Here is a 71,672-nt window from a genome sequence, read left to right as displayed (position 1 = left end):
AAGACAAGTGAGCTGTGGTTTTCCACATGCCAGTGGAGCACCTACCTTTCAAGACCTCCAAGTTGTTCACGTGCCTTATGCAGTTTTGCACATATGCCCAAGAGGATGTCCGTCCTGAAGAACTTCTCAAAATGCCCAGCTAGCCTTCACCAAAGACTGAATCTGGAGACTAAGTTATAATGAATAGCTGATCTTGGGTGCTGGAGACTTAACAGATTTCTAGCTTTAGTATAACTCTACATGATGCCTACCATAAAATGGTAATTATATTTATTACACCTAATACTGATCTCAGCCTGTCATGACTTATTAGTTATATCTGCCCACGGTCAACACAAAATGCTCCCTCCTTGAAAAGGAATGCTTCCCACCTGCCTATGTTTAGGCTGTAACCACTGGCCCAAGACAACAACCTTTGGGCTTTGTTGAATTTATACATGGTTTCTACTGAGACGAGTTTAAAGTGGAAGGTTTGAATGCTGAGCTCAACTCCGCAGTGTAACACGGAGATGTTTTCACTGGAATCAAAGCATGACATAGACAAGAAGCAAATATGAAATCATAATTAAACTATACATTGAAAGAGCACTCACCAGAACACAAATGAGCAACTCAAATTAGTGGTGAGCCACAATGGTGTCCCATTCATTCCTCGCATTTGCCATTTGCATCAGGTCTTTGTGATTAAAGACAACTCAGCAAAGGACAGTGATCATGGCACTCATATTAATGTTGCTTTGGTATCAAGGTCTGGGTACACGTTGGAGAGAAAACTAACAGGTCTATAGAGGGCATATTTTCATAGAATTATAGAATATCCCAAGTTAGAAGGGACCCATAAGGATCATCGAGTCCAATTCCTGTCTATCCAGAACACAGATCAAGCTGCTCCGTGAGCAGCAGCCCTGACAAAAGCCATTGTCCCATGGCCTTCTGGCCATACTATTCCTGCAGAAATCTCTGCACCACTCAGCGGAGAGAGCTGAGCAGATAATGCTGAAATCATGACAAAGCTTTGCCTCCAATAGAGGTGCTGATTGGAAGCATGCCATATCCCATCAGTTTCCACAGAACTTGCAGGAATGTAACATCCTGGTGATCTCTACCCCCATGCCTAATTGTGGCTACATTAGTTAATGGGTTCAAAGTTTGTGGGAAGGGGGTAAACTTGAGAAATAAACATACTGAGAGAAATGCAATCATATAATCTGTGCTTTGTTAGGGAAGCAGGAAAAAAAAGTAGAGCTGCACATTTAGCTGATAAAGCCCAAAGCATGAGGACATATTACCAGAGGGTGTGACCTCATAGGATTGGTTTTGTGCATGACAGAAATCTCTGTCAGAACATAAAAAGGATTAGGAATTGGCCCATGTTCTCTTTTGGGTTCCAGAGAGACAAGCTCTCCAAGTTTGGGATATGTAAACACAAAGCTATAAATTTAGAGTTTTGCATTGCTTCCCATTCCCAGAAGATTCCCAAATACTTCAGCAAAAAGCAGCCTCCCAAACCACACAGCCAGTCACCCGGTACCATGCTGGGATGGGGATTCCTCCCCATTCCCTGCCAGCCTTTGCTTTCTTCTCTGAGCTTTTGTTTCCAAGTGCTCCATTTGTTGAGCCGCTGTCCTTGAAACAGCATCCAGCCACAAGAGCCTCCCACAGCCCTAAATTCCAAGGGTTACAATGACAGCGCACCACCCCAAGGACTGTTTCCTTTTCCACGTTTCGCATTTGCCAGCTGTTAATTTCATCAAGATTCTGCATTGTGAGGGAGTCTGAAAAAACAGCGGCAGATCTGTTTTCTTCATAGGCACCATGGGAAGGCTGTCAAGACAGATCTGACTCTGAAAACAAGAGAATTCAGGCAAGGCAGAGAATAATTCAGCCATAATTTTGAAAGACTGTTCCCAGTTCAGGGCAGCTGAGACCATGGCAGGTCTGTGGGACAACCCACACCAGCCCACCAAAGGGGTGACGGCCCACAGTTGTCCCTTCCACGCCAACACATATAGCTTTGACCTTTAGCTCACGGAAAAAATGACAAAGAAAGTTCCCCCACATCACTGGGACAAACTGCAGTATCACTTTACCCGGGGACAGCAGAGCTATGGAACAGTTTGGGAGAGGAAGTGGGGAAGGACTGAGATGGCAGATGACATTTTGAAAAGGCAGGGCAGGATGAAGCAAGCTGGAAGAGGGGCAGGATGTAAACGTAGCAATATCTTTAATACCATACACACCCTGGCATGCTTCCCATGCAACATGTCCTCACCATGCTCTGTCCCCGAGCTCCCCTCAGAGATGCTGGTGTGACTTCTAACTACTGTTTTGGAGAGCACAGTTAGGGCAAGGCTGAGCACTTCTGAAAACCCTGCCCCAAAGCAGTGAAAGGGTTCACACAAACAGGACTATTTAATTAATAAAGCTAGTGTCATTTAAGTATAGATAATCCATTTACTGAGAAGGCAGCCATTACATGATTGTGTGCTAACAGTTTTCCCATTACCACTATTATACAGCTTTTCAGAGTGGGGGATTCACAATTATTAATTCCAGATCTGTGTCCCACCAGCTTTTCTGGATTTGATGTGGCTCACATGAGCCTATTATGGGGCTTTCTTAAATTAACCTGAGGACACATCCAGTGCTTGTGGCTAGGTGCACTGTGGGTGATACTGAGGACTGATTATACAGCATCCCTCCTCCCACTCTGCTTCCCAGTAGTTTCTTTATAAAATGTCTGTAGGAAGCTCCCCAAGCACAGATGTTTTCCAGCATCCACAACCACTCCAGAAAGATAATCAGCAGAAGTACTGTTTGGCACCAAGGCTGCCATTTGCACCTTGGCAGAACAAGGGTACATGGTTCTGTTTTGGTATCTCTGCCTTCTGGAGGGCTTTTGCCAGACAATAGTCCTATGACACAATGGAGGTATCTGCAGAGGGCATGAGCAGCATGTTCTCTAGCTCAGTAGTAACCACACATGTGAAGACCAAGTGGAACCAGAGGGAGCTGCCCTTTCTGCTGAAGTAGGAGTACCTCCACTCCTAGGAGATCACCCTACACCTCTGTAGGGACCACAGTGCATCTGCATTCCTATGAGAGAAACAAGAGGAACAGGCTCTCATCTCCAAAGGCTGGCACCAGTGCAAGTTATGACCAAAGGCTAATTTTCAGCAACAGTCTTACCTGTCAGTGACAGTGCTAGGCAAAAACTCAGACAACACAGGAAATGAGAAGCAGCTCCAAAAATAGGGGGTTCCAGCTAACACCTGCTAGACAGAGTTAAGATCAGAGCTGTCCTACAGCTCTAAATTCCCATGGGTTTTGTCATTTCCAGTTCCTGCTGCACACTGCTCCACTGCCCTTCTGTTGCTGTGGAGGTATGGATGACAGATGCTGGCAGCAAAGATGAGAGGGATGAGGGGAGCTACATGGGATGGGCAGTCTGCACATCCTCTGCCTCGCAAGCAGCAGGAACCAAAGGGCAAAAGAGGGAAGGAAGGCTATGAAGGAATAGCAAGGCATCAAATAGCACTAGTTGAATCTCTACATGGTGGGGATTAATCTACCCCTGCTTCTAAGCTCTCAGTTCCTGGAGAAGGGTGGAAATGAGGGGGCTGGAGGAAGCACAGCTTAACTGGTGGGAGCAGAATTTACACCACCTACCTCCGGCTTCTGAGTCACACATAGAAATCAGTGGCTATGCAGAGCTCCTAGCAGAGCTAGGGCAGAATCTGGGCTGCTGAATTCCCAAAAGACATGCATGCAGTCATGGAGCAAATAACCTGCTCAGAATTCCCAGTGCCACATTTAGGGTGGGCTGAAATCAAGAGCCCCAGCAGTGCCTCCTGGTACAGCCCAGACTGCTTCCCTTACCCAGGAGGGCTGCGGTTTCCTGGTCCATCCTTTGTCCATCACCCTGTGCTTCTTAGCTTCTTAATGATTAAGGGAAGGAGAAAAATAAGTAGGGCAAGGAAGCATGCACTTGCAGCACTTATACTGGGGTTCTGAATGATCACTGCTAAAGCAAAAAGTAGTTCCTTCTGCTGAGAATTACTGGTTTTGCATTACATCAGGAGCTGGAGCTGATTTAGAAGGAGCCTGAGCTAGGCTCATTCCACCACAACTGGAGGCAGCAGCTCATATAGGTCTCCAAAGTGTCCCATCCTTGTCCACAGAATTCTCGCTAGGGCTTGGTAAGAAGCTTGAGACCAACAAGAAAGAACAAAACTCACAGTTTTGTGTGGTACAGGAAAAGAGTAGCAATCACAGGCATCCCCAGAGTCCTCAGTCCCTGCTGTAAAACTCCCAAATGATCTTTGGAAATTGTCCAGGTCTCGCATTACAAAGGGAATCAGCATCAAGGTACCTTCCCATTTGACATAAAAGAGCAATTGCAAAGGCCATCATGACCCCAGGAGCATGAACAAGATAAATAGGACAGGACAAGGCAGAGGCTGTCCTGCCTCTTCTCCCTAACTTCAGCCACTCTTGACCTCCTGTTTATGGGGAGAAGAGACTGGGAAGCCAAACAGTGCTACAGTTGGCAGAAAAAAAGTATTTCCTGTTTTTCCTTTGACTTCTATTCTGCCCTTTGAATGAATAAGTCTCTGAGGGAGGTCTGTTTGTTTGCCAAGGAACTGGGGGCTTTGCACATCCCTTTATTCTTATGAAAAGATAACGAACTTTGGTGGGAAGATCCAAGCCTTGCCAAGAAATATATTTTGGCTGTTCTCCAGAGGCAATGACAGGCAGAGGCAAACAGGATTCCCTAGAGATAAAAGGGGCCATGGAGCTATGTGACCCTGCCCTCAGCCCAGGCTTGGCAAATTCTTGGGATCTATGAGGCTGTGTCATAAGTGAGGCTGCCTGCTACCCGCTTGAACCCAGAGAAATTAGCAGCACAAGCACCGCAGCATCCAGGCATGCAGCAAGGCATGCTTGCACCACAGCCCAAAGGCATCACTGTATTTCACACACACATTCCCTGTATTTCATACGCACATTCCCAGCTGGACTAAAATGAGGTGGCTCAGGCATTCCCATCCCCAGCAGCATGATCTCCAAGTCAGTTGCTCAACCCGTGCAGAAGCTCCTTGGTATCACTGAAGTCTATATTGCTGGGATTAGTGGGTAATCCATGTGTATCCTCCACACGATCTGCAGTCACACCTTTGTGCTGACTCCACACATGGCCCCATGCTCGTCCTGGTGGAGCTCACAGCATGATGCTTCCTTGCCACCTTCAGGAGGTCCTGCTCGAAGCTTGTCCAAGGCTGACTCTGGAAGCTTGTGTTGCTCAGAGATTCCTGTATGAATCTCCCAAAGGAGCCATGAACTCAGATTTAATGGGGGAGGCAACTGTTTCCCCAGCAGCGCTTGGGCCTGACGGTTCCCAAAGCGTGGCTGGGCGCAGATCACAGCAATGAACAATGCTTCCACTTTAACAGGCCGTGACATGGTCTGTTTCCTGGCAGAGCACAAGGCTCCTCACACTCTTGCTTACAGGGTCCCCAGGGGGCTGCTGGAAGTGTCAGTCACTCCTCAAAATCCAGCCTTGGGGCTTCACGCAGGAAGTGGCTTTGCTTAGCCCCACAGCCCCTCACGCACCTTTGCCCAGCAATTCACACAGCAGGATGGGATCTTCCTGTCCCGCTTACCCTGCCTTTGGCCAAAGGACAAAGGTCAAACAAATAATATCATATTATTGCTGTGAGTGACACGCAGACAGCAGGATAGGTGTAAGGAGTCTGATAGGCCTGGCTGGCCCCTGCCCCTCTCCCATTGCCTTCCTTCACAGCTTGCTTTCGAAGCTTTACAGACTCACACAGATTAGTTATCACAGCTTTGTTTTCTGAAATTTTCCTGTTATCTTTGGGTAGATGGATCTGTGAAATTGCCCATTGCAGAGCAATTTGGCTAATCTCAGCTGAGTATCATGAATCTGATGGCCAGATATCATGACCTGACAGATCCGTATAGCACCTTCCAGCTTTGCGGAGCTGGGAAGGGCAAGTGGGGTTTTTATTGAAAAGTTGCCCAAAAGTTAAGCACATGCCAGTGCAAGAGGGAGAGGAGAGAGAAAGGCCCAGCAGTGGCCCATCACAGCAGCACGGCTGCCAGCAGAGATCATGCTCATCTCTGTAGATAAACCTGGATGTGGCCCAGCCCCAGCTGCTACCAGGGAGGGCCATGCAGCGGTGCTGATGTGCAGCAGCTGAGAATGCACCTTATAAATACCACTCTATAAAAAGACAGGCCCTTAGTCTCTCTGCATTGTGCCCCTGTCCTGGCCCTGCAGCCTTCTCTGCCTCAGCCTTCTCTTCATCCCCTGCCAGGCACTCAGCACACACCAAGCTGCAGGGATGAAAGAAGCTTCAGGAAGCAGCATGCTGAGATTCGAGGCCTCCCAGGCCTCCAATCAGCCCCCCTGAAGAGGAAAAGCCTGGGGCTAAAGACCAAATTCTAATTATAACAACAGATCTGCTGTCGTTCCTGATTACGTCAAGCTCTTCAATGAGGAATTAAACAAGTTATAAAGCAGGAGTGCTGTCTTGTGCTTCCCTATAGCAGTTATGGTGTGATGTTTTAAACACATAGCTAACTCTAGACAATATGTGAAAAGAACTTTGAAGTTAATTATGTGAATGACAGAGAAAAACAATATTGGTGCATTAGACACTTCCTTTCCTCTCCACCAGGATGATTTACTGCCAAATTACACTAGTTTTAGGCTGCGGTAACACTACTGAGTGCAGTGGGGATGATGACTAAGTAGAGTCAGCAAAAAGTTAACAAAACATGACTGCTGGAAGCTGGGAAACAAACTGTGAACTAAAAGGAGATTTTGCATTGAAGAATATAGCCATGCAATCACAGAATGTCTCACCAGCAAGCAGCATGGGTTACTTCGTATCTTTGGAAACTTTCAAGATAGAACATTGGAGTGTATCTCAAATGTGATTTCCACATTCAAAATCAAAATTACTGGGAAAAAATAATTGATATCACAACTATCTAGAATAAAATCACAGTAGTTCCTTCCAGGCTGAGAATTGAGGAAACTTACTAATAGCAGGTATCATAGATGTGAAATCATAGAATCATAGAATCTTTTGACTTGGAAGGGACCCTTAAAGGACAGCTAGTCCAAATCCTCTGTAATGATAGGGACACCTACAGTTAGATCAGGTCGCTCAGAGCCCCGTCCAGCCTGACCTGAATGTCTCCAGGGACGGGACATCCACCACCTCTCTGGCCAACCTGTCCCAGTGTCTCACCACCCTCACTGTAAAAAGCATCTTCCTGATATCCAGTCTATGTCTCCCTTTTTTTAATTTGGAACCATTTCCCCTTGTCCTATCACAGCAGGCCTTACTAATGATTCTTTTTCTTTCTTTCTTATAGCCCCTCTTTAGATAGTGAAAAGTGGCAGGGAGAGCCATAATGCTATGAGTACAACCTGAGCCCTATAGTCCCTTCTTTGATGTCTTTTACATCTCTGCAGAGTGGGTGGTATTTTATACTTGCTTCATTTCTCCTCAGCTGGGTGTAGATGGCTGTAAGAGGTGTGAAATAGATTGGGGCTGAGGTGAAGGATGAGAAAAACAGCCTGTGAGAGGGTTGCTTCTCCTCACAAAATCTGCTTCTTGCTTCTAGCATAACTGACTGCAACATGTCAGACGAATATTCCTACTGGTTCAATAACAAGTGTTTGTATAGCACTTAGCTCAGTAGAATAGCAGTAAATAATATTTATTACATTATACCCAAAAGAAACCATGAACTTGATTTGTGAAGTCATTTTCCACAAAGGCGGAGAACTCAGGCTGGGGAAAAAGTCTTACACGTGAGCAAACTGCAGAGCACAATATCCAAATGGAAAAAAAAAAAAAAAAAAAAGAGCTGTGCCTTAGCTGCAGTAGCAACAGCAAGCTGCAGAATGCAGAGCATTTTCTTTTACATTCATCAAAACAGTTTGCATTTAACCTCCCCTATCAACTGTCAGTTAAAACAATTACTCACCTGTGCTCAAATAATTGCACATTGTCTTTCCTGGATCTCCAGGCCTTCAAGATCTCTGAGATGGTTTGGGCTGGATACAGGGGAAGATTCCTACACTGCCATGCAATATCTAGATTGTCTTTAAAACATTTCTGATACAAACAAGATGTTGTAGTGAGTAAGGATTTATTTGGGGTCTGAGAGGCCTACTCTGACAGCTTAATCACAGAGGAACCTGTCCACAGCTGCCCTGCTTCCCCTGTAGACCCACAGGGATCACTGTGTGGATTTGGGATTTTGTCAATGAATTGCTCCCTGGAGGCAGCTTAGGGAACGGGTTTCTCTGTATTCAGAAACACTGCAAAATTTGTAGAGTTGGTCCCATGTTGCCTGTAGGGATGGACTCTATTGCAGGTGTTGGGTCATTTTGCAAGGGAGGTGCCACGGCACACGCCTTACTGCCCCTGCCAAATGGCCCAGCTAGCTGGGACATCAGGCACACATGCAGTCTTCTTTTTTTTTAAGGGAAATTAAATAATAATAACAATAAAAGAAGAAGAAGGAAGAAAGAATTAAAGTACTTATATATAAAATCAATACAGGACCAGATTCATCCTCCAGTTTTGTAGTGCCTACAATTTCAGGCCAGAAGGGACCATCCAGCACCCTTCAGTCTGCCATCTCGAGCGTAAGTAACAGATGATGATTTCATTTTAACTGCTTTTCCCTACAGTAAACCCAAGAGCTTGTGCATTCAAAAGGCTTGTCTTGATTTGGAACCCTCAAAACATGGATAGCCCATCACATCAATTAGTCAAATCTGTTAAAAATGTGAGATTTCCATCACGTGAATTGATTTGGCTTTGATTCACCTCCATTGTTTATCATTTGGATGCCAGGTTAAGTAGCCATTTGGGGTCCATTTAATCCCTGTGAAGTTGCATAACCATTTTAATTCAAGCCCCATTCCAGCACCCTCCTGCCAAGCTAACTTCTCAGTAACTGGAACGTATTGCCTTTGGCTCATTAATCATTTTGGGACTGCTTTCTGCATGCTGCTATTTTTCTCTATGAATTTTAAAGCATGGACACTAGAATGATATGCTTTTCCAGTCTGGGTTTCCCATATTTTTGAGCAGTATGAATTACACTCCCGTCCTTCCTCTGTTCCCATCAACTGAATCGTGTGGCAGAGTTTCCAGTATTTCACTCAAGACTGATGTCAGGCTTGCTGACATGGGGGAACCTAAGTCATCTGCTTTCCTGTTTGGAATACTGGCAGAAAATCAGCCTTTGCTCTTGGAGGGCTCCCAGTGGCTGAGAAGCACTCCTCTCTCTTGCAGATGAGCTAACGGTCACTGCAGCCAGGTCTTGCAGAACCCTGACCCCTCCAATCTCTGAGCACATGGTTATAAATATTTTTCTGTTTCTCAAAAGTTATTCAACAGTCACTCTGCTTACTAATGGAAAGTATGCACTGTTCTCACTGAAAATAAGGATGTAAATTTATCTGTTTCCAGTTGCAAAACAGAAACCTTTCTCTATCACTGACGATTTCATCACCATCCTGTAATCACACTTCACATCACCAGAAGCTCTTTTCTTTCTTTAAAAGAAAACATTTTTGTTCTGAATTTGCTTTTTTCCTGATATTATAAGATTTGCTTGGCGGTTGCCTGAATTTCATGCCTCTTGGTTACTATTTCTTGTAGTCTTTCCCCCCTTTTTTTTCCATTTGTTCCACACCAGAAAGAAGATTATAATTTTCCATACTGCTTTCATCATGCCTCTGATCCAGCATTTGAGGTCATTAGCATTTTCTGAATTTCAAAATGTGAGCATAATAAGATCCAGAAGGTCTAGACTGAAGACCATACCTATTCTGTTTAGACAACTGTAAACCACTCCAGTGGTCCAGACCAACTGTTAATATTCAGTTATGTTTGCTATTTATTTACAATATTGTTAACTGTTTTGTAATATACAACACTGAAAAATCTTACACTGCAACTCTGCATTTTCATCTTTTCTCAGTGGAACCTCAGCTTTCCAAAATAGCTGAGTCTGGCTCAAAGGGCAAATCCCTAAGTTTTGGTCACACTCCCTGCTAATTCTCCATTACCCAAGGGCAGGAACAAACCTTCCATCTCTGATAAAGGGAGGAAAATCTGCTTGCTTACCAAAATAAGCCAGTTAATGGCACACCAGTGTGACATGGGATATTTTCCCTATTTTCCCTTTCACATTGGCAGGGTTCCCCAGGGAGCCTCCATGAGGCTTTCTGAGGATCTCCAAGGTGGCCATTATCAGCACCTGGCCTGAGGGGAGCATTCCATGCAAACACGATGAAGGACTTCTTTACTGTGAGGATGACAGAACTAGAACGGGTTGCCCAGAGAGGATTCTTTTCTGTGGAGGCATTCAAGACCTGTCTGGCTGCCTACCTGTGCAACCTATTGTAGGGTATCTGCTTTAGCAGGGAGTTGGACTTGATGATCCTCAGAGGTCCCTTCCAACCCACACAACACTGTGATGCTGTGATTCCTGCTGCTTCACTTCTCCACTGTGGAAACCAGACCCAGCCAAGGGTGGTGCAGGTTGCCTGATGGCAAGCAACTTAAAACTACTAGAAGAAGCCAAATAAAGCTGGGCATGGAGCCCCCTGTACACGCCTCAAAAAAAAAAAAAAAAAAAGAAAGAAAGAAAAAAAAAATCTAATTTCCATTTCAGCTAGATAAAATGATTTCATAGGTCTCCCATAGATGAGTGTGCTTATTTATCAAGATTCCTTAACCAGGCTTTCAAAAACCTCAGGGAATTGCAGGCCTAAGGATTTTGTTCAGAATCATTTCTGATGTCTGTAGTTTTAAAAGATTTCTGTCTACTCTGTGCTATTTCAGTAATAAGCAAATTATCATAACATGCAATGGGCAAACCCTGAGCCAAGGGCATTGTTAGAAAATCAGAACTGAATTAGTCAAATCTTAGATTAAATAATAATAATAAAAAACAATGTATATAAAACCCAAATTTCCAAGGCAGTAAAAGCTTAATTCATTATTTATAAAAGCAGCATTTCAGAAGACTCACAGGGATGATTCTGCTGCAGCTTAGTTTTGTTTAATCAGGCTTTGAATTAATTAACATAATTAGTCACTATGGGGGGGGGAAGGATAACTTGGACTGATTTTATGGAGTCTTTTGTTCTGCTGGTTCAGGTCTTACAGCTTGATTTATATGTGGCTGGAGGGGTTTATTTACAAGAGTAATTAATGCTGCATAAAATTGATTACAACCTAATTTTAGCTGCAAAACCATGTTGCTGTTTGCTTTCACCATGAGGAACTGCAGTAACTTCAGGGGAAAATCAGCTGAGCCTAATCCCGCAGTTGAGTAGCAGTGACTTATAGACTGATGGCCAGGAGCACCCTGACCATAGTGATGGGCTGCAGTCCCCTCATTTTAAAAGGACTATAAGTAAGGCCAAGAGTTGTGTTAGTAGAACTAAATTCAAAGGTGAGACTAAGGAACAATGGAGCAAATCACAGTGGGGTCGTTTCCACTTCTGCTGCTCTACTGGGTCAGTTCCATGCCTGCAGCTGGAAATAGAAAATGCCTGTAAATCATAGAATCGTAGACTGGTTTGAGTTGGAAGGGACCCTAAAAGGTCATCTAATCCAACTCCCCTGCAATGCACATGTACACCTACAGCTTGATCAAGCTGCTGAGAGTCTTGTCCAGCCTGACCTTGAAGGCGTCCAAGGATTCACACTCTGGGCAACCAGTGCTTTATTGTAAAATAAACTTTTTTCTTATCTCCAAATTCTCTCCTCTGACTACACTGACTGAGTGTAGTCAGTTTAGCCAATTTTCAGTGTAAGCAAGCAGCCACTGCTTGCGTTCCTTTTTCCAAAAAAAAAAAAAAAAGGAGGCATGAAGGTCCTTGCTGTGGAAATTCCCACTCTTGATTTTCCTTATAAAAGTGAAGCCAGAAGAATTCTAAACATCGGTGGACTGCTGAGTTGCCACCTATATATAGTGTATACAAAATGCTTGTAGACAGATGTGGAATGGTTAGAAAGAATGGGATGGATCTTGGTATTTGACGTGGACTACTTATGCCTACAGAGGTTCCCAGCCTATCAACCTATTTCAGAAATAAGCTACTATGCAAAGTGTCTGGCACTCAGTGTTGATCTTTCAAGTGACATTTTTAATAATCGTGCCATCAAAATACAATAAGAATCTAATTTGAATTATATAGCCCTGGATATTTTTAAGTAGTGCAGATGTGAAGTTTCTAACCAAGATATCCTTGAGCTTTAGCTTTGAAAAAGAAAGAAGACATTTCACACAGCTAATGACATCTCATTTGTTCAAAGGCTTAGCTCGACATTTCCAAGAGCAGTTCTTTCTTGATGAAAGACTACCTGGAAAGAAATGTCATGTGGAAAGGAGGAGCTTGGATTTGTTAGGTTGTTAAGTTTCGTTTCTTTTTCATAAAAAGGAAGAAATGAAGACGGTGAAAGAAAAAAAACACAACTAAACAACTTAAAATTTAACAAAGATGTAGCATGTCTCCATGATGTCTAGCATAAAATTACCATACAGAAAGTATTAATTCATGACCCTTAAACCTGCTCCTTCAGCAAATCAGATTATCTTCATTTTCCAATAAAATATTTAATTATTTTATGCCTGCAAATTTTCCAGTCTAACAATATTGATTTTTTCTTCTCTTTTTTCTTCCTTTTGTGCTATTTCCAGACAAGGGTCCCATTACCCCACATAGTGTGAGGATGAAGCAGGACAAGTGCTACCTGCCAGCATCCAATCCCAGTGCATGAGGTCTGGTCATGCACAGCCCCTCAGCAGGGAGCTGTCTGTGTATTTGCACTGAGGAAGGAAGAAGAGAAGGAGGGATTGGCTGCCTCAGCATGCACCAAGCTGTCCACAAGCGCCATGTGCTGTCTGCAATTTCTCCTTGGACAACTTAGAGATAGGGCTGGGCAAATATTATTTGCAAATATATTATTTAGCATATGTTGATCTTCTTTACAGAAGAACTCTCTGACTAATTGTCTCTGCAGTAGCCTACCAGCCCTAGCACCATTCACGTATTATTAGTTGAATAATTTATGAGATCAGCAAAGACAAAATGCACTGAATAATTTATTCAAAGAAAAATTGCTCCCTGTATTTGGTTATCTCTAATTAGAACCTCTTTTCAGCTAGATTACACACATACATGCATGTGCTTGAGCATTCATACGTGTGGCCTCATGCTGCATCATTGTCCCTTGCTGTCAGAGGACAAGGACATGTCTGCACACTGCAGGACAGCTTTTCCCCAGCCCTCCTGGCATGTTTCCAGCCATCCCATTCCAGCTGCAAATCCTCTCATCTTTGGGACAAGCTACACATGAGCTCCTTGGGCAAGGGGAAGCTTCACTGACCACAGTGAGCTGCCAGACAATGACATACCAGTTACCTGATTTTTCACAGCTAATTTAGGGGCAGGTATTTCAGGTGAAGTGTCAGCTTTAATTCATAGCCCCTTCAAAGCTGCCCTCATATGGAGCCATGTAGCCTCGCAGTGTCTGGTACCTCCAGGTCAGGGCTGAGGGCAGCAGAAAGATTTTCCGGACAGTGCAGCTGTTTGCACTGTAGTGAACCACATGGAAAAACAAAGGCCTATAATTTAGCCAAGATAACCTTTGTGATAACCTTACAAATGCTGACACAAACCATACGCACTACTACTCAATCCCAGAAAGGCAAAGACAAACCTTCCAAAGTGCAAAACTTACATAGTGGCATAACCAGGAGATTTCATAGTAGGGAAGGATCTCATATTCAGGTCCAAACTTTAAGCCCTCTGGGAGCTTCCACAAGGAGTGGAAGGTCATCTCCAATAACATCATATGTGCATCTAATGAGAAAACATCCAAATTAGGCTTGATGTCATTGTGTGCCTCAAAGGAAAAAGTCTTCCTCCGCTGTGTCTGCATCTTTTATTTAGATAGCCGGGCAAGATGAATGGGGCAGATATGCAGAGCAACTCAAGTTGCAACAAAGAAAATAAAACAGAAACCTCAAATTGGTCATCTTGAAGGACAAAGCTGCATCTTCTATGGTTAATTTGCTTCCAATTATTTTTTTTTCTTCTCGTTCTGCTTTTGTTAAAGGTCCCAGAGCTGCCCTAATGGAAGAAAAAAAGAGTAATGGAGGTAATTGGGAACATCCTGAATAACCTAATTCCAGTGTCCCTACGGCATGACTAGACACCTAAAGGATGTCTCCAGGACAATGTCAGCCAGCATGGAGGGCTGCTGCAAGGGGAGCAGAGTGAGCTCTCTCTTTTTAAAAGCTTTGTGGAACTTCCATTAAAAAAAAAAATAGCACTCGGGAAGCATTTTCTTTGATGTCTGACAGGTTTCCCTTCTTGCCCTTTGTACATGATGTGTTACAGCGAGTGGAGTTCATCCCCTCGTTAATCACCCTTTCTGTTGGCAGAGCACAGACAGTACATTGTTTCATACATAGGATTCAGGGACCCGAGTGTCAGAGGAAGTCAGCATTGGGAGGCAGCACTTACAAGTGGGAGGACAACGCTGTGGCTGAGCATCATGCTGGGCATCAGTGTATGAGGCTTCAGCTCCAGCCACAGGTTCCTCAGCACAGCAGAGGCCATGCAGGCCCACAAACACAGCAGGAGTGTACGAGATGCATTGCTGTCAACAGCTGTTTGTCCAGAACCATGTCCCAGTGCCCCCTTGGATTTCATTTGTCTGGATGCTTTCAAGAAGAATAGGGACAACTATAAAGTGCCCAGGCCCCCAGCAGCAGGAATGCATCAGTAAATGGAAGTAGCTCAAGGAAGTAAATAGTTGGCACAGGCTGTCTTCAGAACTGCCCTGACTATTTTGTGAGGGCCCTCGCTCCTAAGAACTGGCATCAGTGAAGTAAAAGGAATGGGATTGATTTTAAATTCCCCACCTGGAAAGTAAATACCAAAGTCTCAAGCTGCTGTCACCTTTGGTACCTGCAAGGACTGGCCATGTCTAACACGATCAGCACATGCCAGGGAGAGAAGGACCTTTTCTCCAGTATTTACTGCATCTTCTGTCCAGCGTCCTCTCACAGCACTGAGCAGAGATGGTTATGTGTCAGCTCCAGGGGTGACACTGCCACAGTGTAGCATAGTTCCTGGACACTAATCATTATTTTTAACACTACATGTGTGCCGGAGTATTTTAGTGCGCAAGGGTGTGCAGCGCTGAGTTAGATCAGAGCATGATCAGATTATTTTTCCATAAAGTAAGAGCTTTGCAAATTTCAGGCTTGGATAAATAATTACTGCTCTTTTTTAAAGGTTTTTATTTACAAGAGCATCAAAATGAAAGTGACAGCAGTGACAGCAAGTAAATTACCACTGCCTAATTGGGCCCAAAGATAGTTTAGGGCCTGAAATGTCCGTTCTTGTAGACTGTCAGTGAAAAGAAGAGCATACCAGACATATGCACATTGGCTTTACCAGTTCTTAAATTTCTGATTTTTGTGCTAATCACTGAAGTGTGAAAAACATGCTATGTTCTTCCCTGCTGCTTTTTCTGTAACCAGAGACTTGCAGTTGAAGATGTTTAGTTATCACCAGACACAAAGTTATCAGGCACTGTTTGTTGACTTGGTCAAATTATAGAACCATTACAGTTAGAAAAAAACACTAGGATCATGTAGTTCAACCATCAACCCATTCCCACCATGCCAACTAACCATGTCCTTCAGTGCCACATCCACATGGTTTTTGAGTCTCAGGAGCTCTACTGCTCTGAACGTCTCAGGTAGTCCTGCTCAGTGATGGCTGGCTTCAGGGCTAAAAATGCCAGGTATTGGGCGCTGTGCTCGTGAATAGACTTCATCTCTTGGCAGTCAGTGACCAGAACATCACAGAAGTGCTTGTGCATCCTTGCAGAACTATCCCTCAAAAGTGGCCAGCACAGGCATAGCCCTTGTCACCATGTCGATGGCTTCAAGGTTTTATGTCACAGCATTTTAGATCACCAGGACTGAATAACTGCTTGAGAATAAACTTTTAAGTTAAAGGTCACTGTTTTGCACATCTTAGAGGATTTTGTTCAAATGCAAACTCGTTTTTTTGTTTGCTTGTTTATTAAAGAGATAAATGAAGATAATTCCTCAAACATTTTCATATTTTTATAACGTAAGGTGCACATTACAAATCTGGAGATAGAAAAATATAGCTGCAACCTCTACATGGCATTGAAAGATGACTCTAAAAAGCACAAGAACATTGAGGCAGCACACCTTATCCCACAGGATTCAAGACAAAGAAAGGGCACACCAGGCTGTGGAATTTAAAAAAGCTCTGTGACTGAATTACATGAAAAAGGGCTCAATCACAGAAGAAAATACAGCTGGGCTAACGGGGAAGCTGCCACTTTTAAAGATGTAGAGACCTGCTACATCCGATTTATCATCAGAAACTAAACTTGTGAAATTTACATTGCTCGATAGCAAAAAAAATGAATAGGAAGCATCATTCTAAAAAGAATGCTTTAGAAAAATGCATAATCTGCTTTTCATGGAGTTTTATTACAGAAAGGGGCAATTCTGCACACATTTTATCTACTTCTATGAACAAATGTGTTAAGCTTGAGAAGCTGCAGTCCATTATATGGTTCCACAGTGAGATAGAACAAGTCCCTATTGCTTATGCAGCTATGAGATGTGTTATTATGCAGTGGAAATGTAGCAGAAATGCCATGAGCCCTCTCAGAAGGTCTGCAAATCCAGCATGAAAGTTAGATTTTAATCTTTTTTTAACCTTGCTTTTGTTATTCATTTCCAGTGTTTTAAAAAGAAGGGAGGAGGAGAGCCAAAAGCAAGGTGTGATAGAAAGCTTGCTATTTCAAACATGAATTGAACCCTGACATCCTGCTGAAACTGCTGAGTTTGGGCTGCAGCTCGAATGTAGGAAGAATCCACAAAATTGGGCTGCGGGGTGAACAGAGGGCAGAGCTGATTGGGAAGCAAGATAATACATGTCCATACCTGCCGGAACCTGTGATCTGGAATGACAGCTGTGATACTTCGAATGCTTTTCACCACCACTTTTGCAGGGTACAAGGGCTCCTGGATCTGTTTAAAAGGGAAATCTGTGACCTGTACCTGACCTATCTTCAGAACACCACCAGACTGCACAGTGAGTGAGGGACTTTGCTGCTGCAGTGCAAATTGTTAAATACTACTGTTTTCTCTGGGGAAGAAGCATAGGCATGCTTTGCTATTCCTGCCGAAGTACACTGTGGTTTTTCCTTTGATCACCAGAGGACAAAAATAAGAATTTAATCCTTCTGCCCCCGGGATGGGGCAGGGCAGCATCCATTGCCTCTCTGGGAAACCTGTTGCAGGGCTTCATTATCCTTATTGTAAAATCTTTTCTCTTAGATCCAATCTAAATTTCCCGTTTTAGTTTGAAATCATTTTCCCCTTGTCCTATCACAACAGACACTGCTAAAGAGTCTGTTTTCTGTGTTACACATCTGTCAGTAGTCCCCTTGAGTCAAATTTAAGCTTGGCAATGGGGAATTGGTAAAATTCTCAAGAAAAGAGCTCTGGAAGTACAGGTGGAGAACAGACTCCTGAGCATCAATCACTGACCTACCACTGGACCTCAGAAATCTCTGTGAGCTTCGGTGGAGGTTAGATGCTTGATGCAGATGTGCCTTTCTATAACAGAATAAAAGACAACATGATTTACAAGACATTAAATGAATCTCACTCTGTACTACCTATTAACATAGAGTCACTTCTAATGGTTCCTACAGCTTTTTAACTTCATAGAATTACAGAATGTCCTGAGCTGGAAGAGATCCACAAGGATCACAGAGCCCAGCTCCTGGCTCCACACAACACCACCCCAAATCCAAACCCTATGTCTGAGTGTGATGTCCAAACACAGCTTGAATTCCAGCTCTCCTTATGCTACCTTCCTCCTTTCACTGGAAAATATACACTGAGACACAAGTGAATATATGCACTTTGGTTTTGTTCTGAAACACTACTTCTTGCAAAAGAAAGGAAGTGAGAGTATTTCACACTGTCTTTCATATTTGCTGAGGCTATAACTAAAATGCATTTTATGCATGCAAATCAAGGGACATAAATATTTACAAATTTTGTGCAGTGCCTTATTTTTTTCCCTTTAAGTCCAAGAGGCTCTTGGTAGAAAATAACAACTCCTTCACATGCAGCTTCAGCAACATTTTCACTTACCGGGAGAAAAGCAAAACATGATTTTCCTTGCAACCACAAATACAAGACTGCACGTGCATGAATAGCTGAGAAGGTGCTGCATGATTTTTCAGTGATGAAAGGCACCAGCCCATTATTCTGTGAAGTTTGCCAGGAAAATTCAGACAAGGCTTCTTCTCCCTCTATTTGTGCTCCCCACGTGTCTTGCACTGTATGATTTATTTATTAAGAATATTAAGCTTCATTCAGGTTAGTGCTGAAAAAAAGAAAAGCAATGTATTTGCACTGTAATTTCTGGATGCTCTCACCTGCTGGCTCTGCAGCTTGCTGTTAAGACAAATGTGCATAACCAGAAAGGCTGTGCAAGCAAAGAGGCATACAATAAAGTTCTGTTAAAGAAAAGTTCACTATTGTGTACTAGAAGGTATGCTGGAATCAGTGCTAACAGCTTTCTTGGAAAAGAGTGTACACGGTAAACATCTCCGAGGAGTACCTAGCAGATAGATGCTTTGAGTCACAAGAGAGAGCTGTAGCATGCATCACTCCCATTTGCTGATACCTCTTGGATGAGACAAGCAAAGGTTTCTCACTTACTGAGCACATGGAAGATGTCAATCCCAATGCTTTCACTGCTTGTAATGTAATTCTGAATCTTATTCTATTGTTTTTCCACTTAAAGCACATTCATTTGCAGATCTGTAAACCTACCAGAATTAGGGCTTTCATTTTTTGCTAGGAGGAATTTCACGGTTCTCATGTGTTACAGAGGAAAATGTTTAAAATATAGCCCAAACCTTTTTTTTTTTTTTTTTTTAAAGAAAAAAAAGAAAAGAGAAAAGAAAAACGCAACTAATCAAGTAAAACCCAACATCACTGTTTTTATTTATTGGCTTCATTATTTCATCTGGCAAGTCTGACACTATGTACACACACACTTTTGGCCTCACGAAACAGCTGACAAAGCTCCAATCTGCTTACAGGTTACAGTCACTCTGACTCAGAGTAGCAAAAGTATTTATTGAAAAGATTACTGCAAGTGGTTGCACAGTGTCCCAGAAAGCACCTCAGCAGCACCGTTGCTGAGGTTTGTGTGGTCCTGAGCTGTAGTAGCCTGGCTGAGCCTGGATGACCCCTCACTGGCCCTGCTTTTACCCTCGTTGCTGCCCACAGCCAGGCAGTCCACGTTCCTCCCAGTCCACGTATCCCAGGCATCCAACACCAGCACTCCGAGTCCCATTTTTCGTAAAATCCTGTATACAGAAACCATGTCCACCAAGGCATATGATGGAGGGGTATGAGAGATGTCACCATCATGTACCGTATTAACTCTCCTCAGGTTCCCTAGAACATGACATAAGTACCCTTCTCAGTGTAGCTGTGCTCATCTTTGGTCTTGTAGCACAGCATTCTGCTTTTTCAGCACTGAAATACAATCTTGTCTTGTGTCAGATCTGCTCATCTTATTCTTCAAAAGCGTAACAGTGCAGCACCAGAAGAAGCTCAGTGACTCCCATTCCTATAGCTTTATTTTCCATAGTTATAGTCACAGAAGATATGTCCAGGTTGGAAAATAAACAGATCGGGGACTATTCTGTGGAACTAAGGGCAAGTGTCCCAATAAACAAGATCCTACATGCCACACTCATAACAATCTGCACCAGTGGAGGTGACCACTGTTGCTGCTGCCACTGCAGAAGCATACTGCCCATTGCCTGACTGTGCTCACATCAAATGTTTTGTCTTCATAAATGTTCAGCATGCCTCGATGAATGCCATTATTTCCACATGGAGGAGCTCAATGACACACCTGTGCTTCATAAGCATTTCCATGTCAGACGCCATTTTGTCAGACTGCCCCTCTGCTGCCATCTGTCACACAGCAACAACATGTAATGGAATACTGATATTAGGGTCTAGCCCCTACAGTCATACCATCAACATCTCATACCTGACATCAGGGCCAATATCATAAAATAGGAAGAATTGCCTTCAGAGCAGCCCTCATCTAATATACAGCATAGTTAATTTGTACAGATGACAAAACTTAATTCTTAATGATTGTTTGGCTGGGGTTTTAGTAAAAAACAAACAAAAAAGAGAGCAACAAAACCACAAAATCTAGTGGGATATGTGACCCTTTTGCTGTTCACAGGGCTGTGTTTAGCCAACATATCCAAATGCATGAAATATTTTGCCAAAAGTTAAGTTAGCAGTGCACTGGGTCGGTGTTCTGGTTTCAGCCCAGACAGCGTTAATAGCAGATTGATGTTTGGTTGGTAGTGAGTGACAGTTGTGCACTCAGGGCCAGGAAGGGCTGCTCAGTGGGAAGAGCTGCTGCCATGACAGCACAGGGCACAGACTGGGTTGCAGTGTGAGCTGTGCCAGGTCACACGTTGAACGTGCCTGATATAAACCAATATCAGAAAGCATGACAATGAGAAATGGTGAATAAAGCCCTGTTTGAATGTAGCACAAGGAAGATTTTCTTTTCTAGATGTCTAGGAAAAAGGTTTTATTCATTTTGTTTTCTTTTCCCTTTTACAGTGCTTCAGTTGGTAAAATTGTTAGTATTATGCAGACACAATTCACAGAACACTGTCAGATGAATCAGTGGTGGGACACGTGTACACCCTTATATCTCGGCCTTGCTTTTTCACATATTAGTGTACATAAGTGAAATCACTATACAAAATCTGTGCAAGATTGGAACCAAGTCTACATGTAGTGACCATTATTAAAGGAAAAAAACAAGTGCTTCCTTCCTATTATATCACACAGCATTGTTTGCCAAGCAGCATGCCAAGTTGCCTTCAGGCGTGTGATTAATACCAACAGAGTTCCAATAAAGCTTGCAAAGTGTATAGCCCTGATCTCCCTGGAGAGTCAGCAGCAACAACGAGCAAAGCCTAAATGATGCTGTTCTTCATCCCTCAGTCACCAGGGGCTTCCTGCCTTTTCCTCATTTCTGAGTATTAATCTTCATTTCTTTTCCAGAACGATGACATTTCTCAGCAGTGAATATTTTTATCAGCTTCCTACTTACACAAAGCACCAGGCACTCATTTCAAGAACCCACTGAAAGAATTTTGCCTTAGATTGCCACTTCCATTTCTTTACAATCTGTTTATTCTTTCATTTATATACTGTCTTCCAATTTGCTGTGGTCTGGTTTTTTTGGGTTTTTTTTGTGGTTTTTTTGGGGGTTTTTTTTTTGTTTGTTTTTCTGCCATAAATTACAACCCCAAGCTCCTTTGGCAAATGGATTCCTTTCAAAGATACCTTAGTTATAGCATATGTCTCTAATGCACAGCACTAGGTGCAGATCCCTTTGCAACCCGGGTAGCAACTAGCTAGTACATCAGTTTTCAATACAAGGGGACAATAGTAAGTGTAGATTTGTATTAACACACTGCCAAATACAAATGCTTTTTGCAAGCAGAACTCCCAAGGGCCAAGTTCTTGTTTACACAGAAACCTCTTTAGACCAATCCAGCAGTGGAAAGAGACCTTACAGTGGCTACAAGGATATGCTTGCTGATCAAGCTGGAATTTAATTTTATAAAGGTGATAATACCAGCATCTAACTGCAGTGTCCTGGGAGACCCTGCATTTGCATTGAAGTACAGTAGGGAACCAAGCTTTTAAATTATCAGCAACACAGTTCTGGGAGAATAAATGCAAATCCAGCATGGTTTTATTGTCAGTAAGGTCTGACAGGATGCCAGATACTTAAAATGGACTCGAATCTAATGCATTAGGACATTAATTGGTCATGTGGAGGTGATGAGACACACAGGTTGCATTGTTTCACTGTATACACAAATAAGGGAGTGTAAATGAGTAAAAAGAACTGCTGGTTTTGTACAGCACCATCCACTGCCCATCCCTGGAGGCAGAAAATGAGAGGTGATGAACCAAGAGTCTGATTTGGGATGGCAGATCCACCTATGCCACAGGAAAAAACAGACATTTCACTAGGAATAAGCATCACATTTAGTAGTGTGGGACCTGTCACTGGCCATTCTAAGCACAGACTGATTTACAAGCCGCACACCCTTCTCAGCCAGCAAGACTTGCTCAAACTTGTGATCTCAGACCTCTGTAGAAAGGATCCTGAAGTATCCTGACCCTATTGTAAATTGCCCTTTAGAGTTACCAGGCAAATAATTTCTCTGCACACAGCTCATCTTCTGGCCCTCCCACCTGACAACTTTAATTTTATGAAAGTTATTTGAGAAAAAACCTGTGGGATATTTAAAATGAGGGATCATGTGAATGATAGAATCTGTAGAGTTGGAAGGAACTATTAGAGGTCATCTAGTCCAACTCCCCTGCAAAGAACAGGGACATGCACAGCTAGATCAGGTTGCTCAGAGCCTGGTCCAAGCTGGCATTGAAGTTGGAGGACAGTTTTGCAGCACTTAGAGCTCCAAACTGTAGAGACTGTTCTTGTGTGAGATTTTATTAAAGAAGCCCTAAGACCAAACAGGCAGCAGGTGACACTTTGCAGGGCAAGGTTACTGATGTCACACCCTTCCGCTGTTAAGAGACCTGCAGCTGATGTTTAAAACACCACCAACACAGGTCAACTTAGCAAAAGGGCTCAATCCACCCCATCCTCCTCAGAGCATTCTGTGGCAATTCCTCTGGTATTTGCCTTGCAGCATATGGCTCAGCAGCCTTGCTCCCAGAGGTGTTGTTGTCCACATTATAGTTGTTATTTTTTAATTGGAAATCGTTAATCACATCCATACTGCTTTGCAAGCACAGAGTCAGGGAGTATTCTTGCTTTGCAGGTGAAACATCCAGAAAAAGTGAGCTGTAAAGTGAGATATTGATATTTGCTATTTCACATTGATATCTACAATGAGTTAGATGTACCTAAAGTGTCTTTATAGTTAATGCTTCTGCATGCAACACTTTGGTTATTTACTTGTCCTGCAGTCTTTACATTACAGTAAAAAGAACAGGACTGGGGCTAGACTGTTGTCAAGACACCAGTCACCTTTCCAAGGGTTCCAGCAGTCAAAATTCCTTCATCCTCCATTTGACAAAGAATCCTGTTTTGAAAAGTAGGAAAGTATGAAAGTGGGAGTCCATTGCTGCCCATTCCCAGACCAGCATAATCTGTCAGGGAGATACATCTTCCTGCAGCAAATGTTTCAGTTCTGAGAACAAGAAATTCTTCCATGGAAAACTGAAGAATGGTCTGCCCATTTGCCCATGGGAAAGTCTTTTCCAAACTCTAATCTATAACAACCTGCCACATAGCACAATAATATATGTCCCATGACCCTATCGAATGTAACAAGTTCCATTATCTGTCAAAGCAGTTAATCCTTCTTGACATCTAGGCCCTATTGTGGGACAGATCCTGGCATATTCCAGCTGCTTTGGGCCATTCCATTCATCTTCAGCAACCAGAAATCAGAATTATCCTGGAAGATGTGGAATTTCCAGGTGGTGTAGATGCAACTGCCCTTCTCATTACTTCACACTAGCCTTGCTTTTGCCCTCTGTACAGCCTGCTGGGATTTCTGCTAGAAACAAACATGTATGATGTGGTCATTCTCTGCTTTCTTTTTGACAGTAGGGTGGAGTAGTCATGGAGAAAGCAGAACAAAACAACAAAAAAGCCTAACTTCATTAATCACATATCCATCTGAAATTGTGTACTGCACACGTATGTGTGGTTAAAAAGTAAATGAGGAGGCTCTCCTCCTCAACAAAATGAGCACCCCATGCAGATATATGAAAGTGACTTTGGACAGTGGAAACATCTGCCAGTAGGTGGATTAAATAAACCATAGATTGAACTGGGAGGAGGGAAAGAAGAAAAGGATAGGAAGGAAGCAAAGCTAACAATTAGGTGCAGAGAGCTGCTTCTGTGGAAGCTGAAGTGGGAGGGGTGTGCATGGAGAAGCATTTGTTTGGGTTGCCAAGAAGAACAGAAAACAGAAATCGTAGAAAAGGGGGAAGGGCAATAAATTTAGATTGGCTCAAGTACTCTTTGAATTGAAATATCAGTTTTGAAACTGAAAATGCTTGTATCTGACCAGGACTTCTCTATCAACTCATCACAGAGCCGTCCTTTCTTCTGAAGACAGAAGAAGAGCGATGGTCCCACTTCAAGGCATACTTAGTCCTGGCACCCTAGAGGCTTCCCAGCACAAGCACAGACACATGCACACATACACGTACCAGCAAACAATGCGTGCACACATGCACATGTGCACAGAGTGACAGGAAAATGTTCAGAATTGCATTTACATTCTCAGAAAAACTATGGTTTGCACAATGGACCGTGAAAATAAATCTGCACAGACTGCGCTGGTATCAAAAATCTATACCCACGGCTGCTTGCTAGCCACTTGCCCTGGCTGCTGAATACCAAGAAGAACACTCTATCTGCTAGTTCAATTTGCAATTCTTCTCACCTTGAGCTGAGAAGAAGCAGCAAACACCACCAGAATGACAAGCTGATGGCAACAATACTGCAGCAATATACTATGGGAGTAGGCAAAGGAGAGAAAGAAAGGGCATTTCCAAATGAGATAGAAGCATGATGCTGAAATTATCACAGCCCAGGGAGAGAGCTGAATCCATACAGCTTATTTTGTTTTAAAACCTTAAGTTTCTTCAGATCTCCATTCCCAAAGGTGAGCAGACAATTTCTTTTCTCTATGAATAAATCAGCCTTGCTGTGTGTTTACTACTTCAGAGAGCATCTCCACCTTTGCATGTAACCGTTCATTTCATACAGTATATCCTCTATGTTCTGGAGAAGATTTTCCCCTTTCCTATTACAAAACATTTGTAAGTTTTCGTGGTCTTTGTCTCAGACACAAAATGCACACAAGGTGTTATCAGGAAAAAGAGTGTGCAGAACTCAGTGGAGAAAAGAAACAGTACGTGGCAAGAGGCCAAAATTTGGCCAAGGGTATAAAAGCTCCAGACAGCCAGGGCAAAAAAGGCAGGCCCTGCAGTGAGGCATCCCTGAGAGCAATAATAAAAAGCTAATCTTCCTCCCTTCCCAACAAATACCAGTAAATCCTATTGCAGTGCTGACAGAACTTCCTGAGACTGGGATATACCCACTGGCTGTTCTTTCAGTGCAGATAAATAAGCAGGTATCAGAGCAAAGGACTCTGATGCAGTTTTTGTCTTATCCTAGGACTTGATACAGCCATCCTGCTCTGTGCTTTAGAGGTGCTCATTCCTGCACCCCAGAAGCAAGCATTCCTTTCTTTGACATGTGGAAGGGTGTGAAGCAGAGTTCAGGAGCACCAGGGCATCCAGAGGTTGCTTCCAGGAGCTGTCACAGGACAAGGGCTGCCTGCCAACCAGCAGCTGTGCCAACAGGGCGTGCAAACATCCAGAAAGTATGTGGTGTGAAACTATGGCTTCGTCATCAGGGAATGTCAGAAAGCAAACTCAGAAAACCCCTCCATATAGTTTATCCAAACATGGCCCAGGACAAGAGAGGAGTTTTATGTGACTGGAAGAGCTTTTTCCAGTGTGAGGCCATACTGAGTATGAGAAACATGAGTGAGAGCCATGGGAGAATGTGAGGAAATCCCTCTGGAGCAGCAGGAGGTCAAGCTCTGTTTCCTTGGACACAGATCCAAACATAGGGTGTGCACTTGTGAACTCGAGTGCAGATGTGGCCTGGGGGCTCTACGATGACTGAGATGGACGCGACTGAGCACCAGCACCAGTGCATCCCTCATACCTCTCTGAGAGCCCTCCTGGGCTTCTGCAGTGCATGGCTTACAATCTGTGACTTCTCAGATTCTCAACAGAAAAGAAATGTAGCTGCTTTATGCATCTATGACTTCGCAAAGTGAAATTCCTCCTGCAGCTGTTTCTGTGCCCTATGCTATGTCACACCACTAGCATGTGGGATAACATAAAGTTGGGTCTATCTCCTCACATTATCAAGATATTTAGGACAGTAATGTTTTCCAAGACTCCTTCGCTCATCTTCAGGTGGTGGAAAATGCAAGCCTCAGAAAGCCAGATGTATAGGCATGTAATTCAAGGACCAGACTGGTGCAGTGAAAACAGTGCAAGAAAGGACCTTGACTCTGGTAACTAAGAATGAGAGGAAGCTGGAATATGTGGCTCAAGCCCCTCAAGAATGTGTGCTCTGACCTAATTGAAATCTTCCAGGACATGTGAGCTCAAGACAAAAGAAATAGACAGTCTATGTCTATTTCCTCCTTCAGTGTGCATCTGGCGTTTATATGAGCAGATGGATTGTATTCAGATAAAGACTTTCTGCAATCTATTCTGATGATTTCTGTTTCTTTGTGTGAGAAATAAGAATACTCACTGAAACAGAAGAGTCACATGGGATGGAGTGGAAACTAAAAAGAGCTTGATTAAAACTAATTATCCACAGCAGGATGTTACCACAAACTTCAGCTAGGGTGAAAAACAGAGCAATCTGCTCTCAGGTAATTTGAGCACAAAAGCTAAGCACAGCAGTGGAAGATTATTTTTTCCATATCTCTCTGCATGCTTTTTATGGAATTAGTAGTGTTCCCATCATTCAACCTTCTCAGCTTCCCTCTGTCTGAGCAGCTCTGCAGTGCCACTGTCTCACCCTGCCTATGGGGCTCTATCCCATTCCCTTCCAGAGCTGACAGAAGGCTGTCAGAGGAGAAGGTGAGACAAACTAGGCCCAAAATTTGGAAGCCCTGAACAGATGCTATTGTTCAAAGAACAAAAATTTGCCAGAACAAAATTTTGCCAGAACTCTTTCTAAAACATATTCACTGAGATGTAAATGAGACATCACTAGCTAATTCTTTTTTGAAAGGTCCCACTACTGCAGTACCCACATTTCGGAGGAGTACTCATGGGCTGATGCCAGCAAGACCTGCAGGTGTCAGGGTGATGCTTGTTCAATGGATGCACAAAGCTGCTGTGTCCTTCTAGCAGGAAGGATGCTCTGAGAATGCGATAGTGAAGAATATTCCCACCAGAGAACAGCTTTTCAGAACAGGAAGCTCCTGCTTTCCACCTCATCAGCGATCTGTCAAAAGCCATGGTGTTTCTTCCTCAGCCTGAGCATGACTGAGCCACCCTCTGCCCCAGGTATCCGCTTGGATTTTCAAACCACTGTATCCAGTGGTGACTATGCAACCAGCATCCCAAAGCTGGCCTCATAGTTCCCTGGTAGCACATCTTGTAGGTCTTCATGAGAGCATGGTATCACTCAATCCCAAAGCAGGACGCTTTCTCTCCTTAGGCTCTGCCAGAACCAGGTCCTTCATGCAGGAGAGGAAGAAACCATCTTCTAGAAAAGTACAGCTTTTGCTTTTACCAATGAATATTTTCAGATTTATCTGCCCCATTACAATTCCTGAGTTATTTGTGTAGTCTTTCTTCTTCCTTCACTGTGGTAGCCATTACTTCTTTGCTTTTTCCATGCTTGTTTTATGGCCACTGTTCAGCACCCAACTAGTGAGAGCAGAAGAACATGCTACTGGCACTTTCCCACAGCTTAATTTTTGGGGAAATACCAACAGTGATTCCCTACAAATGCACCATGAATTTGACAGGCAGGTTGGGTATGGGCTTTCACAGAGTTGGCTCCTATTATTTTTTCTCTAAATTAGTTACATGAAATAAGAGTGAAGTTTCATTTCAGGCTTGTTCTCTATTTGAGCATGAAGGCATAGTTTACTAGGAATAACCAAAAGTATTTTAAAGCCAGTGTGTTTTCATAAAACTTTCAGAAAACAAGAGAAAGATCTGTGAAGGACAGCCTGTATAAGGCATTTGTGTTTAATAAGAAAGACATGCAGCAGCCCTTTTGTTTTTAATAGCTAATGTTATTAGAAGTCTTTCAGTTTACTAGGATAATAGCAAGGGTTTATTTCTATGATTATAGATTTACAATTTATACATTTGACAATCAGTTTTGAATGGTCAGAAAAGATGTACAGCTATGTGCAGGAAGACCTTTATGTGTTACAGATGATGCCAATCTCCCCTTTAAAAGAGCATCTGGCCCTTGCCAGGACACAGCTAGAACCAAAGTTTGGGAACATTTCTAGTGGCATTTCAGGAACCTTCCTTTAGTGGCAATGATAGTGATTATCAACTCCAACCATGGTGGCCAGATGTCTGAAACTGCTGGAAGCTCAATTTAAATTACCTGTTTCTATATGCCTCATGTTTTCAGAAGAATTGATCAAATTAGTCATATTATTAAAACAATAGTGAGGAAATTGATGACTGCAAGCATAGGGCATTGGTCCGGGGAGAATAAGATGATTAATGGCAACAGCTATAAAATGACTTGGGCACACCTGCTGAAGTGGGGAAGCCAAAGCAGTATTTGCTTTGACACATTTTTGTGGGAGAATGCTTGGAAAACAGAGGATATTTTAACATTACTAGTTGATGCAGTTTTAAGTCTGAATTGTTCACAAATGGATTAAATTTCACTGAACTGTTAATATATGAGACTTACATGTATCCAATTAGGGCTATTAAAAACAAGAATGTTGCAGATACTATTTCCAATGTTAATTAATTGACATAGTATCAGTTGGAGAATGTCTCCCCAGAAACTGTCTGGACCAATCCCTACTCCCTATGATTTATAGCAGCCTGGCCTGCTGCTACGGAAATTTTGAAGTCTGAACTGCTGCTGCAAGCTTATTCTTTAGCAATGAAATTAGGCTAGAATTCTATGCAATTTGTTAGGAATGAAGTAACAAAAATATCTCTATTTAAATAACGATGTTATTTTAGACTGATGCAAGGATTTTCAAGTCAAAGCCCAGAGGATGTCTGTGATGGTTACTCAAAGCAAGCAGTGGGTAGCCTCTCTCAGCTTTCTAATTTCCATTGTTACTGGGAGAAAGAAAAAAAAAAAGTAACTAGCAAATGTGCAATTTTTTTCAGCATGAAGTGGGGGGTCCTGTGCTTTGCCAAATACCAACAACAGGCATTAGGAGTCCACAAATTGGGAAATACATGAAAAAGCCTGGATGAGCAAAGGATGCTCATTGTAGGATGGAGGGATGAGGGATAGATTTCTTTCTAACCCAATGCCTTTTTCTTTTGGGAGAACGTCACCAGCTATTTAGGGGGTGTTCTGTTCAACAATGAGATCTTTATTCACAGTTATAGCTTTGAGCTATAAGATCTTCTTATTTCTAAATATTTCTACATAACAGAGCCTGTTGTATACATTTATGATCAAGAAGAAACTTTCTTGAATATGCAGAGGAAAATTGTTAGGCAAAGCTGCATATGTGAAATGCATCAGTCACAAAAGACAGACTTGTAATGGGTTCTGTGTGTAAAATGCTGATGAATGAAAGAGTATTAGAATACTGATTCAGCCAAATATAAATGAAGAGGGAAATAAATAATTTACCTAGTTGATAGTAGCTAAGATAGTAAGCTAAATTTTTACAACTTAAAAATAAAAGATCAATTCCTAATTACACTGCTTGTTAAAATAATTCTAAAATAATTATACTCACACATAAGTAGAGGTATAACCAGTTACGTGGTTATTTGTTGTTTAAAATACAACAAAGACCCTGAGAAAAGTTCGGCAACTACTTTAAGCCTTCATTCAGTAAGATTTAATTATGTTTTAGGTGTATGGGCTATGATTTTATCTGCAACATTAACAACTGGTTGAATAGAGATGATAATAACAGAACTTAACAGTGTTATGACGTTAGGAAAATCTGATTACCATTACAGGACCAACAGAACTGATCTCTGATGCTATATTAAAATTTCCTTCCAAAGAAAGGCTGCTTATCAGTGTGTAATATTGCTGCCAGCACAGCAAGGAGAGTTTCTTCCAAATGTGATACTATACTCTTATTTTGTTTATAGAGACCAGGGCTTTCTCCCATCAGTATGGAGCATGAGCATGCAGTGAGGACTTGTCCCACTAGAAGATTGCAACTGGAAGCCCTGGCCCAAGAGCTTCAATCTTGTTAAAAGACTTCTAACATCATTTTAGTGTGTAGTATTAACAGGCTGCAGGAATATCTCCAGAAATCTCCTTTTGCAATCTCAGAAGGAGGTACATGGTATCATATGCCTGCACCTTAGTGACATTTTTGTTACTACTAGCAAAAATGTTCAGAGCCATTGTGCAGAGGAAGCGTATGCAAACAAGCACACGGTGTAGAAGCTGAAAGAAGAGTAGGGAATACAGGATCCTGTGGAGTTTTCTCCCATGAGAAACAAGAGTGGTCTTGTTCTGTGTACCTTCAGAGCCTGATGCATATTGTGGCTTTGAACACTTGAAGCAGAAACCACTTAGAACTTCCAAAGCAACCTTGCATGAACCTCTGAAGGAGGGAGTGAAAACAGTTGTGTTGATTTCTTTTGTCTCAGTTTGAATTCTATTAATGTATAAGGCACTTACACAGTTGCAAAAGGTGTGTTACACTTCTAACAGAGAGTTAGGCAAGCTGTAGTAATGGTAGTTTCTTCACAACTAACTCTTGCTACTGCTTCAGAAAGTAAATCCACTGTATTTATACTTTTATAGGATTCCCATTAAATCCTGTGTTGTTTTCATTGGCTTCGTGCTTAAGGACCTTATGTAGATCTAAATCTGATTTCTGGAATTTAGAGAGGGATTGTATGTCTCAGTTGTGTAAAATTTAATCCTGAGCCAAAACTTTGAGCACTGTTGGACTCAGCAGAGTATGGGCTTCACCCCATTAGCTAAGTGGTGTCAGAGAATTGCTCTCACCCCTTCTCCGGAAAGAAGCCAGCCTAAGCTGCTTCTACTGCACTGATTCTTTAATTGATTGTGCCCATCTAGACCATGTGGGAGGAAGCACAAGGCTTTCGTGGCTTAATTAGCAAAAGCCTGCAAATACCTACAATTACATGTTGCTCCTCCAGAGAATCAGTTCCATTTCTTTTTTCACTTTTCTTGTGATTTTGCTTGTTGTTGTTGTTTTGTTTTCTTGTTTTTGTTTTTGTTTTTTGCTTTACTTTCCAGCATAGAAAACCTTGTCTGCTCTTTTGTTTGTATAAAAGAACATTCCACATTCTGAGGCAACACCTCATCCACTCAGCAGCATAAGTGCTCCATTTGTGCTTTGAGCTCAGCAGGCTTTTCTTCTCTTGTTAAAAAGCTCATTTTCTTCTTATTGCAAAGGACTGACATTGGCATGACCTTAGACATAACAGACAAAGGGCTCTGCTGGCATACACTCCACGCTCCTTAAAAGGAGAAGAGGTGTGAGAGCTGTCTGTATAGGGTGACTTGTGCATCTGGCAAATGCCCCTGAGCCCTTGTTCCTTCTTGCTTCAGCTGAAGCGTGGTCAGTAGAGAGATGATGTTCATATACATATGTGCCAGCTGTGTGAGGAGACCACCATGCCGTTAGGAGGTCACTTGCCAGGTCATGGAGGTCAGGCACCAAACATCACACCTGGCACAGCAACAGCATCCATGAGGGGGACCAGGCCAGCCTGGGCATGGTGCCACCCTAACAGATGGGCACATGTGCATGCATCCAAGCAGATGAAGGCAGAGTTCCTGGTTTGGCATGCAACTGCAGAAAATTTATGAATTTAATTCTCCACTCCCTCATTTGTGCCTGCTTTGGAGACACTTAAAATACCAGAGTGCTCCAAAAATGTTTCCTGTGCATAAAGATGATGGTGCTGATGCCTCCTCACCACTGTGCTCTACACCAGTCCGTCACTGCCCTGTGTCCCATAGACAGGACAAAAGGTCAACAGAGTATGGATAGGTTTGTGGTCTTCACCATGAATTCCTTGGGTCCCTGCATGGGAGAAGAGCCTACAGATCTGCAAGAAAATCTGGTTGTGAGGCAGGGGAAATTGGAGGTGGCTGGGTGAGGGCCCTGCTTTACCTATGGGATCCAGTTTAAGAAGCCAGTAATGTCTGCTGTAAAGCATGTCCGCCTCATTTGCCTTCAACGTCTCTTCCAACTCGTGTGAGTTTTGTATGACAGCAATGGCCACAAAACTAGATAAGATCATTAAGCGTATTTTATATAAGCCATCAATAACAATGTGCTGTCACTAATAACCAAAGCTAGACTCAAAAGCCATGCCTGTTCATTTCAATCAGCATGTCAGTTTGATGGTGTAGAACTTTCTTATTTGGCTGTAATTTAAAAAATAAAAAAGGAATGAAGCTTCTTCATAGACCACAAGTATTTTCATACTTTTTATTTAAAAAAAAAAAAAAATGTTGTGGAAGAGAATAGCTCCAAGGTGAAATTAGCTCCAAGGTTATTTACAAGTGAAGGTGAAACAGACAAGAAGACAGCCATGAAAAATGATGTGCATGGCCAGAGATTGAATTGCATTTTGGGAACTGAGATTCATTCACTTGCTGCATAGATATTGTTATATTTAGACTCAGATTTTTCCTTCAGACACTCTTCAACAATTGCCTGTCAGGTGAAAAGACTACGTTTGTATTTGTGTTTGTAGGTAAAAATAAAAATACATGATTGACTTGATTCTTACGTTTATTACTGTAGATATTTTTTTCTTCATATTTGTTTTCAAAAATCTGCACACACAGTTTCATTGCTTAGCAAAAGGCATATGAGCTTAAATCCATGTATCATCAGGATAGGTCCTTGCAAGCAGCTTACCAGCTGGCTGGATCTGCCCATGAACTACAGAGGACATCCAGCCTTCTTTGTAGAGCATCCATGTAAGGCAGCTCAGACACCTCTGTCTCAGAAAACTGCAAGATGAATGCATGTTAAAGTAAAAAAAATTAAAAAATAAAAAAAATAAAAAAATCATCTACAAAAACCTATCTTAGACCTCAGATGTTCTGGATTTTTTGAGGGTTTGAAAAAAAAAACAACTATTCATAAGAGGTAATAAGTTACAAGAGATTTTCTGTCACGAAATGTTTCGCAAGTTGAAAAATGCTAGTCTTAAGGCTTTTAAGACATAAATATTCTGTGGCTTCAGGAAAATGTAGCACATCATTAGTGGCTGAAGACTTAACACTGCACTGCAGACTTCTTAAAACATCTTGGCACAGATCACATCTACAGGCTCATGCAAAATCATAGCAAGATGTTAGCTCTAAAGACATTGCCTCATGCACAGCTCTCCTCTAACTGCTGTGATGTTTTTACTGCTACAGCAGATATGCAGAGTATCCTTCTTTGGCCCCTTCACTTATCCAGCCTTGTGACTACATGATACCACCACATTCAGAGGGACAGCAATATTAGGAAAAAGTTGAATGCAATTACAACTGATTGCAGCAACAATGCAGATGAAAACTGCAGCACCTGATGACCAGAAGACTCTTGGCAGTCAGGGAAATTTTTCATTGAGCACAGCTCAGTGCTACCAGCTTGTGTCCCCTCAGCCACATCTGTGTACACAACAGAAGTAACATAAATCAGGAGCTTCACAGATTTTTTGGATTATTGAAAGAAAGCTATTTTCAGAGACAAGGTAGTCACTGCAGACTGCATGTTTAAAGGTATGTAACAGCTCAGGGAGGAAGTTTAGCACAATAAAATGTGCCTTTAGTTACTCAAAACTTAGTTTTTCCAAGCATGAATCGCGCTCCCCCTGGGCTCCCCCAGGGCAGAACCAATGGAGAGGAGATCTAAGCCCACAGATGGCTTGTCAAGATACCTTTGCTGAGGCATTCTCTATAGTGCCTCTAATTCTGCACTGATATGGATGGTGCCCAGATAACTGGTGTGTGCTTACACTACATATGAAGGGGGGACATAGGAGCACCTCCATGGACTGTGGATCAGCGGCACAGCTGCAGCAGGCATAGGGATCGTGGTACATTTTGGACAGGTCCTTGATTCAGCAGTATGGGAACCAGGGCCTTGGGAGCATGAGGTCATGCCTCCACTGCTTGGTTGTCTGAAACATGGGGCATGACGGCAAATTCTTTCTCAAATGTGCAGCTCACACTGACCTAGACCTGATGAGCCATCCAAGTGAACCATGCAGATGACAGATGATATCCATGTGCAAATTGTGCCTCAGTGGCATGATGCATTCAAGCATCTGGAGTGGTAGAACTGAATCAAGACTGGTATTTTGCATGTTTGAGGATATTCACTCGAGAAGCGGGACCCAAATGAGCAGTGTTTCTACTGCATGCGAGTTCTCCACAGCAGAGAACCACTTTGGGCTCACGATGAGGAATACCTGTGTGGCCTCATGTCTTTCACAATAACGTGTTAATAAACCATCTATTTCAAGTATAATGACAGTAAAAGTGAACAAATGCAGCCTACTACATGCCATTGCCACTGTATTTCACCAGCAGAGCAGTTAATCAGTGACACCATGAGGCTAACTTCATAAAATACAGCGAGTTTCATACAAACTGTGTTTCAGACAACATTAATGTGTAATAATTCTATAATATAATTCTATAAAGACCCAGACTACTGTTCTCTTCATTTTCTCCTGAAATAAATATTTAGGCCTCATCAGTCTGTTTACATAGATCTTGAAAAATTAAATCAGTGTTTTCAAAATCCGTGGCCTGTATATTGATCTACTTTAAAATCCATTAACATGTTTCTCTTAACAAAAGCTTTAAAAATGTTATATAAGCTTCTGCAAGATAAAAAGGAACAGTACCCTATCCCACATTAGAGTAAATTTGTACTTCTGCATTATACTATGGATTTATCTGAAAATGAGCTTATCCCAGCTCCTGGCAATTGTTCAGGAATCCTGAGTTTCCCTAAACTGCAGTGTGGCTGCCTTCTCCCTACCACTGGTGAAGACAGCATGTTGAAGAGGAATAGAAGGTCACTAGCAGACAGCATGCTGGACTCTGGCTTTTACCAGTTGTCAATTCAGCGGTATAGCTTGCGGGAATCATATTTGGGAAAGTTTATTGCAAAAAAGGAGCTCAGTCACAGTACCTGAAGCATCACCTTCTTCACCACCTCCATCTACTCCAGGCTAACATCTGAGGAACTAGCCCAAGACTTTAGAAACATTTAGCCCATAAATTTCCATGAATAACTGTAATTACATTAATTGACAACCACATTCATAGGTTGAGGGCAGCTTCAGTGGAAGTTGAAGATGACAGTATTCAGATGATGTCAGTTGTTTTCAGATGAAGTCAGCTGGCCAGTAACACCGAGTACATGTAAATCTCTGAGGTGTCTCAGAACCCATCACCTGTCTCCATATTTCACTTGGTTTGTCGGAGCCAAATTCATGACCACTTCAAATCTATTTGAAGCCTGCAGCTTCTACATACACTGGGTTGCTTTCCATATCTGTCACATAAATGGCACGAAAGCAAGGAGAACACTTGATTCCTGATTTTAACTAACCTCTCAGGTGGGACTGCATGCCATGCAACCGTAACTGATCAAGCGAACATACATGAAGTTACACATACATAGCGTTACTGCAGTGCCTTTCACAAATGGCCTTGTAGTGCCACCTTCAGACTAAACCAAGACATGTCCTATCGCTCCCACATCTAACAGAATCCTGTAACCATTAAGAAAAGACATCTAAGATTATCCGGTCCTACTGTTAATCTGTCTCCACCATGCTCACTAAACCATGTCCTTAAGTGCCACATATAAGCATATCTTTGGAGTCATGGCAAAAGGGTCCTGCAGGCCCACTTCACAGGATGAACGGTGGATGACTGAGCACTCTGTGAAGGTGAATCCAAAATATGGCTCCGTTTCAGGCTGAATTTTGTTTCCCTGCAATAGGGAAAGGCATTAAAAGCCAATTCCATATCTGCCGAGTCCCAGAGGTCAGGTTGTTTCCTTTGGAGGAAAAAGCTTTTGAAGAATCCTCCGTCCTGAGTCTGCATCTGAGGAGATCTTGCAGTCCTCTTCTACTTCTAGGGTATCGAACACTGATGTTCTGGTACTCTGGTTAGTAAAAAACTCTAAAAAATCAGATTATCATTTTTAAAGAAACATCAACATGGCCTTTTGGGCAGCAATTTTACTACCACAGCCAATTACAGGAACAATAACTGTGGTGAAACTAATTTGGGAAACAAACGATAGTGTTTAAATGTCTGATCTGCAGACACAATTAGACATGATGTCTCTGTCTTTACATGAGCCAGAAGACAAATGAAATGTTTGGCTTTCAGCTTTCTTTGTTCTCAGACTACAGATGGACACCGGTGAGGTCAGTTGTAGCTATTTATTTTTCGGTTAGTCAGAAGTAATATTTTTATTAACATACAGCAGCCTGTATTATCAAATCCCTCAAATACCAGCAATATATTCTCCAACCTACTGCAAGCACTCATTATTTGTGAATTTTACTTTGTTCTCAATTTCATCTTCAAAGTAGAAATGCTGTTAGACCCAATACTTTTCACAGTCATAGAATCGTTAAGGTTGGAAGAGGCCACTAAGATTATTTAGTCAAACCACCAACCCATCCCCACCATGCCCACTAACCATGTCCCTCAGTGCCACATCTACACATTTCTTGGACAACTCCAGCAACGGTGACTCCATTAGCAGCTCTACCTTTCCTTTTCCATTCTTCCAACACCCATCTTTTTCTTCAATATTACTAACAGGATACTTACAGAAGGCTACATACTTCTGATGTATTTTATCAGTATGTGCATGTTAGCTAATTGGGAGTGACTGGAGGCAGAGGAGAGTGATATTTATCAAATATAACCTCCATATAGGTAAGCTTGTTTTGATATCACGAGACTAATTTGTCATTTAGCCTAGAGTACTGTATGTACAGTGCAAGATGGCTAGATCTGCGTGTCCTCTTACTGATACAGCACAATATGTTTCAGGAATCAGACAAAATCTGTCTACTTCTGTGTTAACCAAGCCTCGGTTTGGTTTTGTCTTTTTTTTCTGTTGCTGTTGCCACTTATCTTTGAATACATGTTGTGTGTGTAACCAACTGCCAGGAATTCCGTACTGCTAGGTCAAGCTTCAAGGCTCAGAACTGTTTCTCTACAGCCCAGGAGGCAACAGAGAGGCAGCAGGACTGGGAAGTTAGAATACCAAGGACAAGATTTAAGGGGATGGGAGGGAAGGCTGCGGATGGAGGGGCACAAGGGAACGCGGCTTGGGGTCTCATCGCCTTGATCAAGGAGAGCTGCGAGACACTTGAGAGGAAGGGAATTGCCCTCTCCACCAGCCCGCACTGCCTCGACGAGAACACGCTCCCCGGGCAGCAGCTCTACAAGACGCACCGCAGAGGCGCGCCCCCTCTCGGCGGAACACAACGAGCTGCGCGCGCCTGCGCCGTGCCGAGGGTGTGGGAGCGGGGCGCGCATGCGCAGCGGCGGCCGTAGCGGCCGGGGCCAGGGGCGGGGCGGGGCGAGGTGAGGTGGGGCGGCGGTGAGGGGCGTGCGTTCGGTGCTGCGGGGTTGCGAGTCTCCGCCCGGCGGCTCGCTTCTCGGGTACGGTGTGGGAGCGGAGCGAGCGAGGGAGGTTTGCTACTCGCGAAATGTCGCAGGCTGCCATGTCCGAGACCTACGGTAGGAGCTGGGGGTGGGGCCGTGCGAACGGACCGTGACGGGAAGCGGGGGGCAGCGGGTGCGGCCCCGCGCAGGGAGGGAGCACGGCCCCCTGTCGGGGGAACGGCGGCCCCGAGGAGGAGGTTGGGGGTAAAGCGAGGGCTCTGTAGGTGGGCAGGGCTGGCGTTGGCCCGCAGCGGTAGCCTGCGTGCCTCTTTGCCCTAACTTTGCTCCAGCCGGCTGAGCGCGCTTGGATCGTCTCGGCTTTCCGCCCCTTTGCGTAGCGCGGCCGGTGACATCTTGCAGAACGGCAGTGCTCTCACGCGTAGAGGCTGCAGAGCCTCTGTGCCGGGGCACTAGGGTGGGTGAGAACAGCCTCGAACGCGGTGTGCTGGGTGTGTTCCTTCGTCTCCTCCGTCCTCAGCAGCAGTTCTGACTTCGACCTGTGTCTCACTGTTGGGAGAGCGCGGTCCTGGAAATAAATAGCTTCCATAGGTGCAGTACAGTGAGGTGCAATACCTCTGCTGTCTATGAGACAGCCTGTGTTGCCAGCAGGAGTTCTTATCGGTATGGAAACTGTTGGCTTCTGCTGCGCAAGCCTGTTTGCTTTCAGTTTCCACCAGTGGCTGTTTTTTCACAGTGGTCAATGCTTTGGTGTACAGTAAGCACAAGGAACTGTTGGGCAAAATGAGGCAAGAACATGAGGCAGCCCTTGAAGTGTAAGCATTGAGATCCTGCTTCTGTTTTCCGTGCTTGAAACATGTAGGCAGAAGCTGGACTAGAGGCGTGCCTTGTAGATCTAGATAAGAGTTTGGACCAACTTCTCGTAGTCTGACTTCACGTGATCAAGAGCTGGCATCGTTGCTGCTATGCTTGCGTTGGAATTGGTGGTTTTCCAAGCAATCAGATGGATCAGCAACCAGAGAAGGTGGAAAGTGTTCTAGCTGTACTCTTTAGCCTGCTTGCTATTGCAGCAGCATCGTATAGATGATTGCATTTTAAAACAAGTACACTTCAGACATTTTTTGCATTGGTTCAGTGATGCAGAATAGTAATTGTAAGCCCACTCTAACTGTTGATGCTTTCTAATTGGTTCGGTGTTCTAGAAACTATGGCCTTAACACTGAAGTTCTGCAGTTGTTGTGAGTTATTCCTTTTATTCATTTTCTGTTTGGTGTATTTTTCTTCCTAGTTCCAATGTTCATTCTTTTTGTACACGGTTAAGCTATTAGGAAATCAAGATTTAAAGTAGATGGAAAAATATGAATCATGTTATGGCATGACATAGATGTTAACAATGGTTATGTTATCTCTGACCACAGGAGTAACCAGTATCTAACTTTGCAGTGTCCTGTTGGTGCCCTGGAAAGAGGATGAGAGCAGGGCAAGCATATGGGATGTAAGATTCCTCGACCTCCAACTATTTTAATATTAATAGTTCCCAGAGCCAACAATAGTTTCTCTTGATAAACCCTCAGCAGCATTTTCTTCAATGAACTCACCCAATCTTTTCTCGAATGCAAATTTGTGTTCGTGGCACCTTTTGACAGGGAGCTCCCTATGTAAATGATCTGTTCTGTGAAAGGCCTTCTCCTCGTTTTTTGAGTTCTACTTGATGGCCAGTTTTACTTGATGACCTTAGCTCTTCTGCTGGAACAGTGTGGTATTTATCTCCATCTCCCCTCTTTGTGATTTCACTCATGGTTGCATAGACCTTATTGATGGAAAGATGAAATGCATTTGCATAAAACAACACAAGTTAAATTGCCTCCATTATTGCCATTAAAAGTTTTTAGTCTTTTTAATGTTATATTCCATAGTTCATCTAGGGGTTGGTATCACTTTTAACGGTTTTGATTGAGTTGCTGTGATTTTGAGGACTGTGCATTAATTGTCTGTTTGAAATTATGAGACATTGCAGTCTGTTTGCTAGCTGTCAGTGCTAGCTACATGTAAATGCTGTATTTCTTTTTTTTTCTTGTTAACGGCAGAGTAACTACACATAGCACTTTTACTTAGATTCTTAGATAATATTTTGGCTCTGTATTTTTCAGACTGTGGACTGTATTTTTCCAAAAGCTATTTAGAAGAAACTTACTTAGGCAAACTCTTCCTTTTCGGGATACATTTGGGTATTAGAAATATTTGGCAAGCCTTTGAGCTTTCTTAGAATTACTTGGGAATTCCTAATGCTAGGGATGGAGGTTCTTTCTTTTTTTTTTCTAAGAAATATTTTTCTGCTTAATGAAACTGCTTTACCATAACCAATCATTTTGCTTTACTCTCAGGATTTGAAAACTGTACTTTGCTCAATTCCATTCTTTTTGGAAAATCCTTACAGGGCTTCTTGTTTAATAGCAATTGTAAATTATCTGCAGTAGAAGTTATAATCCCACAATTAAGGGTGCTTCTCCTTTCTCTTACCATTGCCAGTTGCATTTAAGAAAAAAAAAAAAAAAAAAGTTTTCTTAATGAGTTGAATTTCATTGTGTATTTGATTAATATTTTTCTGAGGCTTTGGGCTTGATGTTTTCCAGGCTCCTTGGAATATCTTCATGTGTATGAATGATCTCTGAGCATTGATCTTGTTCTTGAGCAAGGTGGGAGGTGGATGGAAACACTGCCACGCTTTCAAGCCTTGAACCCGCTGCCCACCGATTGTAATACTTGTAGAAATAGGGAATGAGAAGTTGTAACTGGATGAGATATGAGTGTGAATTTAATTTTATCTGCAACTTTTTGCTACTGGTGGAGCATCAAGGGCTGGAGACCTGTGGAACTTGAGTGCCAGTTTCTACAGCAGATAGTGAAATGGACTGATAGGAAACGCAGTGTTTATTCAAATTGTAGTGGCTGCATCACACAACTGTTATAAATTTACTTGATTTCACTGGAAAAAAAATAAGTCTTTACTTCTAAGTCCAAGTTTCACCATACAAACATCCAATTATTCACTGCAAATGTTTCACCAAAATAGTACTCTCTCTTCTCTGTTGTGTTGTTAGCATGGGAGAGATGACTCAGTTTGCTCTGGGAAGCAATATTATGATAGACTGAATAATTAATAGAAATGGTGTTTGGGATGTTGTCCTTCAGTGTGTAGTTTTCCATTCTCTCTGTATTTTCAACTAGGTTTGGAGTGGTAACTTAAGTCTGACAGTACTCAGTTGAGATATAAACTGGAACAAGCTGGGATTTCTACTGTAGTACAACTACAATAGAATGATCCAATACAATCTTAAAAAATAATAATAATAATCTAAAACATGCAGCTTGTAACAGTGGAAACAAATCTCTTAATCTTCCAGTGAGTAACTCATGTTTCCTGTGATACAGTGTCTGTGGCGTATATGGATAGTTGCTACAGGACGTGTGCAGAGTTTGTCCTGCTTCCCAGTGCAAAATGCATCCATTTTCACATTATGATAAATATACATTGATTTTTAAAATGGCTTGTCCTTAACTGATAAATGCAAAACCACCTTTTAGTTTTAAATGGTGTAAGGCTAGAAGACTGCATTATCTTTGGGAAGATAGTACATTTCACTCAATCTCTTCAGTTCCTACTTCCTCTCTTTTTTCCTTGAATATCTGCTACTGCCAGTCTGATCGTGAGTCTTGTTGGAATTTGTTGTTGGAATGCGTAAGCTGCCTGTCCACTGAAATGTATTTCTTTATTGTCTAGGTAATTTGATTCATGCTTTTCTCCCAGTCCTGCCTTTCCTGCTCCCCATATATACTTAGCAAATGTATTTTCATTTATCACCTTGGTCTTCAGTTTATTTCATAGTTTGTTTTATTGCCTAGAGGGCATGGCTGTTTTGTTCATCAGGAAGCAGAGCTTCCTCCTTTTAAGCAGTCTTTATTCAGATAAAGAGCCAAGTTGAGCCAAGTTTATCTGTTCTACCTGTTTATCTTAATTGCTATTGCTAGAGAAAGGAGTAAAGAGAGATAGCTCTTCTTTTCTCTCATTTAGAGGCAGCGTACTGTCAGTAGGATTGCTTCAGAGCACTCCTCCCTTATGCAGGCTTCTACAATATAAAAGATACCTGACCAGGAAAGTTGTTTTTGTTTTTAGTGACATGAATGAAATACTGCTCATCCTTTGGAAACTAATGAATGTATGTTCTACCCTTTATCAAGGATTTGGTAGAAGACTGATCTATGAAAGAGGATATAATTTTGTCGATTCCCCCCACCCCACCCCTTCTGTATTAAGAAGAATACAGGAAACAATTCATGCTACATTTTAAAGACTGAGCTGCAGTGGTTTGTTCAACTTTTTTCCCTCTGCTGGAATCAATTTCAGTCAAAGGAGGAGGTTGGACATCCTGGGGTGGTTTCCACACCAACCATCTGGTTTTGATCTGCCATGGTAGTTGAGTCAAAGCCCACGATTGTCTCCCTTCTCCTCCCCCCTCAGCCCTTTCCTTCCCCTGCACACAGCAGTTCAGCTGCTGGTGCTTCTTTGGGGTGGAGCCGCAGTGTTACTGATTGCTTTTCACCTGTGCTGGGGAACAGGGATCTGTCCCATTGCCTTGCTCCATGTAACCCCTACCCAGTGTGGGACCAGGTGATGCATGTAGCTTACTGAAGGCAGTAAGTTGATTCTTTATGACGTCTTATTTTCCTAAACAGCCAAGATATGCTATCTTTAATCTCTTTATGCTTTTTCTAGTGCATGTCTTGCCGCCCTTTTTCTTTTTGGCGTGATGTTTAATTTTCATTTTAAATCCTTTCTCTATATAAAGACATTATTTACAGGCAAAGTACTTTAATTTATCCAGATCTTCATAGTAGCCAGAATGATAGCAAGCATTTTTAACATTGCAATGATGTTCCTTTTCAGCTTCTCAGCGAAGGAGGAACAACGGAGTTCATAAGAAAAACTTCGCTAGGGTGACAGCCTTAGTGGCTAACTGGAATGTTAGAGCTCAGAGCTTCTTTGTCAATTGGAGGGGGAGAAAAAAAAAAAACAAACCACAAAGCTATGAAATGAGTTAACTCCTCTGGGAGAGGAGTTCTTTCAGTCTGTCTCATTCCGTTTCAGAGCCGTGCTAAATTTTTTTAGGTGCCCTTACAGTTGAAAGAGAAGATATTTCTTCTGAATCAAACAATGAGGACATTATAAAAAACACTACCAATAATGCTTGTGGTTACCTTGCAAAATGACACCATAAGAAATACATTCTGGAATAGTAAACTGAAAAACTATTCTCTCTCTTCTTATCTGCTATATTTCTTCATTGAGAGCATTTCTAGATTCATAGCCCAGCACGTCAACTCAATCAATATGGGTATTTGTGACTTTTGGTATTGGCACATGCCTTTTCCTGTCCTTGTTTCGTGGTGATTAAATGTACACGGTATTCCACGTTTCCTGAAACACGTTGTCTGATGCTTCTGGATCAACTATTAACGTAAGCTGAACTGAGAGCCTTGTGCTCTTTCAAGCAATTTATGTAAAGTCATTTCAAGTGATAGAAGTACGCTGTGAACGTGACTGCAGAGTGTTAATTTCCTTCCTCCACAAGTTTGCATGCTCTGAAAGGTTGCTGCTTTCCCCAGCGCAAAAAGATTTTCATTTTTATAGAAGCTTTGGCTGTTTCCATTCTATGAGTGATTAAAACAGACTTCCTTACAATTCACGTGGTTACTGTATGAAACTGCAGTTTCAAGTTTCACCTTAGAACACTTGTTTGTTTTTTTTGGCAGATGGAAGCATTTTTTGTCTACCAGGTAAGCAGATAATGAATAATCATCTATCCAAATATTTATCATAGAAGAGATTCCCACTTAAAGTTGCCTGGTGCAATAGAATCTTAATGAGTTAGGAGTCTACCTGTAAAATGCTGTTATGATATCAATGTAAAGGAATTAATATGAGGTCTCCAATATTACTCTTGCCCTCAGAGCAAGATATGAAGCGCCTCAAATCAAAGCACCTCAGGAAAAATACACTGCTGTTCTCAGTCTGTTCCCTATCAGTCCCTGACAGTGACACCGTTGTCTCAGAATTTCTTGCTGGCTGGCAGCCTGGCCGCACAGAATGGAGCATCTTGTTAAATGTGCTGCTCGACATGGATTGTAAAATATGCCTTTATTCAACCACATTTAACAACCAGGGCCTGAAATGACAGAGAAATTAGAGTAGGAATAGAGTGTTGATATGATGTGTCTCCTGTTGTAGTTTGATGGTAGCTGATAAATTGTATTAGTCCATGGGAGGGGGGGGAAAAAAAAGGTATATTTGGTTTACTTTTTTTCACTTGTTCTTGACAGGAAATTCTGGCAAGCAGCATTTACCAAACATGTAGGAGAACCAGTTTTAACTGGGTTTCAAATTTATTTTTGGAAAAGCTGCAGAGACAACAGTATTCTACTTGCAGATGTCTCAGAACATTTTGCTTTTTGAGGAACTCTTTGGAAGTGATAAAACCAGTGAGATTACACACACCCACATTGGTTAAATATATGGGAAGGTGCACAAAGTAGCTCACTATTTGGTCCATAAAAGAGAAACTTTCACAGAGGATTTTTTTTCTTAACCAAATGCTTAAGGGTTATTTATGACTTACATGCATTTCATGCTAACAGTGGAGATTTGGTAGTCTGAAGGATGATATATTCTGAGCCTCAGTGTGTTTTGCAATTGAAATGATGTAAAGGGTCCTTCTGTACAGGAGATAATAGGCAGTATTTCAAAACCTGGACCAAAATCTCTTTTCTTGGTCTAGAAAGCACAAATGGCTGAGTGGGGGCAGGAAGAACGATAGGACTTTGGAACAGAATGTCTAGAGACTGTAAATGATTCTATTTGTAAGTGAGAAAAGGCAATCTCTTCTTTCAGAATAGAGTCCATTCCAAAGTCTGTTACAATGTTTGAAACAAAAAATCATGTAAAGATGATATGTAAAAATAATACTTCATTTTAAAGATAACACCTGAAGGACAGCTGAAAACAGAGGATGTTGGACATTCCTGGATTCATAGCCCTCACTTTTGCTATTGAATTTTCAACAGTGGGAAACTGCTTACCATGAATAAGAATATAAGATACTCTTATTTAGTTAAGTTTTCATAGAATCATAGAATCTTGAGCAACCTGGTCTAGAGCGAGGTGTCCTTGCCTGCAGCAGGGGGTTGTGGACTGTGTGATCTTAAATGTCTCTTCCAACCCAAACCATTCTATTTGGTGTTCCTGCTACAGCAGGGTGATTGGACTAGATGATCTTTTGAAGTCCCTTCCTATCCCTGACATTCTGAGATTCTGTGATGCTCTAATTCCTTCATGAAGGAAAGTAATTGGGCAGATTTCTTTGTGCATGTTAAATTCAACTTACAAAGCCAGAGGTTCAAACAAAATTCTCATGAAATAATGAATCAGTGCTTTGACTGAGTGTATTCCTGTTTTTATTCTGCCATCCCATGAACTGGTATTTACTGTAACGCATTTGACAGCTTTGAACAGTGTTAATGAAATTAATGCTAGGTTTTTATTTTTGTTTGTATTGCAAGCTTAATCCTTTGCATTGCATGCTTATCTGTTGTCTTCTGGAGACCTACTGTGTTTATAATAGAAATGATGCAATAAAGTTGTAAAGATGACTGTAAAAAGGATGCTGTTGGTAGAAAAATAAATAGTTGGGAAAGTAATCGTAAGCATTGTTATCATAGTTTATCAGTGCAAATCTTTGAGAATGATAAGACGAGGAAGCTTTCTTCGATGGTTAGCAAAACTGGAAAGGTAGTATCAAAGCGGTGTCTGTAACAAGACAGAAGAGATTTTGAGTATCGCCATTACTAAATGAACGCTGATGTCAATGGCACCTAAGTAGGTGAAGTGCCAGAAATAACTTCCTTAATTTGCCATACGGAAGAAACACAAAGGCAGAGATTCCAGAATAAAAAAGCCTCACTGGTAAATTTGTAGAGAACACATTCCACTTTTTTGCAGATTATACAAGTATTAAAAGGTCTGTTGGGTTTTGTTGGAGCTGATGTTGTTATAGAGGGCAATTGTACTGACTGTAGCTAATAGTTTATTTACCCGTAAAGTAGGTTGCTGGTAGAAAAGTCAGCCAGATGCCTTCTGATTCCATCATTTTCATCTCCGGTTGTCATTCTTGTATCTCCATAAACAAGTAACACTCTTTGCTCTCACTTTCTAACATCTGTAAAAGTTAGCAATTTTTTTTTTTTTTTTTTTAATCTTCAGATTTCCTGTTTAAGTTCTTGGTCATAGGAAATGCTGGGACTGGAAAATCCTGTTTACTACACCAATTTATTGAAAAGAAATGTAAGTATACGTGAGCGCAGCAAGGGTTCCCTAAAGGGTTATCGTCCTCAGCCAAACTGTAATTCTCTTGAGAAACAGCTCTGATATTATGATGTATAATCAAGAAACTTACTGCTGAGAATATGTACAGTAGTGTCTTAACATTAAAAAACAAACATATTTTGCATATTCATGGAAAAGACTGGCATTTTGTGCTCTGCTTTTCCTTCTTTTTTTAAATTGCCATGCAGTATTAGAAAACAAAATTGAAGAAAATGTTGTTTTTCCATCATTAGTGGCAGCCATAATAATATGATTAAGGCAGGCCATTCTAGTAATAATTTTTAATTCATTGGGGTGTTCAAAACTTGTAAGAAATCTTTTTTCTGCATGATGGCAATAGCTGCACTGATTTTGTTTGTTCAGGTAGTAGTTTGTCATTTGAACACCAGAAAATTTTAATTGCACCTACGTTGGATTTAATGAAAACTACTTATTCACCCCAAATGTTCTCCAAATAATAAATCTGTTTTTTCTTTTTTTTTTTTTTGTCTTTTTTTTTTTTTTTTAGTTAAAGATGATTCAAATCATACCATAGGAGTGGAATTTGGTTCAAAGATCATAAATGTTGGTGGTAAATACGTGAAATTGCAGATATGGGATACAGCAGGACAAGAGAGATTCAGGTACCCTTTTCAGCCGTTTTATTAAATGTTGTTTCTTGTTAAATCATTACTTTGGATGTTGGGTATTATCTATTCCTGCTTAAAAGCAGGCGTATATCAAATTTGGCAAAGCAGGTATGTGTTTGAGTATATTTGCTATCAAATATTATCTCTCAAAGGCTTTTTTATTGGGTGGGGGGGGGGGGGCCCTGTTTTGCTTGTTTGCAGAGTATAGAGAGCTACCAATGGTTAACAAAGGTGAGCGCAGTGGTGAAAGTCTGGGGAATGGACTGCAGTCCAAATACTCGTCCTCTAACAGGCAAAGCCAGGCAGTGATATGCAGTAAGATGTCTCCAGTCTGTTGGCTAGATACCATGAGATTGTGAGGAGCTTGTTCTAGAGGCTCATAAAAATGATGTTCCTTTAAGTTGAATGCATTTATGGATGTGCAGGTTATTTTCTTTGGGTACTTTTTATAATCTATGTGAACTATTTCTTTTTAAGACTAACTTAGCATACTTAGCAGTCTGTTTTTAATTCATACTCTACCTTTTGAAGAATGCTTTGTGTTCTTTGCTTCCTTTTTAAGGAGTCTTAAGTTGTTCAATGGCATTTACTTCATTCTCCCTTTACTGCTGAAAGATGAAACATAACTGTGGCATGAAAGCTGAGCAGTTACCACCAGCAGCTCCCAGTTCTGTGTCAGGCCGTATTTCAAATGTATCTTCAGCAGGACATGGATCAGAATAGACTTTCAGAAATCACTGTATGACTGCATTCCTTGAAAACTTGTCATCTTGTCATCGAAAGCCTAGTTATAAGTTTTTGCTGCTGCATTATGATTAAAATCACTTTTTTATTTTTATTAAAAAAAAAGATAATTGTTTACATAATACAGTAGATACATGAAACCTAGACTTTAAACAAAGTACACAACAAAAATGTATATCTATTCTGTCAATTATATTTCAGGTCTGTAACAAGAAGTTACTATAGAGGTGCTGCAGGTGCTTTACTTGTCTATGATATAACCAGGTAAGAAAACTAGCTCCTCTTTGGTTTATTGGCTGTCAGAAACAATTAATGAATAACTAGAATCTCTCCCATGTATCTAATCTTCTGACAGAGAATAGACAAAAAGAAAAGAAATACAAAATGTATTGCTATTTTAGTGCATATCTAAGCCTTGGAACTTGCTTACATGACATATTATTTTAAACTGAGACAGGAGGTTTGGGTTAGATACTAGGAGGAAGTTTTTCACCCAGAGGGTGGTGACGCACTGGAACAGGTTGTTCAAGGAGGCTGTGGGTGCCCCATCTCTGGAGGCATTCAAGGCCAGGCTGGATGTGGCTCTGGGCAGCCTGGTCTGGTGGTTTGTGACCCTGCACAGGTAAGGGGGTTGAAGCTGGATGACCATTGTGGTCCTTTTCAACCCAGGCCATTCTGTGATTCTATGATTATGAAAGCCATAAATGTACAAAGGCTCAGGGGGTTAGACAATTATGTAGGAATTGGCCCACCAGTAGATGTTATCATGCTAGACTATGTGCAGCCAGTGGCTCAGGAAGTCTGTTAACAACAGCTGTTAGGAACTGAATAAACTGAGAAAAGATCACTGTGTGTCTTGTTACTGTGTTTTTGATCTATATTTTGCATTCATGGTTTTCCAAAGAGATAAACAAACCTCTGAACTGGTCTGTGCTTCTCAGTTTCATGTCCTTGAGAACAAATAACCTGACACTGGTGGTATGCAACAGAAATTTAGAGCAGTCTTAAGCCACTTGTAATATAGCCACTTGTAAGGTAGCACGCGTCTGTGGAAGCGTCTGCTTATTAGTGTGCTGGTGTAACAGGTCATCATCTGGAGAAGCTAGCTTTACCCATGTGTTCTGTAACTATGGCCCAAAAATATTTTAATCTTGTTTGTTTGCTGTGGGATTTTTGTTTGTTTTAATGTTGTAGGCAGCCAGTAGAATACCTTACCATTGCACACTTCTGCTTTTTTTTTTTTTTCTGGCCCTGATAGGCTAATGCTTGTCAGATAAGCTTTGTGTTGGTTAATGATGACTCGCTGTATGTATTGCTTTTTTTCCTGTGAGTGTACTGTTGTACTGTTTTCCCTTGAGCACTCTTCAAAATCAGTGTTTTGTGCTTGAGGTCAGCTGAGCTCATTTGTCAGTCGGTCTTCTTGATGGTTTTAGCTTTGCCCACCACTATAATGACTACTGATGTAAGCAGGATAAATGCCTGTGATGTTTTTGGTCTTAAAACAAATGTGATACTTCAGGCCTGCATTTCTCCATTAGCATAGTTAATTCTTATAATACCATCTGGAACTTAATTATTGAATTCCATATTAATAACTCATCACTATTCCTAAATTCCGTGCACAGAAAGCTGAAACTACATTAGCACTTCAAATTTTAGCCTTTCACATTAACAAAGTATCTTGTTATTTATTTTTATTCCAATCTGTGGGCGTTTTGCATCAATAAGAAGTAAGCTACTACTTCTCAAAGGCTACGTGTAGCCAAATGCACCATGAGCTATATATGTGTTTAATCATCTGTTCCCCTTTTGTCTGGGGTTGTCACTCCAAAACATCTTAGTGACGCTTCAGAAGAGATCTCGCTTTCAAAGTTCTTAGGAGCTGCAGCTGGGATTTCATGTGTTTCAGCTCATGGGTCCTGGTGTCTAGATGATAATTTATTAATCAGAATGACTACCTAATGAAAGGAATTAAGGCAGTGGCGGAGCAGAACATTCATAAGCACTGTGAGAAATGAGCTGAGCGGTACTGCCTTTATAGGCTCTAGCAGCAGACTATACAGTGTTTCTTGACTTCAGAGAGAGAAGCTGCTGAAAAGAAATTATCTGGGTTTGGTTGTGATTGATTTGATTTTGCTTTTTAAGAACTTTACCCTTCTTGTTTCGTGAAGGAACTTGGTACTCTCCCCAGTTTGTTGTTGGTGTAATTGAGGTGTGTAGGTGACTTGTCTGACTAGTACAGTCTTGTGGCTTGGCAATAATGTAGATTTGCCTTCAAAAGTTTTAGTTCAGTGATCTGCTTGCTAGAAATGAGCATTTTCTAACATGGGGTTTTTTCATCACAGCCGTGAAACCTACAATGCTCTCACTAATTGGCTGACAGATGCAAGAATGTTAGCAAGTCAAAATATTGTGATAATACTGTGTGGAAACAAAAAAGATCTTGATGCAGATCGTGAAGTAACCTTTCTAGAAGCATCCCGATTTGCACAAGAAAATGGTAAGTAGTAAAAAAATCTTCATGTAATGCTGAAAGATGTTTAGTACTTAAAACAGTTTTTTTTTGCTGTTTTTGGCTGGTTTTTTTGTTTGGTTGGTTGGTTTTTTGCTACTAGAGAATACTTTGGTCTGCTGTATCTGTTATCTTTTCTGAGGGAGACATGAGGACAGTGCCTGTAATAAGAACTGCATGTGCTATTTGTCCTGCTATTGATGATTCTTCCATTCAGAGCTGCTACTTAAAGAATATCTTCTATGTGGTGTCGTATTCCTTAGAGTATGTAAGATGACTTTTCTTGTTACCTTGCAACGAAGGAGCTGGAGAGAAAATACAGAGTAAGGTTTCCTGGTTTTTAGCATCTTGCAGACTTTCCAGATCGTAGTCAAGATGGAGTGGGGTTGGCTGCAGTTGAAAGCAACCAACTCAAACAAAGTTCAATATATGTTGTGGATCCAGAAAACTGATCTGTAGTGTCCAAATTTTCAGTCTGTGGAGGCATGTTTCTGTAGCAGCTGAAGCCAGTCTGACCTTTGTGCTGCAGTCCTACTATCAGTAAAGTCTCTCTTTAGTTTTATAAATTGATTATCGGGTCTTTTCTACCATGTATTTTACTGTTGTTGCTGGCTTTCCTCTTGCAAATAGCTTTCTGTTAACAGGAGCCTATATGAAGTACTTTGTTTTCATGTGCTGTTTTTGCACGTGCAGCCCAGGTAATTGTGTTTAGAGTCTTAATTTTTATATTCCTGAAGTTTTAGAGGAAGTTTTTGTGTGTCTAGAAGTTTTGCTTTCATAAAGTAACTGTTTCAGGACCATGCTATTGGAGGATAGCTCTCAACAAGTCTAAGAAAAAAAAGTTTCTATTAATTTTCATGCTTGATTTGCTGTATCAGATATTCCAGGCTTGCTTTGAGATTGTTTTTCTGGTGTCCAATGCAGAGCTGATGTTTTTGGAAACAAGCGCACTGACGGGGGAAAATGTTGAGGAGGCCTTTGTACAGTGTGCAAGAAAAATACTCAATAAAATTGAATCAGGTAAACAGAAATTAATATTACTTTAACCTTTTTTTTCCCTAGAAGCTTAAAGCATGTGTTTAAGTATCAACATCTAAAGTTATTTAGTTGTGGTAATATAACCCATTTGTTTTATAGCTGTTTGTTATAACAGGAATGAACATTCAGGTAAGATCTGTGTACCTAAAAAGGGGGAAAGGTGCATTGTGGATGTACAATATTTACCTTAATAGTGAGCTCAGCGTGTAGGTTGCATGTTCTGTGGATTATGTGCATACTACAGTGAAGCCTGACATTAGACAGCTTTAACAAAGCAGAAGAAGAACATGATGTAAGGGCATAACTTTTAATTCTGCTTCTCATTTACTGCAGGCAACATGATCAAGAGAATTTGAACACTTAACACAAAATACCAGGGATGTTTCCTAGCAACTGTGTTTCTCTGATGTGACCTTCCTGGCTTTAGCTGAAGTCATTTTTCTTTCTGCAGATCTAGAAATATGCCAGAAACTTCTCAGTACAAGTGGGCAAGCTTTTGTCAGAAATAGGCTCTGATGTGTTTGTGTCACTAGAGCTAGTCTGTTATTCTGATTTTTCTCTCATTTTTTCTTACTCATTTTGAATGCCAAAAAAAAAAAAAAGTACAATATTTTCATAGAAATTTCCTCATTACTGCATCAAAATCAATGTCAAATAGCCTCCTTCATTTTAAACAAAACAAACAATAAGAAAACCCCAACAAAATAAAAAAAGAAAAGCAAAAACAACAACAAAAAGCAGCATTTGGCTAGTTAGTATTCCCATAACTGATATAAAGAGGCATTACCATAACAGAAATAAGTCCAGCTTTCTGTAAGCTGCTTGTCCTGTCCCTTCTATCAGCAATCATGCACTGAATCATGAAAAAATTGAGTCTGGAGAGAACTACTGGAGCTCTCTGGTCCAGCCTACTGTTTTAGATTCAGCTTCAAAGTGAAAACAGGTTGCCCACAGCATATTGAAGCATACTGTGAGATGCTCAGAGACTGGAGGTTCCACAGCCCCTTTGGACAATGTGTTTCAATGCTGACTGAAGTATATAGTGACATTTTCATTTCCCTTGTGTTCAGAAATTCTCCTTGTGCAGGCTGTATTTCTTACCTCTTCTTTTATTATTTCTGTGTGCAGTCTGGTTCTAGTCTTCACATCCATAAAACCATGCAATCATAGATATAGATTCCCTCTTAGCCTTCTCTCTTCCAAGCTAAGCAAACACAGCTCCCTTAGCTTCTTTTTGAACATAGTGAGCTTTGGCCTGCAGCTGCCACAGCAGTCTTTTCCTGGACTCTCTCCAGTTCTGGTTCTTTGTTACTGGGGAATGCAAAAATGAACACAGGGTTCTAGATGTTCTGGATGATTCTGTGTGGATTTGAGCGTGCCAGGTAGAGCAAAATAATCATTTCCATCAGCCTGCCGGCCACAGTCATGCTGTAACAGCCCTGTGCATTATTTACCCTTTGTCACAAGTGCATGCTGCATCTCGTGGTCACTTTGTCTGTTAAGATCCCTGGTTCTTTTTTTGCAGCGTTGCTACCTAAGTAGTTGGTCCCCAGCCTGTACCTTTGCTTGGCCTTGTTCTGTCACAGATAAAAGGCTCTGTGTGTGTAGTTGTTGAATTTCACAGGATTCCTGCTGTCCTCTAGCTTACCCGTGGTATTTTCTGAATAGTAGCCCTACCCTCAAGCTGGTGTCACGCTCAGCATGTTGTCATCTCCTAACTCAGAAGAACTGATCTGAATTATTCAGGGGTATTTTTTATTTTAACTAGTTGTTTCTAATTTTGGCCAGTTCTCCGTGGATCTGTAGGGAAATTTCTGAAGGCACAGGGTGTGGAGTAAACCAGTTACAGCAGTGGACAACAGAAGCAGGGAAGGCTGAAGCCATTTCTTCTTGGGCAGTGCTTTGTGGACTCTGAGATTGATCCATTTTTGTTTGGCTTGGTGTATTTACAGTGCTTCTTTCCTTACATAGTAGAATCTGAAAGCATGTGTCTCAACATGAAGCAGTATTTGCAGAACATGTTTTAGGCATTTCCTTTTTAAGAAGTAGTTAGTAGAAAAACACTTAATGTTGCAGCCTAGCTCAGCAATGAGCTGCTTCGTCATTATCATTAAGGACCCACAGCTGAAATTACAGGATAAAATAGTATAGTTTTGAAGTTGCCTAAAAATAAACAGAATTGCAGTAGATCTCTCCATAACCAGAGCAGAGTGCCATTACATATTTGTTTCTGATACTGTCATTTAAATTGGTATGTATTATTTGCAAGTAATCTATCTCCTGTGACCATTTTGTTTCTTTTCAGGAGAATTAGATCCAGAAAGAATGGGCTCAGGTATACAGTATGGAGATGCTGCCTTGAGACAGCTGAGATCACCACGAAGAGCACAAGCACAAAGTGCTCAGGAATGTGGGTGTTAAAGAAGCAAAACACAAAATCCAAAATACTCACTTTAGATACAGAAGGTAAGATTACAGAAATCTTGGAGCGTTTCATAAGTTACCATATTTGAGAAATATGCCCTATCAAGTGCTTGGCTTTTTCACAGCCTGCAAAGCACTGTGGAATCTAGTGAAATAATGCACAGTAGAATTAATTTCTTTGTTGTTTGTTTCTGTACTTCTATTGTCTGTCCACCAACGCACAAGCAGTGCTCCTTCTGAAATATTGATGAATTTTTACTGAGTAATACTGTGGATAACACTTTGGAATTCAGTATCTCTGAAATGCATTAAAGTTCAAATAGTTATCTAATGCACTGTAGGAAAAAATTGATAATTTCCATAGTATATTGAACAAATGTTATTAGAAACAAGAATATATAAAATGTATGGGGCACTATCTTATCCAAAACTCTTATATAGCATTTTTTTTTTAAATGCAATCTCACTAAATATTGAGACTGGAAAATGAAAGATAATACTGGATTTCAGAATTCCGCTGACATCTGGGCCTAAAACTGGCCCAGAGTGATTCTGATTCCTGTCTACCTCAAGTGGAAATACCAACTGGGGAACAGCAATATTTGCTGCTTAGGCAGTGTTGTTATCTACAGCATCTCTTCTTGGGCTACTGCAGCCTGTGGAGTAGGTGTAGTGCCCTAGAGATGCTGAACAGAGGAAAGGAATAATCTATTCCTCACTTCAGCATAATAGAAGAAGAGGGCTGAAAGTTGTAAAGCCTGATCCCAAGAAGAGCTTGATGGTTAGCCTTTCTTATAAAGAGTTGTTCTTAGATATGTTTCAGTATTCAGGGATATTATTAAGGGCTGTTAGGGCAGCCCTGCCCCCCTCAGTCACTAAAGAAGGTAATTAAGAAATTGCTGTGTAATTAAGTTATTCTAACATTTTCAGTCTTACTTTCCTAACTTGAGGGCTGTAATATCAAATGAAACTATTACTGGAAGTATAGTTACTACATATTTTTTGCCTGTTTCATTTTTATCAGTTTGGACAGTGTCCACCAGCATTATTCAAACTGCCAGCAGCAGCTTTGCAGAATGTTAAATAAAGCAGCGTTAAATTATATGTTCTCATATTTTGTTCTCTGTTCCAAGAGCTTAGCTCCCAATTAAATCTCAGAATTTTAAATAATGCATAAGAATCCTTGAACTGCTTTCCTGCCTTTTTTTCTCCTCATGCAGTAGCTTTCTTCAACTGAAAAACTGCTATGAAAGGGCATTCATTTAGTCCAATTATATATGGCTCTACAGCTGTCTACTGATCTTTATTTCAGCAGTTGAGTTTCCAAGATTGATCAGATGTAAATAAACAATGGAGTTCTTGTGTATTTTTCAGCTGTCCATACAAATGGTGTTTGAAGAAATAAAGCTTGAAAGCTGTGCAGTTTTGAAAACCATCTTTCTGCTGTGTACAGCCAGAGCAGACCACTGCTGACAGAGAGGTGCATCATGTGGTGTGGAGCAGGAATGTTCATGTGGCACAAGCCTGCAAAGGGAACCTGCTAACTCAGTGGGAAGTGTTAAAGTGATACCTGTATGTAAACGTTTTCCATTACCTATTTTTATTTCACCTTTAGTTGAAAGCATTACTATATACTGTAAATAATGTAACAGTAAATTTACAAAGCATGATATATATATATATATATATATGATGATAGAACATTGCACTACAACAGTTTAATATTTTATTTTTTTATTGTAGAAACTAAAAGTTAACTGAAGTAGACTTTGTCATGTTTGTTGCATAATAGTTTATATTTATGCCATGAATTATAAAACCACTGGCAGTGTCAGTGAGGGATGGCTGTTTTTCTCCCCCACACTTCCCCCCATTTCTTTTGCCACGTTCTGACAAGGTGTTTCTATGACTGGTTCTCAATATGGGGTTAGTTTTGGTTGCTTGGTTTGGGCAGTGCATCAAGTTGGAAAAGTCATTTTTATTGAAGTTCACCTGTTTTAACAAAATTCTTATATATCATCTTTTGAAGCACTTTTATCAAACTGTAAAAGTTCAGGAAAACATAGTTATGTTGAGAACATAAGTCTCTCAAATGGCTGTTAATTGATGTGGATTTTGAAATTTTTTTTTCTTGGTTCTGACGTTTTGTATAGCACTGGTGTCATGAAGATAGTATGTATATGTGAACAGAATTGAGCATCTTCTGTGTGTTTTGTACATCTGGTGTTGGGCATGGGCTTCCAGAAACCTGTCACAGTAGGAGTTCTATTAACCTCTGATTGCTAACTAAGCAATTGCCTGTAGAAAAATTGATTTCTGCTGAAATATGCCTTGTGAGGTACAAACTGAATCCAGGTTGGTTCTTCTAAAGTATCCCGAATGTATGACTTAGAATACTGGTATCTTAAACGTTTATAAAATACAATTAGGAACTTGGATGGTAAAGTTAGGCTTCAAAATCAGGAACTGAAGACTCTGTCTTGCTGGAGTCCAACCTTTTGAACTTCTGGGGAAAATATGGTACGTAACGCTGTCAACATTGCTTCCAGGAAACTCATATGAGGGAAGAAAGAAAAAGATGCTGGTGATGTAGTTCATTCTTCCTGTGAAACTCATCAGGGGAAACATCGGCCTTAGTGCTGACTTCATTTCTCATTCAAGCAATTCATACTTCCCTTCTGCCTTCTTATATGGCAAGAAGGAGATACGGGGTGAGGACTAGGAGTTCTGTTGTCATTGCTCAGCTGGAGACAGAATAGACTGGCAGAGGGCTTAAGCGTGAGGACAGAACCATGAGTAGTATGTATGATCAGGTAAGAGATACGGCTTTCATGTTGTCAGATAAGGAGCTGTGGAAAGTGTTTCTGGAGCTATCTGAACTCAAACTGTTGTTACAAGGGAAATGATAGTTCAGTTGTATGGATATAAATTGCTAGTGAGGATTTTACTTAGTTCCTTATGTAATTAGAAATTGGAAGTCTTTTTGGAAATGCAAGCGAATGCAAGCAAACACAGAAAATAGTTTATCTCATCAGAAAACAGTATGAAAATTCCAAGGAAAAACATGCTTTATTTTCTATATATGAGTATTTTTAAGGGACGCTTGTCAGGTACATATTTAAAAACTAAATCAGAAAACTGAACTGCTGCTGTGACTCAGAGGGCAGTTAAAGCACACAAGCAAACCAAGGATGATACAGAGAAGACGGTATTCCATCTTTCATAGAACTAGAATTGTGTGGAAAAAAATAATTGTCCTGACATTTTTGTTTCAAATGGATGTTTGTCTTAAAATGATATACCTTGGCCATCTCTGAAATAAAAATATGAAATAATTAACCCTAGACTTTTCCAGTACACAGTAAGTTTTTAAAAGACTGTAGAGTCCAAAGCCTTGTTAGAGCTTTCTGCTGTGTCCGATGTTATGCAACAAATCTAAATCCTAAATAACTAATAATAATTCTTCCCAAGGCATATTCTCTTCTTGATAAAATTCAGTGTTTTGTTGTTTTGGTTTTTTTTTTAGGCGTCTTAATTCTGCATTTACAGGGACATAAAAGAACTCTGAATAGACCTTACCTGTCAGCCATAATAACTTAATTTGGCTTCCACTACTCCAAAACCAGACGGAGGTACCAAAAGCAGTCCCTTGAAGTAGAGGTTAGATGCAGTTAGATGCAGTCTCTACCAGTCCAAATGGCCTGTTGTTCAACTGTGATGTTTTGCCATCCTCCTGAACTCTTGCAAAAATGCAGAGTGAAGGGGAATATGTCAGTTCTGAAACACCAAACCATTACTGAAATGCTGGAAAAAATAATAGAGGAATCCATTTCCCCTTCATCTAATCAGATTTCTTGGTACACTGATAAAGTGAAGGCTGAGCACTTACCAGTTCTGACATAGCACAGAGCTAGAGGTCTCCCCCTGTCACTTGAAGTGGTTGAAGGGGGGAGTTGGCACTTGATTAAAACTTACTTTTATTATTATGCTAGCAGTTTGAAGAATAAGGGGAGTGGTTATTTAGTTCTGTTGCTTCTGAATAGTCCCCTAATGAAAGAAACAGGGACTTTGAAGTGTGGTTGGTTTTTCCTGACTTTTAAAAAAATGCATTTTCTATTCCTTTTTCCTTTATGTACAAATTGGCTCTCTGTTTTATACTGGTTCATATGGTTAAGCAGCAGGAAGCAGTTTCATTGTTTGGTAACAACTTGTCTTACGCTGTCTCCTTCCCAGGACGAAGGAAAAAATACTTGCATTATAATCAGTTGACATGTTTCTACTATTTCTTTAAATATATGTTCCTGCTACCTTAGTGCAACTTAACCAGGTTAATGTTTTGTAGTCTTGTACCCCCGTGCTGCATCTCATTGACATTTTGAAAAGAAACCTTCTAAAATGGCAATTCCAGAGGGCAATACTTGGGAAGCAATACTGTAAGCAACAGTGTTTACTAGTTCTCCTCTGAGAATTTATTTCTAAAAATAAACATTATGCCCATAACAGCTGTGGAATCAATTTCAAGCTTTAATAAACCTAGCTCATGAAAATATTAAGTGAAAAATATGTTCAACTGCATATGACTTCTAGTGTAAAATTAATTTACCAAAGCAAAATGGCTTAATTTTATGTGAACTAATTCCAGGCAGCCATATCCTAGGATTTACTGAATACAGAGTTTCAACTCTTCCAGTCCCTTAGAAGATCTAAATGTCTTATTAAAATCTGTTTTGCCTTTCAGTGAGGCTACTGGCTTATATTCCATTTCATGCTTATATCTAACAAGAAATAAAGAGTCTTTCTTAATTTTTCTAGGGGTGCTACAGCATATTCTATTTATTTGTACTACAGTTACATGAATGAAGTCCCCAAGACAAACTGTTAGATAGTCAGGAAAAGAATATTTCGGCTGAATTTATAGTGGAGTTGGTGTTTGGGAAAGTACCAGCAGGTATGAGACTGGAGTACTGCTGGAGTGTATTTCACAGCAACAGAGCGAGGAAGTCACTGTCCCTGCTGGCAGTAGATTCCCCCAGGCCTCCCACTGCACAGGCAGGCCCCTGCCCTGGCACCCTGCTGCTTCCCCCCTGGGTTAGAGAGGAAGCAACTGCAAGGTGTGTTTTCAGTAGCACATCCTGAAGGAGGTCAGGGCTATGAAGCTACATCCACTTGCCTTGTACTTCGCTTGTCTGTCTTCTTGCTTCAGGTCACTTCAGCAGTGATGTCCCTAGAGCTCCTGGAATGCCTTATTTCAGAAGTGAGAAATGCTTTTTTAAAAGCTATGAGAAGATGTTTATACACCTTGAATCCTGTATTTGCTCTTAGAACTTTTCCAGACTAACAGGCAACTCAGGTTGAGAGCACAGCTGACCTCTCTGTAAGGAAAAGGTATTAAGAATTTGAGAGAGCACTACAGGCAGAATACAAATTCAGCTCTCAGACTGACATACTTGTAAAGAATGGTGTTGGGTAAAGAGTTGCATTAGTTACTTTTCTCAGAGGGAGGGCATAGAACCAGAAACCATAGTTTGTGCACAGTCTGTAAGAACCCTTTAACGGCTGAGAGCCAAAAAATAACAGTATAAGCAGCCAAGAGATGGTCACTCATTTTATTCACATATACAAATTGACACCACACTATTAAATATAGACAATACAGAAGCATTAAAAACAAGTACTATTAAAAACCTTAAAAAAAAACACCACATATTACTTCAAGCTTAGATGCTGTTTCCCCTATATTTTTTTTAAAGTGAATCCAGTGCTAACAGGAGCTGAGGCAGCTTCCCATTCTCTTCTACCCCTAATTTTATAGGTGCTATTGTCAAGGTGTCAAGTCAGGCTCTACATATGGCTTTGCTGCTGAGTGCAGAAAGTGAGCTGGAAGGTAAGTTGGCACATGCAGGTTTACTGGACAACTCCTCAGATTGCTAGCTTTTGGTCCTCATGGTTAAAAAAAAGAGAGAGTCAGAGACCTTTGTAATTCAGTTGCATGTTAAAAAGTTAGAAGGGCAGATATGTTCCCCCACATAGTGAAACTTGATTAATATGCATTAATCTTTGATAGAATTCTTCACCAGAAATTCAGGTCTGTTCCTGACAGTTAAGTTTGGCTCTAAATTAAATATCACCCTGACTATTTCAGACTTCCAGTAAAGAAATCTGGAGTTCATAGCTGCAAAGAGTGTGACAGCGTTGACTGAACAAGCATGCTACCGTACTTCACAGGGACACTCATATGCAGTTTTCATTGCAACATTTCACATTGTAAACACTAATCTATACAGCACTACAGTTAAATTGCAGCATTACATATTGTGCAGGTCTCATTTCATTTAGCTAAGTGCTTTCAGAAACTGAAAGGAGTAAACTTTCATGAAGACTGGACAACTGTGTATTAACCATGTTCTTACAAAGTTTTATTTGTACAACAGGTGTGACAAGTTTTCATCACTTGACTGAATTCAACAGTCTGTTGCAAGACAAGTCAGGACTTTAATTGATATTGTAAACATTCACTAAGTTTTCCACTTTTGAGCAAGTTAAATTTAATGCAAAACAGGCTATTCTATCAATCTATGAAATGCAGCTACAGCTTCTGTGTTTTAAAAAAAGACTTTCCATCAAATGTCATGTCAAAACACAAAAGTGGCTTTCCAGACTTTGGCCTGGCATATCAAATACTCTGCATACACAACTTGGAGTAATCAGGACTGTACTGTTTCACACAGTCTAAGCAAGCCTTCTAGTCCTTTTCTTTCAAAAAAGGCAAATACCAAATGTAAGAAAGCTACCTACTCAGCAGAATAATTTGCCCCTCACTTCAGGCATTACGTTTCTTAATTAAGATAGTAGCAACATAGCAATCAAGATTATTTTCAGCTATAGACCATTTGAAAAAGCGTGACTCACATAACCCAATTACTGCCACTACTGTCTAACAATTTTTTTTTTTCTTTTCTGGGGAACAGCTCTTATCTAGACAAGGATAAAAACGAGTATTTCCTCAGTACATAGCTGTCCAGATGGTGTTGAACATACTTCTAATGTTCTGCAGATCGTGACCAAGTTGGAGACTTCTCAGGCTTGGTACCCAGTATCCAAGGCAGAAAACTGTTAAAACCTTGCAACTGAAATCTAATAGGAAATGCAGCTTATCCAAGAATGAGTACTTAAGGCAGGATTCTTGGCTCACCCCATTCTCAGTGGGAACTCTAGAAACTGGCATGGAAAGTATGGCAAGACGAGTCCCACCAAGGAACCTGCTTAATGCAACAAAATGCAGAGGGCACATAGTTCATCTGCCAGTTACATGAAGTCCACAAAGACAAAGGTGTGTATGTATGTGGTGTTCCACACAACAACAAGGCTGTTAGGTACTACTGAGTGCTTTGATACTGTTGTTCAAAACTAGAGTGGATTTCTGAACTGAAACAGCATCAAAGCAGCTTAAATAGCTGCTGTAAGTATGTTTTAAATAGGAAAAATGGTATACAAAGAAATAAAAATCTCATGTGGAATAAAAACATCCTGTTGGATAATTTCACCTCGGTTTGGAATGCTGTTGTGAAATTTTAGGAAGTTCTAAACTGTGCTTTGCTGAGAAGTTGGAATAGTCATTCTTCATGGATCAGACAACCATACTTTCCGAGATTTAAAAGTGCAAGATCTCTGGTAGGCATCCTGAACATGAGCTGTTTGGATTTTTAAAGTAAGTTATACGCTTGAAAAATCAGGTTATAATTTCACAGACTCTAAAACTTCTTATTAAAGGTTTATTTAATCTTAATTTCCATCTTACTGATAGAAGATTAGAAGGCAACAATACTTTGTCTTCCCACAATTACTTGAAGATCAACAATCAGACTTCACTAAGCATTTTAACTGTCCCTGTTGCAGCAGGGGTTCTAGTCCTGCTGACTCAATGAGATTGGGTAGCGAAGCACAGGCTTCTGCTGCAGCAGTGTTAAGTGCGCTTCCTGTGAGAAAGGGTCTCATCTGTAAAAAGCAAGCTTTGAAACAGTTAAAGTAAGGTAAACAACATATATAACAAACACAGCACATCTGAACTAAACTTGAAGTTCATAACCATAGTCACCTGCCTAAAGCTCAATTTTCAGACAAATCATTCATAGCAGATTGAATTTTAAAAAAAATCACTGTGGGTTTGACAGACAGTGTATGTAAAAGAAAAACCTACAAAGTGAAAGCATCCAAACTCCATTATGTACTCTACTGAAGGATACCATCTCCTTCCTCCCCAGCTCTCACCACCCCTTATTGAGGAGTTATGCGCCAACCTTGAGGCAGAAGGCTAAGACTCCTCTACTTCATCTAAATTTTATCAAAAATGGTTCAAGTTAAAAGCCTCTAATTTAGCACACTCATACAGTACCACCAAATGGAATACATACCCCACTGAGCATAGATAAATATTCATAAGTAATAAAAAATAGACTTCACTAAACAGAAGCCAGCCTGCTCTGATAAACCAGCATTTACATGATTAAGCACAGAATAAGTGTGACCACAAGCTCAGTACAGTGGTGCCAAGTTGATACTCATAGAACAAGCAGCTGCTTTTTGAGCAGCTGTCAGATGATGATTGTCTTTATCAGTTATTCAGTGCAACAGGTACAGCAACAGCACAATAATTCTGCAGCTGTTTCTTGCTCTGAAAGTTAGTATTTTATTACAGATAAGCTTGAAAGCAGCAATGAAAATTAAGAATCAGCAGATTTACTAATTTTTTTTGAAGCTTCTGTATGCAGACAATACTTGGCATTTGTCTGTCTGAAGCATCCACACCCAATAGTGCTGCTTACCACACCCACTTGCCTTTCTGTTGCCCATTTTAATATATTTATTTTGGTACAAGTATTGACTTAATAAAATAAATGCAAAGGCACCTCCATCACACCTTTCAAGTTCCCCTTCCCTTTCCTCCTCCCATTCCCTCTCCCCAGCACCACCTCCTTGTGGTTTGGAGGACTTTAGATCTTTTAAAGTAAGGGGCAGATTATTCATAACCAATATCAATAAAATAAGAGTTTGTTTTGATTGCCAGTATGCAAAGCCCCCCTCCCCCCTCAAAACAAGTCAATTGAAACTCATTAGAAAGATTCCCAAAAGGGGAATTGTTTAAAAATTTGGGTAGCTATATTTAAAAGCCTCTTCAAATGTTATGGCTCCAACTAGACACCCCACTGTGAGGTAGGTAGCCAAGATAAAAATACTTTAACAAATATTTTAACAGCTGGAAACTCTCTATAAAAACCTTGCATAAATGGTTTGGTTCCTTGCACCAGTGTCCTGATATGCATAACTTCTTGTGAAGATGCCCAAGTTGAATCCAAATTCACCGAGCTCTGGCCGAGTAGCATCTCATATACTCTGTCATCCAGGGGTTATCTGGTGGGGAAGGCTTTATCCGCCAAGCTTTCTCTGCCTCTGCTGATCGTACTCGCCTCTGTGAAAGCTTCCTTTTCTCCACTTGTCTCCTGTTCTTTGCTCGTAGAGCGGATTCATGAATCTAGAAGATCAGAGTTAGCATTACAAGCAGGAAAATGGACTAGGAACCTCACAGCAACGTCAAGGGTCACCTCTGCTTCATCCCTACCCTCAGTGTGAAGAAACAGTTTGCTACCAAAACACCTACCTCTGGAATTTGCACCACTATCCAAAAGTCATGTGCATTTCCATTAAATAAATGCCTCCAATTCTATTCTGCATTTTTCTGATTCTGTGCTGCTAAGTATTTAAACATTCAAAATGTTTGTCTTAATCTTACTCTGACATTCAATAACCTCCTTTCTCATCTTGCTACTGTTTAGAATTCTTAATTATCCTTCAGTACACCCAAGCAACCCTTAACAATCTAAGCTCAGTACTACGATCAGTTGTTATAGACTCATTATAAGGCACTTAAGAGCTTCTTAATCTTCAGAACATGCCACAGAAATACGTTTTTGTGTTAAGAAATTATATAAATTTCCTTAACTATGGTCTCAAGAGCCAACCTCTATGCTTGCTGATTTCTATCACAAGATTTTAAGATCTCCCATGTCAGATAAGAGTAACAACTTGAAAATATTCAGGAAAAGTAACCTAACCAGGCAGTAAGTAGACCTTTGTTACAGAAGCATCACTAGTGGCAGTGCTGCCTGCATGGCTGAGATAACTGGAAGTGTTTCAGAGGAGTCGTTCCATTCACTACAATCCAGAGACCTGATCTTTAGAGTTCTATACCCTTCTTTCTAGTACAAGTAATAGTAAAAGTCTTTCAAAGCATCAGTTAATGCTCAAGTTGGACATCAACATATGTTAGGCTTCAGCAAAGCGTCAATCAGCCATTACCACCACTGGACCTAAGCTTAGTGATCCAGTAACAGCACCCATTACCAGGATGAGCAGCTTGTTTCAAAAGCTACAGGACCCATTCTCATTTCCTTAAGAGGAGAGCCATCCAGAAAGAAAAAAAGACTACACTTGAAATCCCTTCCAGAACAGCCCATTGGAAGTCAGGCTTCAGATGCCTTGGGTCATAGATTCAGGTTCTGCATTACTAGTATGACAAGGACAAGATGCTGGAAAGAGTGAATCAGTGTATCTTACCAGGAGAGTTCTAGAACTGAAAAGATCAGTTTTAGCACTCCAAACTTATCATTTCTTGTTAAATAAGGAAATGACATTTTAGAACCTAATTCTTTTGTTGCCCATGGCCATGTGAATTTTACATGTGCTGTTGTGCTAATATTTACATCAGCCCTGCAGTCCATCAGACACTGACAGCCTGCTCTGCTACCAAAGCTCCCCGCTGGCAACATGCTGAAACAGCCTGCTGGACAGCTTAGCAGTAAAGCACTGGGGCTCCTATTCCTGAAGACTGCTGCAGGAAGAGTTGCTTATTCACAGCCCAGCGCTATACCCATGTTTATCTACCTGCCTGTTTTGGGATGCTTGGTGCTAACTGCCTGCTGCTTTTCTCTTGTTCAGAATGCAGAAATACATTTTGAACTGCCAGTTTTGCTGGTAGCACTAAAATAGTCAGAAACAAGATAGCCAAGCATTAATCAGATTCTTAAAGTATTAGTAAAATGCAGAGAGTTCAAGACAAATAAACAGTTAAAAGTTACTCAGGTTGGACATGCCAAGCATCTTTAGTATTAAATGAAGTTACAGCAGTAAACCTAATGACAGTACTGTACTGTCAGACCTACCAACAGCTGAAGTATACTTCTCTGCTTTCCTCTGCTTCTCCCTCCATACCTAACCCAAGTTCTTGACTGCCATACGAAGATGTTAACTTCAGTGACAACTGCGTTAGCAAGGACTACAGATCACAGCTCTACCCCTGAAGCACACTCTACTAGAAAATGCTGATACCTGCTGTGACCAGTATGAATGCACATGTATGGGAACTGCTGAGTCAAGGCCTGAACCTCTGATTGATCACCTGAGGCAAGCCATGGGTCAGCCAGAGGAGCACAGCTGAAGGCAATTCACCTGTGCTGCTGGAAGGGGTGGTGCCTGGCTCCACCCCTCCTACACCTATTTAAGAGCTGGCTACCAGAGGGGAAGGATCTCTTCTGGAGATCACCTCTACTGGTGTTTTGTAAGTGAGCCCAGGATACAGGTAAGCTCTCTATCTATCCTCTTTTTGTTATCATTATCTGCTTTGCCAAACTCTCTAGTTTATTTCATAATTATAACATCTTAATATTCATTGATTATACAGCACATAACCAATACTCAGCCTAGAAGTGGCATCAATCACCTTTCATCCCATACCTGTCCTTTTCTTATGGCACTGTTTATCACAGCTGTGGGCAGATGTGTTCCTGCCTGATGAAACCTCCATTTCCTAGAGGTAGAAGGGTTCTATGCCTCCTAGAAGTTCGGTGCATTCAGTCCTCCATTGTATTCTTGTACCTACAGGCCTTTAATGTGGCAACTACTATTTCATTTTGATGAGGAGAAAGAAAAGCCATTTCTGTCTCTTCAAAACAACTCATTTGCTGTTTTTTCCAAGAAAATGCTCTGTTACAGACCCAACTGGATATGATGGAAAACTGCCCATTTCTGGGAAACACTTCGGAAGATTCTGCAGCACCCCGAACTAGGCATCCAGACATGGGTTGTGATACTTTGAAGGCCTTTTCACACACGAAAACGCCACAGCCTAGAAGGGCTATCTGAAGGAATTCATGTACAGTCTCAATCACAACTAAACCTGTAAAAATGACACCAGTTCAAAGGAACTGAGTGGAATAAGCCCCTCGCTTCATTCTGGCACAACTGCAAGCTAGTATTTGTAAGACACTATCACTACAGCAAAACACAGAGGCTGCTGAAAGTCTTTACAGTTCCCCACGTGATCACAAATAAAAGAACCTCTGAAAAGTTTTTATTTAGATATTAGCAATGTCTTTTCCAGGCACTAAGTCAGTTCTCTCACTTAAAAAGCAGCTTTTACTTACTTCATTCACTGAAGCAGAAGCACAGACATTGTGAGTTTTCTGGCTTCCAGTATCTGTCTGTCTTTCTCCCCACCCATAGAGAGCAAATGGATGTTTATTCTCCTTTGGTCCATCTGTCTTTTGAGGACTTCTGGTTGATCTTTGATCATTACGACTGGACAAGGCACTTTGGCTTGGACGTCGTCCTGTACGGCTGGTTTTATCTGCATCCTTCGTGGAAGTTTTATCTGCTTCCTTTGTGGAAGTATGTTCTACAGTTTTTTCTTGCTCTTCTTTCTGATTCTTTTCTTGATCTTGTCTTTCTTTTTCTGAAAAAAAAATTAAGTTCTGCTTTAAGTTTCAATGACAACATGATATTGTTCAATCTGCACTGCCCCTCTCAGTGCAGATCTCAAGATCTCTCAAGAAAACTGTGCTTTTTTTTTTTTTAAGAAAGAAGTCATTAATTCCTTAGCATTAGAGGCATGCCTTGCTTAAATGCTTTCACTCTTTAGCAATCAGTATTTTTAAGCCTGTCCCTCAATACATCAGCTGCCACATTTAAACACACCTTTCACTAGTGAGGCTACAGATGCCTAATAGCTCCAAGCAGTGCTGTACATGCAGTAAGATTGTTTCCAGTGCTCTCCTGTCTTCACTGTTTCATCCTTCTATCTTTCAGACAGCAAGCAGATGGACTGCTAAGTAGCAAGTAGATGCTGCCAGCCAGAGAATAATCTCTCATACTATAAGCTTTGACTGAAAGAAGTGATTCCTTTTCAAACTCTCTGATTATTCATACAGGCATCGATTGTTTGCGTGCAGAGGAAAGAGGAGTATGATGCTACTGGTTATGGAAAGATTCCTGCACTGGTGTTGAATGAAATAATCTAGTTTAAGGCTAGCTTACATATTGCAGTGTTGACCACAGACAATAACAAATTTTACTTAAGTACTGTCATTAAAAGCAGAAGGACTTGCCCATCCGTATGACACAACAAGGATCATTCATGCTAATTGCTTTGATTTAGCAAATCACTTTCATGCATGAGCAATCTGACACTGCTTTAGTTTCATTACAGCATCCACCCAGCTTTGCCAGAACAGACATAACCTACCTAGCACACTGATTACCAATCCAGTAGTGCTTTTGATCCTTGCAGCACAGAGGTATTCCCTTGCAAAAGCTTATTACCCACAAGTTTCTCTATGCTGCCACTCCTAAGAGGGGACTGGTTAGGTTCTCCTTCTGCATGTCACACCACTGGTTTGAGCACTTTTTTGAGCACTGCAGTGATATTTCAGAAAGACACTGAAGGCAGGCATATTGTTGTTGAATCTGATAAGAGTGCTTTTGTTTTGGTATGTCAAATCTTGCCTTCAAGGAAAAACCTTCCATGTCTACAGCAGAACAGAGATGGCATTTAAAGCCTTCAAATTAAAGAAAAGAGGGGAGTCTCCATGATTGCATTGGGAGCATAGCTTTAAGTTATTACTTCAAGGCAACAGACAAGCCTGGATACAGCTCGCTCAGATACAGTCCCAGCTGGTGCAGAAATGATGAAGCCAACTTGTCCCAAAATAGCTATAAAAGCATATGACTAAGTGGCATGCAGAATCTTGCACAGTCTTGCAGTAAATGCTGTATACCAGAGTATACTTTGGCACCTTACATGCACCTGCTATTACAGCAGGTATTTTAATGAGCTCACTCCCACAGTTCACATATATAAAACTCAGAAGGTACAAGGTGGATGCTTTAAACAGCCAATTACATTTTATATCTAAGCTATTTTGCTAGGCACTCCTTGCAGCAAGGAGAAAAGCAGCAGTTGATAGCAAGGGAGGAACCAAACCCAGCTACTCAGGAAGCCCAACTGTCAGCAAAATCTACCTCCTTCCCCCATAGTGTGCCAGCTCAGGCAGGCACTGCTAAATGCATGCTGCGAATAGAACAGGAAACTCAACTGACTTGCTGGGGCATTACAGGGATTAGCCAGCATAGGGAAAAAGCTAGGAACATTTAAAAACCGCATCATGGATGCTAAACAGAGCACACTAGACAGGAGGGGATTAAGTGCTTAGCAGCAGAACCAGGCTGCCAGGCCCACCCAACACAGCAGTAGAAAGCTCCTGCCCAGAAGAGGTCACTTGAGTCCTCCTGCATCACCCAACTTACATAACAGCTCCTCTCCAGTGGCCTGAAGAGGAGCTGAGGGTGCTTTCCCCCCCCATCTAAAGCTGTGCATGCTCTACCAGGCTGATGAGACCTCCAAGGCAAAGGCTCTGCTGACTTGCTGGAGGTACCAACCTTCTGGTCAGATACACAAGTCTGAGAGGTCAGTGCTACTATCTTTACATAGAAGTGTTTGCCCCTTACTACCTCAGGTTTGGAAGCATTTTGTAACAAAGCAGGAAACACTAAGTCATCTTGACTGCTTCCAGTCATCTCGAGAGGTACCCTGTTCAAACACACCAGCTCCCAGAACAGGTACCATACAAGCAGTCTCCTACACACCATGACAGCTTGAGCAGGTCCCAACTGCGCAGGTCCTCAAGGCCTGAAGAGGGGCACTAACTGACTATAGCTGGGCAGAAAATAGTTACTATTTACTACAGCTGAAACAGGCTGCAGCAGCATTGCTTCAAGATCAGTCTCATGTGAGGCACTGGCACAATATCTGAGTGACCAGCAACACAGCAGTTGAGTTGATTAGATTCACCAGCTGAAGAAAGTTGTACCTAGCTTGACTTGACAGCAAAACTTGTTTTAACCCAAAAGACACTGAAGTATCCTTGAATCACTGTAAATTCCTAAAGTGACACTGTTAGTCTTCTTCTCCAGCATCAGCCACCCCTCCCGGGGCAGCTGGGTCAACAAGCATTCCTACAGCATCATGACAGATCAGGGAACAAGTTTGAGACTGGGTCTTCTACCCAGATGCACTAATCCAGTCTATTGTGTGGCAGCTGTTTTGACACAAAGTTGTCACTGCTGTCATTTAAAACTTCTGTATAAAGTGCTATGAAGGCAAAAAAGTCATAAGGCTGGAAAGATGGCCTAATCCTGGATGTGTGTGCAACAGTATCATTTCACAAGGAGCAGGTTTGCTTGCAGTACTGCTGCCAAGAGCTCCTGTCATTCACTTACCAGACCATGGGGTTGACAGCTTTGAGTATGTGTCAACTAGACCAGTTGATTTCGGTCAGGATTTTATTGGATCATGTCCAGGCCTAAATGCATTCTACAGAGCAGTCCCATCCCATCCCGTCCCGGCCCCCCCCCCCCCCCCAAGTGTGAAGAGCAAGAAGGAATTAAGCCAAAGTTGCCATTCAGTGTGCACCTTAATATCTTTCAGATACAGCAAGGAAAGGCAATCATCCTATTTGCCATCTGAGGGGTTCACGCTGGTAATAATTTAGAGCAACATCACTAAGCCTTGAAGTTAAGCTGCAAAATAATAAAACCAGCTTTGTATACGGATAACAGAAGCTTTCAAGAACTGCTGTCAGTGCTCTTTCACAGGTCAGAACTAAGTGGAAAAAAAAACAGGTAATTGTTTCTTGAAGAAAAACACCGCATGTGTGATTTCAGCAACATTACTGCTGGCCAAGCACATTCTGCCACAAACTAGCAGAAATCTGGTTCCCTCCAGGAGAGAGAGAAGCATCAGTAGCCAGGTAACAACCCACCCAGGATGCTGCAGCATGTGGGTGGGTGTCAGATTCAGAAGACAAAAAACATCACTGACATTAGCACACTCACTGCTCCCACAGCATTTCAGTGTAATTAAGTCCTTTCAGAAAAAAAGCAGTCGAATAATGAAAGATTCACGGGGTGGTGGTTTGTATGTTATATCCTCTGTGCTTTTTAATTATGAAGTCACTGAACAAAAGAAAATAGCACCTTCATAATTGCTTAATACCAAGTCGCTTGATTTCTGATTGTACAGTAAGCTGTCCATGAGTATATAATAAATTTCCACTTAATCCAGCTGCCAAACCTAAATTGCTTTTAGATCTTCTGCTAAAGCTTTTAAAATACCTGCAGAAAGTCACTCTGCAAAGACATGAAGATCAGATACAGGTTTTTCCTTCCCATAGTAAATGGGAAGAACCTCAGAAAGAATCAGGTACTCTCTTACAGCAGCCACAAACCTTACTACTGCTGCCTAAAGCCTCCGCGTTGCTCAGGTCAGTACTGCTGGCTAGGATAAGCAAAGGTGAAAAGACATCCACACAAGCCAGAACCAGACCACGCACACCATTACTAACTACAGAATATGCTTATATGAGCACATCTGCAACTAACAACTTCTTACCTGCTGCTAAAGCAGACCTAAATGGAATCAAGCTACCAAGGAACTCCGGCCTGGTCTCATCCCACTGAGCTGCTGCCATCACTGCATGGCTTTGGAGGGATGGAGTGTTTTACCCTGGCAGCCAGCATCTGTGTGTACCTCAGCTCCTTCAACTCGAACAGACCTTGTTCTTAAGAGCATCCCTAACCACTCCTGTCGTCTTGGCATTTCCTCCCAACACTGAGGAGTAGTGTGTCAGCTCAACAGCATTTTAGCAGGCATATGACAGTCGGGTGGCACACAGGCCCACGCTGCTGTGAGGACTGCAGCTCTACACTCGCTCAGGGTTACTGACTCACTGCAAAACCAAGACCACAGAGCTCAGGTATCAGCAGGGACCCAGTGTTCAGCAAAGACAAAAGAATGTCACACGCAGGTCCAGGGAAGCAGTAACATTATGTGCCAGTCACTGGCACACAGCCTAGCTTGGTGCTGCCGCTTTCGCCAGAGAACCTGCTTATATAATTGCAGGGATGCGCTGCTCCCATGGCAACCGTTTACATAAGCGGCTGTGAGTCAGGATGAGTTACCACAACGCTCTTCTTTAAAGGGACGCCCAGCTTCTCAGCGTTGCGGGTCCCTGAGGTTCCACAGCCGCAGCTCACGGATAGGCTTCTCCCTGAGAAGCTCCCGGCCCAGATTTCTCTACAGCACACAGAGCAGGACGCGCAATACTCTCGCCCTATTCGCTGCACGCGGAACCCCAAGCAGCTCGCCCACATTGCGGCACCACCAGGGTCGGGCCGGGCCTCCTCCGCCAGCCACGGCCACGCACCTGACCCGGCCGCGCCTTCCCAGGGAGGCACACAGCCACAGCCACCCCCGCCAGCCCCCCGCTCCTACCGGGGCCGGCCCGTCCCGCCTCCGCCGCTTCCTCCTCCTGCGCGGGCGGAGGGCTGCCCGCTCCCGGCGGCGAGGGGGACCCGGCGGTGCTGCTGCCGCTGCCGCCGACGCTGTCCTGCTCCCAGCCGTCCCACAGCCAGGGCCGGTGCGCCTGCTCCAGGAGGCGGCGGCTGAGGCGGTAGCGCAGCAGTTCCAGGTAGCAGGCGCCGCACGACTCCCACTTGGGCTCCTTGAAGCGCTTCATGTACTCCGTCTTCACGCGCCGCGCCGGCACCACCATGGCGGAGCCGGGAAGGGAACGGGAGCAGAACAGGCACGAAACGGCGCGTAGCGCTGCGCCGCAGGCCGAGCCCGCCCCTCCCGCTGCAACGTTTAAATCCAAACAGCGGCGCCCGGCCCCGCCCCTCCCGCCGCGCCAATCGCGGCGCGACGCCGCCGACACCCCCCGGAGCCTCCTCGCGTCGCCTGGCGACAGCGCCACCCAGTGGCGGGGTGTGCGCCGGGCCGTGCAGTGAGACTGAACGGCGCCCTGCTCCGACACAGGGGGGCAC

General features: G+C 41.7%; 2 protein-coding genes across 4 annotated transcripts; one reads left to right on the top strand and one right to left on the bottom strand.

Moving 5' to 3' along the window:
- The first annotated feature begins 37,651 nt into the window (after positions 1 to 37,651).
- Positions 37,652 to 63,163, top strand: RAB4A (RAB4A, member RAS oncogene family). Of its 3 annotated transcripts, XR_006179790.1 has the most exons (10): positions 37,652 to 37,795; positions 43,490 to 43,513; positions 45,993 to 46,073; positions 46,624 to 46,738; positions 47,690 to 47,752; positions 49,834 to 49,988; positions 50,925 to 51,020; positions 53,344 to 53,504; positions 54,837 to 55,034; positions 62,977 to 63,163. XR_006179790.1 is itself a non-coding variant. In XM_042875623.1 (9 exons), exons 1-8 carry the CDS (start codon positions 37,765 to 37,767, stop codon positions 53,457 to 53,459), a joined length of 681 nt encoding a protein of 226 aa, XP_042731557.1. In that variant the 5' UTR covers positions 37,652 to 37,764; the 3' UTR covers positions 53,460 to 53,504; positions 54,837 to 58,270. The 3 variants fall into 3 exon arrangements, 2 of the variants coding, with proteins under 2 accessions (XP_042731557.1, XP_042731570.1); XM_042875623.1 differs by lacking the exon at positions 62,977 to 63,163 and having other exon boundaries at positions 54,837 to 58,270; XM_042875636.1 differs by lacking the exons at positions 43,490 to 43,513; positions 62,977 to 63,163 and having other exon boundaries at positions 37,653 to 37,795; positions 54,837 to 58,199.
- LOC122182391 (centriole, cilia and spindle associated protein) lies at positions 62,408 to 71,471 on the bottom strand. The gene is made up of 3 exons (XM_042875611.1): positions 71,122 to 71,471; positions 65,939 to 66,246; positions 62,408 to 62,991 (listed from the first exon to the last, which is right to left on the bottom strand). The coding sequence occupies exons 1-3, from the start codon at positions 71,399 to 71,401 to the stop codon at positions 62,818 to 62,820; spliced, it is 762 nt and encodes a 253-aa protein (XP_042731545.1). The 5' UTR covers positions 71,402 to 71,471; the 3' UTR covers positions 62,408 to 62,817.
- Positions 71,472 to 71,672: the final 201 nt, after the last annotated feature.

This window comes from Lagopus leucura, unplaced genomic scaffold, assembly GCF_019238085.1.
Source record: "Lagopus leucura isolate 7727_CA_CO unplaced genomic scaffold, USGS_WTPT01 Super-Scaffold_73, whole genome shotgun sequence".
NCBI classification, from domain to species: domain Eukaryota; kingdom Metazoa; phylum Chordata; class Aves; order Galliformes; family Phasianidae; genus Lagopus; species Lagopus leucura.
This window is presented reverse-complemented; position numbering and strand designations above follow the sequence as displayed.

What these genes read in the sequence shown, in the direction of transcription:
- RAB4A (XM_042875623.1), top strand. Translation starts at nt 37,765, where the DNA reads ATGTCGCAGGCTGCCATGTCCGAGACCTACG. An exon ending in TGCCATGTCCGAGACCTACG is followed by an intron (nt 37,796 to 43,489) that starts GTAGGAGCTGGG and finishes TTTTTTTGGCAG; the next exon opens with ATGGAAGCATTTTTTGTCTA. An exon ending in AAGCATTTTTTGTCTACCAG is followed by an intron (nt 43,514 to 45,992) that starts GTAAGCAGATAA and finishes TTTAATCTTCAG; the next exon opens with ATTTCCTGTTTAAGTTCTTG.
- LOC122182391 (XM_042875611.1), bottom strand. Translation starts at nt 71,401, where the DNA reads ATGGTGGTGCCGGCGCGGCGCGTGAAGACGGAGTACATGAAGCGCTTC. An exon ending in GGCGGGACGGGCCGGCCCCG is followed by an intron (nt 66,247 to 71,121) that starts GTAGGAGCGGGG and finishes TTTTTTTTTCAG; the next exon opens with AAAAAGAAAGACAAGATCAA. An exon ending in CTTCTGCTTCAGTGAATGAA is followed by an intron (nt 62,992 to 65,938) that starts GTAAGTAAAAGC and finishes CTGATCTTCTAG; the next exon opens with ATTCATGAATCCGCTCTACG.